Source organism: Littorina saxatilis, linkage group LG6 (genome assembly GCF_037325665.1).
Source record: "Littorina saxatilis isolate snail1 linkage group LG6, US_GU_Lsax_2.0, whole genome shotgun sequence".
Taxonomy (NCBI): domain Eukaryota; kingdom Metazoa; phylum Mollusca; class Gastropoda; order Littorinimorpha; family Littorinidae; genus Littorina; species Littorina saxatilis.
This window is the reverse complement of record NC_090250.1, coordinates 13696751-13768473: the sequence shown is the minus strand read 5'-3', so window position 1 is coordinate 13768473 and position 71723 is coordinate 13696751. Positions and strand designations below refer to the sequence as shown.

Sequence of the window (71723 nt, the reverse complement as noted above, 5' to 3'; positions counted from 1 at the left end):
GGGTCACACAAGGTCGTGGTTCTCGTAGCAGACGACGGTTCATACCTATCGCCAGTTCCTCTGAACAGTCAAAAGCCATCGCTAGAGTTCTTGTGAACCACAGCCGTTTGTTTTGTGCATTAGTGATACTTAATAACGTGCAGATAAGCTCACAGCGAGTCGCATTCAAATTACTTACTGACGACTACATTGTGAAAAAGGGAAACTTGATCACACGGGTTCACGATGGCACGGGGTAATATAAACCACGCAAAAATAAATTCTTTGAAAATTGCTCGCTCTTCACGGAGGGCACCCAGGATGTTCCCGTTTGGTTATCGTTCAAGTGGAAGGGTGTTTGTACTGTGTGTAAAAGCCTGACAGTGTCTGTGATGGTTTACGGGAGGCTTAATGTGCCTTTAAGCTACGTGACGCAAGCAATAGCTTCAACATTAGAAAAAAGAATTACAAAAAGATATAAATTAAAATAAAAAGATCGACGAGGATGGGATTCGAACCCACGCGGGGAGACCCCAATGGATTAGCAGTCCATCGCCTTAACCACTCGGCCACCTCGTCCTCTCACGAAAGGCTTTTGTAAAGTTTGAAAATGCCTAGATCGTGAGTGAAGCGAAATACATTTTTGTAGGCGACAATATTGTATTGTCCCTGATTCATATCTAAAGGTTTTAGGGGGCAAAACCGGGCATGGTTGCATCAGGATCTTTGCAAATCTCACGGCATCTTATAAAGCGCATTTCGGGACTTTGGTACCATCTTCCCAAATACCTATCCTCGATACTGCAAAGCTCGGAAAAGCAGGTCTTCAAACTACACAAAATACGAAAAAAATTCCTATAAGTATCAAGCCCCTTCTGTTTAAAATTCTCTGACCGCTGATCACATCCGCAGTTTCTCTTCTTGGCTATCCCATGCTACGCCGTATTACCCTATGGTTGCCCTGGCAGACCTGGACCTATCCTGAACGGCCTTGTGCGTGTGCAACAGGTGGGCATCATCATCATCATCATCATCATCATCATCATCATCATCATCATCATCATCATCATCATCATCGTCGTCGTCGTCGTCGTCGTCCATCATCATCCTCCTCCTCCTCGTCCTCGTCCTCGTCGTCGTCATTCATCATCGTCACCATCATCATCGTCTCACCAGCAGAGCGGTGCACAGAGCCTTCATGTCCCGTGTGGTGAGTGTCAGGTTGCGAAAACACATTCGGTCTTTGCACAACTCCGACAGCACTTTGCGAAGGGGGATAACTCCAAGACGTTTGGCAGCTCGACTGTACGTCTTCATGGAGGGCGTAGCTTCTGGTTCCTCTTGCGCAACTTCCGGCACGTCATCGCTCTCTGCTGGAAATGTAGAAGATTTTTTTTAAATTTATTTTATCTAAGTTATATTTAATGATGCATATTCCCTTGAACCTTTTGCAAATATTGTAAGTCGGAAATCAATTTCACGGTTCGGGAAGAGAGCGTGTCTTGTAAGCGTTACGTGCTAGAAACTGCGGTGGGATACCTGAGGCGTCTGAATCCACACAAAAGGCATAAAATCAAATTTTCACGAACAAAACAAAACAACATCCTGTTATTTTGGTATTATAATGCTGGTTTACTTTATTGGTAGTGTATATTCTGTGTGTTTGAACATCGTACAACAAACACATGCAATCAAGCTAGTGGAGTTGAAACTCAAAAGGCTAAATAGAGATAATGAAAACATATCACTACGTACAACAATTTGACAAGAAAATTACAAAAAGATCAAATAATTATCAGATCGACGAGGATGGGATTCGAACCCACGCGGGAAGACCCCAATGGAGTTGTAGTTAGCAATAACACGTTCAAAGAACGGTAAAAAGCTCGACGAGGATGGGATTCGAACCCACGCGGGCAGAGCCCAATGGATTAGCAGTCCATCGCCTTAACCACTCGGCCACCTCGTCTTATGTCCATAACAAAGTTTGTAAGTGCCTAAATCGTGAATGAAGAGGCGAGAGAGACACGCACACAGAACGTCTTACGACAAGCACATGCAATAAAGCTACAAAGTTTGAAACTAGTAACAAGGCTCGAGATTATGAAACAAATCTCACCGCGCGCAGCAATGATATGATATTCACGCAAGCATAGGTATATGATCTTATAAGTTAGTAACCCCCTTCATTGCGTGTCCACGCCCGTTTTTAACCGCTTGCTTCTCTTTATATAATAAACCGGCCATAGGGCGTCATCGTCCCGAACGAAATCTTCAAAATCTTCAAAAGCGTTTGGAATTTTGGGTAGGCAAATCCGTTCACTAAATGACACCAGCGCCTTAAGGCGATTGGTCAATGCATTTCGGAGCTGGACTACCGGGCCCGGCAACATATTGTCGGTCACACTTTAAAATAATGCTACATGAGTTTGCTTTCCAAACTGATACGCAGTCAACGGGAGCATAGGGTCAGTTCATCCTGAACTCTGGTCAAAAAAGAGTTACTTCCCTTCGGGTTTCATTCTATCCCTTGGTTTTCCTTCTCTGGAGAGGAAATCGAATTTTTTTTTACATATTTAGAGCTTTTCGTAATGTGTTATGGATATAAGCAGATTCGCGATCGTCGATAATGATTATTCATGGTGTTGTGTAATTTTTAAATTACAAAAGAATTGATATATAAGACAGTTTCAAGCGAGCTATCTTTCGCGGATGTATTTACTGTGCAAACAACTCTAACTGAGTGTCACGTGACAGGGGCGGATCAGTTCATTTTATGGGGGGGTTTCCAAAAGTATATTGTGAAGATATGTGTGTGAAGGCGCGAAGCGCCGAGCCGACGGCGCGAAGCGCCTAGCTTGCTAGGGGGATCCGGGGGCATGCTCCCCCGGAACATTTTGAAAAAAAGGATGCAAAATGGTGCAATCTGGTGCATTCTGAGGATGATCATTACCAGTTTCAGGCAGCAGATTTTGTCACTGATTAATACCCCAAAAATTGAAACTCAACCCAAAAAAACACACAAAAATATTTTTATTTTTTGGCTGGGAGGGGGGGGGGGTCCGGAAACCCCCAGAAACCCCCCCTCGTCCGCCCCTGCGTGATAATCAACTTTGGCTTCGGCGCGCGCCGGAGCAGACGATTTTTTCTGTAGGCAGTTGAGACTCAGTCATGCAACCATATATCACGGTCTCCTTCCGACAGCAGTCTCAAAATTTCGACTTGTTTTGACCTTAGAACGATGCCTTTATCATAACTGTGAAGAACAGAACGGAGATCACTGTCGAAGTCGGCCAATCTGCAATCATTTTCGTCTCGCGAACAACGATCTCAAATTTAGATCAGTGCTCGCGAAAAACATATGGGAGATAATTCTGTATTCTTGTTTTGATAGATTCGCGCAATAATTTAGCATGCTGTCAGAGAGAACTTGACTGGCAATAGCCGTGGACCGATGATTATCAGAATGAGGGTCAGTTATCAACATAACTTACCTCGAACAGTGATATCGACAGAACATATAGTACACAAATACGAACGGACAAACTCGGAAAACGACGAGTCGATGATGATACACATGCTCGAGAACTCACGTGTAATATTCGAAGTCAAATTTTCTATTTACACCCCGGAGGACGGTGAGGCGGGTTACCTCAATGGGTAGAGCGCCCGACATTTATCTTTACATTTTTTTCTCAACTTTTTCTTTATTTTCTGAACTCGTAATTGTTGTATTTTATTAATCATATTTCATTCCACAGGATTTGAGAGATGCATTACAGATCGGATCAAAGGGTTGCATAATTATCAGTACTTCCAGTGAACGGTTTCCCAGAATTACCCGTTCTATTTTTTGTAGTAACATCGACTTTTGGGAAAAGCCTAATGGGCGATTGTATCTCAGCGCGTCGACTACACATGTAATGGTCGCTAACGACTTATTATAATGTACTTCTGACGCAAGCAATGGCTTCAACATAAAAAAAAGAAAATTACAGAAACTTCAATTAAAATAAAATGATCGACGAGGATGGGATTCGAACACACGAGGGGAGACCCCAATGGATTAGCAGTCCATCGCCTTAACCACTCGGCCACCTCGTCCTCTTACGCATCGGAATTGCAAAGTTTGAAACTGCCTAGATCGTGAATAAATATAAACAATCAAATGCTGTTTAAGGAGAATACAAGAAAACACACACACACACACACACACACACACGCACATACGCACATACGCACACACACACACACGCACATACGCACATACGCACAAACACATATGATGATGATCCCCCGACAGAGATACAAGTAGACCCAGACACCACGGTGATAGGCTATATATTATAGCCCCAGGTACAAATGGGCGGCAGCCAAACTTGGATGGTACGCCTGTCGAAATTGACACAGGTAAAACAACAAGACTCCGGTCATTGCCTCTGAGGCACTAAGTCTTTCACTTTGGAGAGGTCTGCTTGAAGAAAAACATGGGGTCGACATACTGACCTCATAGGTACATGTATTTCTCTTATTGTGTAGACTATTTCTTAGATAATAATAATGATAATAATGATAATAATAATAATAATAAATGAGCATTTATATAGCGCAACATTTATATAGATCACCGTATACCCGTTCACACTTCTTTCTGGATCAAGTTTTCCTATTTTGGACACATATAAGGCCACACACAAAAAATAGTCTGTTTACGGTAACATAGGCTAACCATATTCTGAACTCTCCTCCTCTTCTTCGCCTGCAGTCTCCGGGTGTTTCTCCGGCACGGCAGTGTCTGCTTTTGCATTCTCTTCATTCCTCTCGATTTTCAACTGCCGTGGGTGCTCAACACTCCGACGGTTAGAAGTGTTTGGTTGTGTGCTGGCGGTTTTAGTCAACCACGTATCCACGTCTTCCTTTTTTGTCGTACGGCTCAACACGGGGAGCTTCAGAGCCATGTTTGTGTGTGTTGTTGTTGTTGTTGTTCTCGTTCTTGTTCTTCTTCTTCTTCTTCCTCTTCTTTTTGTTGTTGTTGTTGTTGTTGTTGTTGTTGTTGTTGTTGTTGTTTTCTTGTGTACAAACTTTAAAAAAGAAAATTAAGTGAAAAGACACATGTCAAATAGTGACAAGTATATCAGTTCTGTTCTGATCCTTTGTCTCATAGCTGCCGCTTTCATTTGGTTCTATCCGTTTATTCATCCATTTCGGCTGATGTGAAAAATATGGCACAGAAAGGCATATCCTCTATCAAGAAATCTGCGACCAATTCCTTTAAGAAGCAGCCAACTTCTTGATAACTACAACATACTGCACAAACCAAGATGACGTCATTGTTGATTCGCCCACTTTGCTCTTGACCGAAGAAGTCGTGTTTGATCATAACCCTTTGTCTCGTCCAGGTTTTCATAATTAGCCCGATCAGAGACATAGATAGAATCAATGTATGTCTCTGGCCCGATTGACTTTATCGCCACGTCGGGTTCGAAGCACTGAAAAAATGGACACAAAATTCCACGCACAACGAAACTGTTGATATTTTCCAGTCAGTGTTTCGAGGGTTGTGTTTCAACCACAAAGCTTTGTACCTACGGTTTTTTATTTCCGTGACAGACAACATTTGTGGATCGTTCGTCTTAACTCCACAAACTGACAGTTGCTTCTGATACTGCTATTACTGAATGTTTACATATTTTTCAGTATTGAAACGGAAATACGTCAATGCAATTCATCTAGAGAGTTCTGCATCCCAGCAACGGTGTCTTCTGCAACGTTGGTCACTTAAACCGGATCGTCCAATTGACGCATATGTTCCCTTTCCTAAGTCCTTGCTCACTCAGTCCTGATAAAGTAGCGCGGTGCACGTGGCAGTATCTGCACAACACATGGAATACCGAAGGGGTCAGATTCACACTCTTGTCACTTTTCACAAATACACTGCAGAAATCAAAAACTCTGCAGGCATTTTATTATGTAGCACGCTTGCGACTTCTTTTTAACTGTAGGATCTATACAGATTTTCCACATGTATCTTTCTACCTAAAATGCTACTTGCAGTTTCTAATGTATTCGTTTGCAGCCTGGCATATACATGTATCACAGATTTACGACAAAAAGTCGAGCTCCAAAATACATGCAGAGACCGAATTAAAAGGACAAGCTAGAAATTATCCGTAGAATGTTGACGGTGCCAATTAAGCTATCGAGTATATAAAAAGAACGTTGACTTAAAAAAGGTCAAGGACTGATTTGGTCGAAATGAAAACAATACTACTTCTACAGCCACGACCTTTTGCTGCCTTAAAAAAATTTGACTCTCGACCAAATTTCCAGGATTTTGCGTTCCTTGACATTCTGGCGTTGAGGTTACGAGCTTGACCAGCAAGCCATAACTAACTTGAGTTACAGTCTCCACAGACTGTGAGGACAACTACTCTATATTACACAACTACAACAACAACAACAACAACAACGACGACGACGATGACGACGACGACGACGACGACAACACCAACACCAACACCACCAACAACAACAACAATCTTGACCGCGCTTAATCTTCAAGTTTCTGGGGCACGTCGGAGGGATGGAGATGGGGTGCCAAGAAATGTGGTCGGAAAACGGGAGGTGTCCTTATAGGAAGGTGTTGTTATTGGGAGGTTGTACTGACCGAGTATGTTGTATTAAGAGAGTCTGATCCAGCACCATTTCCGTCTTTTAGGATCCCTTGGCAGGAGTTCCCAATTATGATGGGCAGAGAATCAGGAGGGTGCGAATTTGACACCGTCACCCATGGCATGGCTGTGCTATTTGCAGGATGATGAAAATGGTGACATCTTCCTAAGGCGGCGGTTCTCTGTTCTCGCTGCCTCAGTCGCTTTCACGTAATCCTCCTAGCTTGGCGCGTAAGAGGCTTAGCTTTTTGAGACAGTCACTGATGTGCCAATTAGACAGACTAAGATGGCAGCGGAAACGCGGACAGCAACATGCGCGACCTGAACGTGACCTGATCGTAATTTAAATTTTCCATGCATCTTTAACTCAAGCGCAGATAAACGCATGCCAGTTGAGGATTCTGTAACTGTAGCCGCAGCGTTCTGTTTCTAATATCTTGTTAGTTTGGTGTAATGGACATTCTCAAAAGCATCTTTATGTAAGCACAAATAAACTGCCAGATGGTTCTGTAACTTTTAGGCTGCAGCGTTCTGTTTCTAATATTTTATTTAGTTGTAATTGAAATTCTCCAAGCTTGTATACGAAAGCGCAAATAAACTGCCAGATGATTCTGTAACTTTGGCTGCAGTTTGTGTTTCTAATATTTTGTTTGGTGTAGAAATCTTGCTACAGGTTGTTTGTACACTAACAGCAAGGGAGTATCACTGACATCAGCAATGAGAAAAGATACAGCGAATGCGTTCATGTAGCAGGCCAAGAGTGATATCCGGTCGAAACTGTCTGTACAGCCACCATAAGGACCGGTCAAAAGTGGTCACGGTTATAGACAGGTGGTCGCTATGGTTGTTATGGGTAGGTGGTCGCTTTCGAATGGAAGTCGCAAGGGAAATTTTGACTATATTTTTTTCAGCATAATATTTGTCATTACCCTTTCATTTTACCAACAAAAGTATCTACATATTTCTTTTCATTCATCAATTTGTCACTTTCTATTACTTTTGTCAAAGATGTGCGTTTAAACACTTTCCGCTTATACAAGAACGACTTCACAAGTCAAGTTAACGTTTCTTCTCACGCATCAATTGTAATCTGCTCAGCAAATTGCTGTAGGCTACTCCAAAAGCTTCCACAGTACCGAGGCGGTATTGCACCGATTCGGGCTCTGCATACCAGCGATGCTAAACCTGCCATCAAGGGATATTTCCCTCAGGCACACACTTAGACAGCCATGGAAGAGGATGATGTGTTTCAAATGCTACTCACCTTTGACAGATCCGCGTGAAAGGATTGACCTAAAACAGTCGTGTCTGTTCTCGTTAGGGAGATGTGACTGAACTGAGCGTGACACACATATATATCAGTCTAAAACATGGTCACAGGTTTGAAGCCATCTTTAAATTGTAATGGTGCGAGTTTCATACACTCTACCTACTGTTGATACTTGTGCAGATTTGTTGGACTAAATGTTGTATCATAAAGGTCTCATGTTTTGATTTTGTTGTTGTTGTTGTTGTTGTTTTGATTTTTTTGAAACTGTATTACTTTTTTAACACAAAACGAAGACGTTATTGCACGTCTGCACAATCACACTATTTGAAATTAAATTGTTTAGGTTAAAACCGTTAAAAACCGTTCATAGCCTTTGTAAACCCCATTGCTGTATAATGACTATGCTTTATACATACGCGTTATACGCAAAACACAACTATTTTGAAGACAAAACACGTCGATTTAACCACACGAACTCTGCAATAGTAGAAGGGATTAACTTTGGTAGTACTATCAAGTTTAGTGTACGTCGTGTCAAATTTGAAAGGTTATGCGTTAGTCCCTTTCTGGATGTCTGACCGATAGTCTATAAAAGAAGTCGTTTAGATGTCAATTAAACAAAATTGTACATACAATAATAAAATTGCCTTCCGTGATCATATTCCGCCGATATAGGTTTGCTTTTGAATTTTGGACAGCAAGTGGTGGGTTTAAGAGAATCCGGACATTAGTATATCATGATGTTGGCAGCATTACTCATGTGCCTATCTAGTTGAAACTGATTAGATCATTCATTTGGCTTTATAAGGTGTCCTGCTAAATTAAAGACAACGAATATCATTCTCAATTAAAAGTTGGGTTTTCAGAGTACACAGAGCTACTTATATGTTTAAATAGTATGGTTTATTTTTTATTTTTTATTTGTTTTTTTCATAGTTAATATGTAAAGCGCGGAGAGCACACTTTACTGTGGTTCGCGCTATATAAAGCTCTCCTTATTGTTATTATCATATCCAGAAAGTTATAGCTCACAAATAAGGACACACGAACCTTTTGAAAACAACGGCCGTTGGAAACCACTGTTGCAACGAAACGTAAGTTAATACCGGCCTTAAGCGTACCAGTGTGTATTGTATCGCCTTTCAGATATCATGGATATTTGAAGAAGGGATTGCCAGAGCAGTAACAAGAGCGGGTTGCACGTTGATCAAATCCCCCCAGTCGACAGCGCCTATTGTTGCTGTACGCTCTTCACTGCCAGTCTGGGGTCATTAAGGCCTAAAAAAAAAAAAAATAGGTGTGGTTACGGTAACCCGACCTACCCTATTTTTAGGGGCCGATCCTATAACTTTTTATTACATTTGTCAAAAAAAAAAAAAAAAAAAAAACAGTGCAAAAAACGCAATGAAAGCGAAAGCGCCCGTGTCGCACACTTATTTCCCTGTTTATTTATTTATTTATGTTTGTTTATTTATGTCAAGTAGGTTTAATTTGTACACATTAGAAAAAAAAGTTTAAAAAAAAAAGTGATTGCCTACCTACCTACCCTATTTTTTGGGGCTATGTTACCGTAACCACAACTATTTTGTTTTTTGTTTTTTGCCTAAAGAATAAGATCGACTGGCAGCAGAAGAATTAATGTCGGTCTTACAGCAGGTACCTGTCGTTGTGTTGAGTCATTGTGGAATCAGGTATCCTCAGCAAGGCGACAGAAGTGGTGCGTATTATTTCGGCATGCAGAGATTTTTGTTGGATTTCAACGAATCAAATCCCGCGGTTTGTTCTCACCCGCTTATGTGGCACCCACGTTCACTTCGGGCACCTCGGTCTGGTTGTCGTTGACCTTCTTGTGCTAGGTTGCTATTTCCTAGAATAAGTCAGAAACGCAAGACCCAAGTGTGATGCTCAGCATTGACAAGAAGCTGCCAAATATTGAACAAAAACTAGTGACCTTATTCATCAGCCCTTAAATTACACAACGCTCATCAATAATTCATAGTTTTTGTCTTAATTGTGTCAGTGTGTGGGTTGATAAGCGAGATTAAGCACACCCTCGAGTCTGATAGACAAGGGAGAGGACTCTTTCTTACCCTCCGGCTACTAAACTTTGAGTTTCTTCTGAAGCTAAAAAGGAAATATATTTCATTCTGTTCTATCGCTTCTAAGCAATGGAGAACGGTCTATGACATCCTTAGAAAGATGATAACATTTCTGTCAATGCTTTTCATCCTACCTGATTGATGATTATGTGCCGTGCAAATGATCACTTTAAAAATCAGTTTTGTAATACAGTTAAACACGCTTAAGCCGAACTCGCCCGGGGAATGAAAAATCGTTTCGCTTATCCGAGTTTGTGCATATCCCAGTTCAGATAAGCCAAACCTTTCCCGAGAAATTACCCTGCAGTTCGGCTTAAGCGAGGTTTTTTTTCAGGATAAGTTGTAAATTCACTTGGAATGTTTCTCTCTCTCTCTCTCTCTCTCTCTCTCTCTCTCTCTCTCTCTCTCTCTCTCTCTCTCTCTCTCTCTCTCTCTCTCTCTCTCTCTCTCTCTCTCTCTCTGACTCTGTGCGTGGTGTGTGTGTGTGTGTGTCTAGTGTGTGTGTGTGTGTGTGCGTGTGTGTGTGTTTAAATGAATAAGATCAAAACAGTGTCGTGTGTGTGTGTGTGTGTGTGTGTGTGTGTCTTTCTTTATTTATTTAGTGTTTAACGTCGTTTTCAACCACGAAGGTTATATCGCGACGGGGAAAGGGGGGAGAGGGGATAGAGCCACTTGTCAATTGTTTCTTGTTCACAAAAGCACTAATCAAAAATTTGCTTCAGGGGCTTGCAACGTAGTACAATATATTACCTTACTGGGAGAATGCAAGTTTCCAGTACAAAGGACTTAACATTTCTTACATACTGCTTGACTAAAATCTTTACAAAAATTGACTATATTCTATACAAGAAACACTTAACAAGGGTAAACAAGTCGCGTAAGGCGAAAATACAATATTTAGTCAAGTAGCTGTCGAACTCACAGAATGAAACTGAACGCAATGCCATTTTACTCGTAGCATCGTCAGGCCACCGCTCATGGCAAAGGCAGTGAAATTGACAAGAAGAGCGGGGTAGTAGTTGCGCTAAGAAGGATAGCACGCTTTTCTGTACCTCTCTTTGTTTTAACTTTCTGAGCGTGTTTTTAATCCAAACATATCATATCTATATGTTTTTGGAATCAGGAACCGACAAGGAATAAGATGAAAGTGTTTTTAAATTGATTTCGACAATTTAATTTTGATAATAATTTTTATATATTTAATTTTCAGAGCTTGTTTTTAATCCGAATATAACATATTTATATGTTTTTGGAATCAGAAAATGATGGAAAATAAGATAAACGTAAATTTGGATCGTTTTATAAATTTTTATTTTTTTTTACAATTTTCAGATTTTTAATGACCAAAGTCATTAATTAATTTTTAAGCCACCACGCTGAAATGCAATACCGAAGTCCGGGCTTCGTCGAAGATTAATTGACCAAAATTTGAACCAATTTGGTTGAAAAATGAGGGCGTGACAGTGCCGCCTCAACTTTCACGAAAAGCCGGATATGACGTCATCAAAGACATTTATCAAAAAAATGAAAAAAACGTTCGGGGATTTCATACCCAGGAACTCTCATGTCAAATTTCATAAAGATCGGTCCAGTAGTTTAGTCTGAATCGCTCTACACACACACACACACACACACACACACGCACACACGCACATACACCACGACCCTCGTTTGGATTCCCCCTCGATGTTAAAATATTTAGTCAAAACTTGACTAAATATAATAAGGAGAAACAGAATCCGTTAGTCGCCTCTTACGACATGCTGGGGAGCATCGGGTAAATTCTGGTGTGTGTGTTTAAATGAATAAGATCAAAACAGTGACAAGTTACAAGTGCTTTCTTCAGTGGGGCTTTATCAATACCTCAAAGCCAACTGTAAAAATAAATGGTGAAAACAGTGACACATCTCAGAAACAAAACCAAAGATTCCACAAGCAACTACACCGGCACGGTTGGCCTAGTGGTAAGGCGTCCGCCCCGTGATCGGGAGGTCGTGGGTTCGAACCCCGGCCGGGTCATACCTAAGACTTTAAAATTGGCAATCTAGTGGCTGCTTCATTCAAACGGGGTTAGACGGGGTTATTGCTAGGACTGGTTGGTCGGGTGTCAGAATAATGTGACTGGGTGAGACATGAAGCCTGTGCTGCGACTTCTGTCTTGTGTGTGGCGCACGTTATATGTCAAAGCAGCACCGTCAGTGGTCGGCTGGGCGTTAAGCAAACAAACAAGCAACTACGCTTTTGTTAAAAGGATTCCAAGTAAATCATAATAAATGTAATGTTTAATGAAACCCTCTCCATTAAAAAAAGAAACAAAATTAGACAATTTGTCTCTGTGGTCATAAATCAAGATCAAATCTCCGTAAACATAGATTGTAGGCAAATGTTTTGTTTCGCTGCATGTTTATTGTGGTTTGATCTTCACCACTCGCTCAAAATAAGCACATAGGGGAAGGGCCCCTAATATGGACCACTTTTTGTTTATTGCTGATAACTAGCTTGTTTTCTTGCGAAGAAGTTTCATTTTGTGGTTGGTAGTCCTTCTCTCTTAGTTTAACCGTTAGGCCTAATTAGAGTGAAATAGCTCTGATAGACCTTCAGCAAAAATTAAATACACAAAAAATCACAAATGGTCCATATTAGGAGCCTGGGCGCCCAATATGGACCAGTGAAGCGGCCTTCACGAATCACTGTAAAAAGCCCCCTATACTTCAAAATAACATGATACAACTTAGTGTGCAAGTCAGACTAATTCAAATATGCTTTAGATTTAGCTGTTTCGGGTTGATGAGAGCATTATTTGAAGCACACCAGGAAACTGAAGAAGCTTATCAAAAACAGAGTGAAAATAAGTGAAATTATCAACTTCCACAAAAAAAAAAGACTATTAATTTTGTTATATTTTTTTGAAATCTCGAGGGCTAGTTATAGGTTATTTTCAGCAAGCTTCTTAATGAATGAATTAAAATAGCCTTTAGGTTTTATTTTCTTCGATTTGTTGAAGGTGGTCCATATTAGGGGACTCACACATACTTTGAAGTTTTGCTATTATTTTTTGTTTGCAGTAGAAACTCGGGGCACACACTGTTAAAATGTAACAAATACTGTCTTTGCTGTCATATATAGCCATTTTTGTGTTATGAAAGCTTTGGCTGTGGACAGAAACGAGTCCGTTTTAGGCGGCAAATTTAGAGTGAACGCTGCCAAAAGTGAAAAAAAAGCGAAAAAGCATAACGGTTTTTAGGTTTGTGTTTCTGCAACTGTTTTGACATGTGCAACTTATCCAGAGAGGGTGAATAAAGCGAATGAAATTGTTTTGAGCGCTCTAGCGCCGTTAGTTTGTCAGAACAGGAGGTGGTCCATATTAGGAGCCGGTCCATATTAGGAGCCTTTCCCCTACATTCCTCAGGTAGATTTGCTCTTCACAAAGATCTCTTCCTTCGATTAGAAAAAGAGGTTTGTATGAGAGCCACTCGTTTTTGAACACTGCAACAGTTGTTTAAAACATGCTGGCAGCCGCAAGGATTTCAACGTCGGACCCCCAAGAGTTAGGTCTGAGGGTGTTGGCAAGAAGATGATTGCGGCACACGTCATCAGTTTCCCCGCATACTCAAAAACAGGTGACGTGTTCGTTTCCGTAGGATAATTATAGCCGTGACAAAATATGTTTATCTTCCTGACGTGTTTTTCAAGCAAAAATAAAACAATTGTCTCTCCGACAGTGTTTAGAGTTTGGCTTATCTGTCAAAATCACGTTTGAGATGTCCGTGTTTGAGTTAGCTATTTTTGAACGCGCGTTCCGGGCAAAATGGTAACAGCGCAGCAAACGACAAACAGAGAAATAAACAGACAGAGAAACAGACAGACAAACAAACCAATAGCCAATCAGTCGGAAAGGTAGGCAGGCGCAGGCATACAGACACAGACAGACAGACAGACAGACAGACAGACAGACAGACACACACACACACACACACAAACACTAACACACAAACAAAGACACACAAACACTCAGACAGAGACACACCGACTCTAGAAAAGAAATGACAAAAAACTTATAATAAAATTAAATTAAAAAAGTTCGACGAGGATGGGATTCGAACCCACGCGGGGAGACCCCAATGGATTAGCAGTCCATCGCCTTAACCACTCGGCCACCTCGTCCTCTATATGTACAATTTGAAATTGATATAATGAATAATAAATACATCAAGCTAAGTTTTTTTGTGACTACTTTTTTGTCTGTTCACTCAAAAGACCGTTGGGACGATATATTTGTGATTGAACGTATTTTTGTCAATAACAACGTTCCAACAACTTGCCTTTCTTGTTTTTTGATTCTGAATTTTGGAACGTTTGCAGTCTCTTTGTTTTTGGATTCATTAATGAAGCGAAGTGATCAGATGCTGCTACTTCGATCGATCTGTAAAACGCGAACACACACAGACACACACACACACTGACACACACTGACATACACACACACACACACACACAACCACCACCACCTCCACCACCACCACCATCACCACCACCATCACCACCACTTCGCACCGAACAAACGATAAGTTTTTTCCGTTTTGGAACATACCTCCTTTGAAAAATCTTTAGTCTTGTCAGTTTGGATTTAACGTTCAGAATTCAATGAACCATGAAAGCTTTTACGTACCGTTTCAGGACTTCGGTCTTTTTAGTTTGTTTGTTTGTTTGTTTGCTTAACGCCCAGCCGACCACGAAGGGCCATATCAGGGCGGTGCTGCTTTGACATATAACGTGCGCCACACACAAGACAGAAGTCGCAGCACAGGCTTCATATCTTACCCAGTCACATTATTCTGACACAGGACCAACCAGTCCTTGCACTAACCCCATAATGCCAGACGCCAGGCGGAGCAGCCACTAGATTGCCAATTTTAAAGTAAATCCAGAATCTTGTTTGAATACCTCTTCAGCAAGGGGTTATGTTTGTCTTCTGGTGTTTAGAAAAGGGTTGCTGTGTGTTGTGTGACAGGGGAGGCTACCGCTCCTTTCACAGCAGACTCTGCACCCGAGTTGTTGGCCTTTAAGTCAACACCGGTGGATTGTGGAATTCTGTTTGTGATGGGGTCTGGTGGTTTCCGATTGTCTGTATGTTCAAAGAAAACTTCGGGTTTGCATAACAGTTTTTATAGGGCTAACAAATTAGCCCTAACATTTTCAATCCTGTTTGATTGCACTTCGCCTCCCGAGGTGATCGTAGTGTTACGGCACTCGGTTACATCTGGCGCTTGCGAGCAGGGACGGGACTCGGCATGATATGTTCAGGTAATGGCATAATATGACCACTGAACATTTTCGTGCTGTTCCCATTCTGCGAACTTGGGATGGACAGTGGTCCCCCGCCTCGGAACTTCGGGACGAAGTTCATTCAAACGGGGGCGATTGTGACAGGGGAGGCTACCGCTCCTTTCACAGCAGACTCTGCACCCGAGTTGTTGGCCTTTAAGTCAACACCGGTGGATTGTAGAATTCTGTTTGTGATGGGGTCTGGTGGTTTCCGATTGTCTACAAATTCTCGGAGCATTTAAAAGTCTTCACTGACGGATCCAAATTTGCAGACGGCAGCGTTGGCTGCGCCTTTGTGATCCCAGATCTCAAAATCTCAAGGAAATATACTCTTAATAAAGACATCTCCATATTCTCAGCCGAGCTATTTGCCTTGCTCATGGCATGCACTTTTATAAATTAATGACCTCCCAGTCACACCGCGTGCGGTAGTTTTCTGCTCTGACTCGCGCTCTTCACTACAAGCTCTGCATCGAAACACATCAAATCGGGCAGAGCTACAAAGAGAAATCCTCTTTACATGTCACCAGTTAATCGCATCCGGCACATCCGTATCATTTCTCTGGGTCCCCTCTCACGTAGGGGTCCGGGGAAATGAACTGGCGGATGTCGCTGCCAAAGAAGCGGCAGAATCTAGCCCAGCTAACACTAACATCGGCTACTCAGTAACCGAGTTCTACAGTAAAATTCGTAAACTTATTCGAAGTCAGTACGTAACATCGCTGTCCTATCAACCCATTGATATGAACGATCTTCAGACGCCTCCGTGCCGGCGGCTGCCGCTTCCATATCTTTAACAAGTCCTGCCATTGTGAAGAACCCTATTCATTCCAACACATTTGCGCTCCATGACTATTAGGGTTTAACGTCCTCTTAGACCAACTGGTCTATATTGGGACAGGTATCAATTGGTAATACTCTGAAGATATGGTGTGATACTTTGATTCGAACAAGCCCGCTGTGGCTGTCTTCTTCGACACACCAGCATTGGGTTTGTCTCGTCAAAGTATCGAAATACGATCATGATAATCAGAGACGAGAGATATGCATGCTTGCTTCGTGTTTTCCAAGCCCTGAGACTTTCGCTGTGAACGTGGGATCTTTTTCGTGCGCATGTGTGCACACGGGGGTGTTCGGACACCGAAGAGAGTCTGCACAAAGTTGACTCCGAGAAATAAATCTCTCGCCGAACGTGGGGATCGAACCCATGCTGATAGCGACCAACTGGCTACAAAGCCAGCGCGCTACCAACTGAGCTATGTCCCCGCCCGTAGAGAGAGAGAGAGAGAGAGAGAGAGAGAGAGAGAGAGAGAGAGAGAGAGAGAGAGAGAGAGAGAGAGAGAGAGAGAGAGAGAGAGAGAGAGAGAGAGAATTGAATTGAATTGAATTGAACTTTATTTAACAAGGATTAAGATTTAAGGCTACGCCTTTTCTTACAATATGTCCTTGGGACGCATAGACACACAATTATATGATTAAAAAATTAAAAATTAAAAGTTAAAAAGTTAACCAACAAAAGGAGGTCGGAAAACTTCAGCACGTGATAATAAAGATGACGATGATGATGACGATGATGATGATGATAATAATGATGATGAAGATGAGGCATGAAGAGCATACATAATTATGTGGTTATTCATAAAATCAAATGCATAATTATAAATACAAGCTGGTAACAATCGAACATGTAGTAATAGTACAACAAAAATATGTTCAGAACATACAATGCACAGCATATCTCTGACGTAATACTAAGTGTGGTAAATCAAAAGGCGTTAAACTACTCAGACATTAAGTGGTTTTAACACATTTTTAAAAACTTTTTAATGACTTTAAGTGCTTTAAGGGATGATGGAAGCGAATTCCAAACTGAAGTACCCGAAAAAGCAAGACTGACTGGTCTTATACAGGTCAATTCGTGGAATCGGTGGGATCAAGTTGACCGACCCATATCTGTGGGTAGCTTTATTAGATAATGATGTAATGTAAATCGGCACTTTACCGTAATACAATGTATGCATGAAAATGGCTTTGTTTAACTTGAGATGCTTTTCCAGTGGAAGAAAGTTAAGCATTATTAATTTCATATCTGTTGAGGCATTATCCTTTACGATGAGAGAGAGATCAAATCAAATCAAATCAAATTTTATTTTAGAGAGAGAGAGAGAGAGAGAGAGAGAGAGAGAGAGAGAGAGAGAGAGAGAGAGAGAGAGAGAGAGAGAGAGAGAGAGTTGGAGATCAAATCAAATCAAATCGAATTTTATTTTACGATGGTTGTGGCATACGCATTACAAACGAGCTTTGTTTTCAACCAGCAATCGCCCTGGGAGGGACTACTGTAATCACATATTTACACGGATATACACTAAAAAAAACACAAGTCGCGTAAGGCGAAATTACTACATTTAGTCAAGCTGTCGAACTAACAGAATGAAACTGAACGCACTGCATTTTTTCACCAAGACAATACAGCTTTGTCAATCGCCGCGAGAACACGCCGTCGATCCAAATATTCTTAGTACACTCCCCCTTGCATCCTGTTTGCGGAAACGACGCGAGATAAAGGTGAGTCCCATACTAAAACGCATAAAAAAGGATACTTTTCGTCAATTGTGTCACTTGATTTTGATAGCGCTGCTTGCCAATGTACTAAACTAACTTCATGTTTTCATATGTCTACTTTGGATGGCATTTCGAAGAGCACTTACACGATTTGTGCTGTAACAAGTATTTGTTTAGTCTATTTTTACCTTTCCCCACGTTTAATAATAATAATAATAATGCAAACTTTTATAGCGCTATTCTAGAAATGTCTACTCTTAGCGCTTTACAATACATACATCGACCAAGCGTACTATACACGCACAGGCAAAGAAACCGACCAAACATAACCAACAAACTATACATGCACAGGCAAAGAAAACGACCAAACATACAGTACACGCACAGGCAAAGATAACGACCAAACATAAACAAACATACTATGACCAAACATAACCAACATACTATACGCGCGCAGGCAAAGAGAACAATCAGCACATGTAATAATTACTGACAACTAATAATGCAGGCATACAATGACAGTCCAATACACAGCCTAAGCACAAGAACCACAGTAGGCTTCTATATAAAAACGTGTCAACGGTACTATTCACACACACACAAACAGTGTGTTTAACTCAAGGCAGCAGTTATTGTGCTTCGATTTGTGTATCCAGGGATATTCTTTAATCTAAAACACTTGCTTTGAACCACCAATGATCATTTCAAAGCTTTCCGTCTTTCTATATTTGGACGATTCTTCTTCTTCTTCTGCGTTCGTGGGCTGAAACTCCCATGTACACTCGTGTTTTTTGCACGAGTGGAATTTTACGTGTATGACCGTTTTTACCCCGCCATTAAGGCAGCCATACGCCGCTTTCGGAGGAAGCATGCTGGATATTTTCGTGTTTCTATAACCCACCGAACTCTGACATGGATTACAGGATCTTTTCCGTGCGCACTTGATCTTGTGCTTGCGTGTACACACGAAGGGGGATAAGCCACTAGCAGGTCTGCACATAAGTTGACCTGGGAGATCGGAAAAATCTCCACACTTAACCCACCAGGCGGCCGCGACCGGGATTCGAACCCTCGACCTTCCGATTAAGAGGCCGACGTCTTACCACCCAGCCACAGCGCCCGTCTATTTGGACGATTAATTACGACGCTCGGAATTTTATTGATACACTCCCCCTACCACCTTTGATACGCTCCCCATATAAGTGATTTCTTTTCTTAGTACGATTCCCCGACAGTTTACCATTGCTTTCCGAGTCCGTACAGTTATCGGCTTGGTTACTCCCTAAGAGAAGGGTATTTTCTGTCGAACTTCAACATAAATACATATTTATATATAAGTAGAGTTTACACAACGAGTCACAGTCGATAGTAACAATATAGGTCAAAGTTCGCAGCAATTTTTAACCGACTTGAATTGATTCTGACAAAAATCGCTAGTAAGTTGGTGGAAAGCTGGTTGTAAGTCGGCTATGTGAACAGCACTTAATACGAGAGGCTTAAGACTGTACCTGAGTGATTGAACATGATGCTACTCACAACTAATTATCATATGGCCACTAGTTCCCAATTCCAGTGGGGGAGCTTGTTTATTTTATCTTGTCAGCGAGCCGCGCGGTGATAAATCCCAGCCGCGTAAACATTGCAGCCAAGGCAAGAAGAAGGGGGAAACTCGGGGACTTTTTCTACATTTATGAAGGGTAGGGGGAAGCAGACGACAAAATGTACGCCATCTTGTTATTCAGTTGCCAGGTTGGAAACCTAAAAGTTTGGACTCGATTTGCTTGTTTTTTCATTATATTGATATGTACAATTATTCATATTGCAAAATATAACATACTACAATCCCTTCAAGCTAAAAATGTAGTGTAAAACTGAAGGAACTTGTACTACAGCACTACAAACACAAATTCAGTATAGTTAGAGAGTATTTTACCTGCGTTTGGATTATGATGTTGTTGTTGCAACATTTAAAGCGTGTTCGATGTTTCTGACGGAATCATAAGCGTTTGAAAACAAAAAAGCCTCGGTTTACCAAACCTTTGAGAAAAATGGCTTAGAAAACGAGGATAGTGTATTTTTTGCAAATTTACTGAGACTATTTCTTTACGACAACGACCGGTATCGGACATTCGCTTTGAGGCAAACAAATTCACTCGTTGCCGCCAACTTCATTCAGACAGTGAAACCTGCGAAGATCACAAAGCAGTCTAAATTGCAGACCAACGTGATGCGTACAATGATTAGCAAACTGTTGCTCTTTGAGGTTAAAATTAATTTCTGGAAACAACCAACCCAGTAACCCTTTTGCGTTTTGTAGGAATATTGTAGTTACAGGATTATGGAGATGTGTTTTAAAGAGGGTCTCATCGCAGGTTTCACAGTGACTTTGATCGGTATCTGATTCTGAGCTGCATGGCTTTCCACCCTCCTCAGCCAAGCTAGTGTGCATAGGCACACGCAACACACACTACTTCGTAACACACTTCGCGGCTGTATAAAAGTGCATATATTTGCCTGGAGATAATGAATTACCAAACATCACAAAAAACAAGTTTAGAAACGCTGCTAGCATGAGCAGGTTCTAGAGGGTTAAGTTCTAAGTTCTGCAGTAGTAAGTCGCCAAACAAAGAGTTTTAAGCTGGGGGGGGGGGGGGTGTTACACTGGTACGAAACCTGTGAGTGTATGAGTAAAGACGAGCGCACAGACAACATAATATTAATGAATTCGATTTTATTTCAATTAAAAAAAGTCTTAAGATCAGGGGCCTGTTAGATTTTAACCCATCTTGTTTCTGCCAAGGCCTAGTGTAACAGACACAGCGCGCCGACGGTCCGGTCGGTGGGGGGTGGGGGCTTGCCGCTATCGGGTTGTCCAAGACGCATGCCGCGAAAAGATTCCAGGCCCCGATAAGAGTAACAGACCACTTTGTTTATAATAGTGAATTTGGCTCCTCAAGAAGAAGTTATCGCCATATGTATAATGTAATATTGCTATTTCATATGTTACGTGGATTTCCATTGGTCAATTGGGCAAAACTGAGCTCAGTGCAAAAGTGATATCGACGACATTTCCGTCGATATCAGTTTTGATATCGACGACCTCTTTATTGCTTCCCCACTTCAAAAACAAAAACACATAAATTTAAAAACAAACAAATATATATGAAAATGTAATGATCACAGAATTTAGTTGAGCAAGTGACTAAAGACTTTTTGAAAGAAAAGACATTTGAAAATACTGAAAAGTACCAGAAAAGAGTGAACAAATTTAAAAGAAATAATAATCAGAGGGAGGGATATGGAACAGCCAAAACTGAGACAAATACTTTTGTAATTTCTTTACAGTTGTAGTGGAGGAGTGGAAGGGTAGTAGTAGATGATACACGAAGCCCAAGTCCAAGCGTCTTGTTTCAACTTTTTATTAAAGAAAACAATGCAAGGAAACGCGTAGCAAGCAAAGCAAGTGTAGTGTCGTGTTCAGCTGCTAGGAGCGAATGCATGCTTATGCCGGTGTCCGGCCTATACTTATAGCCCCGGCGCGGACTGCACAGAAAGCACCGTCCGCCGAGAATAAAAATCGCCTGAATACGGCCAGAAACACGAAATCTGTGTTTCTTACACTTGCTTTACCCTACGTTATTTAAACAAATACATAACCAATCCTAACAAACAATACATCAAATTAAAGCTACGACCTTTAGCTTTCCATTTCAATAGATCACATTTCGTAAAAACTTATATTTATTTAGTAAGATGCAAAAACAATGGTCCTAGTGAAGGCACTGAACCAACTTCAGTGCGGAAAATTACAAAACTCTCTAAACTGGAATAATGGACAAACTCATAAATCATACAGATAAAAAGAAGAACCCTAGACAAACATCATGATATGCGTTACTTGGGGGAAAATTATACATTGACTTAGTACGAAGCGGTAAAGTCCGAAAGTAAATGGAATCGGCTAAATTCCTGCGCGAGTACCCTACCTGTCTGCATAAATTAGCAATCTTTGCAGAGAAACCAAGCGTCACTCTGACCTTGACCGGTTTTCATGTATCGTCGAGAGAAATTGATTCGCACAAACTCATCTTTGTCTTTTCAATCATTGTTTTGTCATTTTTGTATCACTATTACATATCCCGTACCTATGTTGCATATGATTTTAGTTTGTTTATGAGGATTTGGTTGTAATGAGTGATGCTTGGTTTCTCTGCAAAGATTGCTAATTTATGCAGACAGGTACTCGCGCAGGAATTTAGCCGATTCCATTTACTTTCGGACTTTACCGCTTCGTACTAAGTCAATGTATAATTTTCCCCCAAGTAACGCATATCATGATGTTTGTCTAGGGTTCTTCTTTTTATCTGTATGATTTATGAGTTTGTCCATTATTCCAGTTTAGAGAGTTTTGTAATTTTCCGCACTGAAGTTGGTTCAGTGCCTTCACTAGGACCATTGTTTTTGCATCTTACTAAATAAATATAAGTTTTTACGAAATGTGATCTATTGAAATGGAAAGCTAAAGGTCGTAGCTTTAATTTGATGTATTGTTTGTTAGGATTGGTTATGTATTTGTTTAAATAACGTAGGGTAAAGCAAGTGTAAGAAACACAGATTTCGTGTTTCTGGCCGTATTCAGGCGATTTTTATTCTCGGCGGACGGTGCTTTCTGTGCAGTCCGCGCCGGGGCTATAAGTATAGGCCGGACACCGGCATAAGCATGCATTCGCTCCTAGCAGCTGAACACGACACTACACTTGCTTTGCTTGCTACGGGTTTCGCCTTCGGCCTCTACGTTTCCTTGCATTGTTTTCTTTAATAAAAAGTTGAAACAAGACGCTTGGACTTGGGCTTCGTGTATCATCTACTACTACCCTTCCACTCCTCCACTACATTTGACCCTGCTCGCAGCGCCATTTGTGATGGGGTGGAAGGAAGAGGATAATATTTGATTGCAGCCTCTTGATGTAGTAGTTGGGTGAATGTAGTCACCTAGTAGAAGTAAACCCCGAAGTTCAGGAGTACACCATGTGGGTGCCTCTTTAGTGTCTTGCACTGAACGAACATCACTTGCTCTCGTAATGGACTTTCACTCACATGTAGAGAATGATAGACAAGAGTTCACTGGCACAGACCGACGAGTCACTTGATGCAACATGAAACTGGAAAACCATGTCTGTCGATTCACATTTCTCTTTATTTTCTATTCTTCTCTTCTCCTCACCAATCCAGCTCCCAGCCCGAAGGCCGGGAGGCCACACCAATAGTACAATGCAATCTACATCAGTATGTCTCCATAATAACAAAGTACAAAACAAGTACGTCCTCTCTCTCCGAGATAGTTCTCAGTTCTCTCCCTCCGCGATAGTTCTCAGTTCTCTTTTCAAAATCTCAAATGCTATCATGTAAATGGGGATGGGTGGCGTCAAAAGCCACCAATCAAGAGTTAGCTAACAAAACTGACATCATTTCTCATTGGTCAGTAAAGACAAGGAAAGGGGGGGGGGTAAGAGACTACAACCTCCGAGCCACCTGGCATCTTCTATGATCTGCCCTGTCAAAAGAAATGACACCCACTTGACAAAACGCCAAGTCCAACTCGGGTAGACAGGCTGTCGGCACATTGCATAACGACCACCTGGGGCTCAAGATACCCCGCCGTCTTTCTGGGAGGGCGGCTTGACGTCAAAGGAAACATATTACGTTCCCTAGTGGACACAGCCGACTGAGCGAGTTTACGACCTCCAGGTGTCTGAGCATACCAACATTTTAACTTACACAAGACAGGAATGACATAAAATCATTATAACGAATTAGTAGCCAGTTTAGCACTTGGCTACACAGTAAATACAACATGTCCAGAGAATTAGCAATATATCTAACATTGACTGACTGTGTGATGATATCTTCTGCTATTGGTCTGTTTCGACAGTGATATCAAAATCTCCACCTCCGGTCTCGATTTTGATATCACTGTCTCAACAGACCATAGCAGAAGATATCATCACACAGTCCGTCAATATTGGGTAATATGAATTCAGTGCCAAGGTATTGTCTCGCTTTGTACAGCAGATCCAAAGTACGAGCCTGGAGAAAAAAGTAAAGCTGTTTATTCTGCCTTTCAATGGCATATATAACATGTGATTTCTTGATAGCCTACAATACGGTCGAAACGAAAGTTCCCCTGTCACAATAAAGTGACGGCGATGAGATTAGTGGTGTGACTGACGTGTTTGGGTATAACTGGCTCCTGATGTCTAATGTTTTTTCAGACGTGCTTAGTTTAGTTAGCCCACAACTCTAGTACTCCAAAGGTGAAATAAATGTGCCTCTTATGACGCACGCACGCACGCACACAGGTACACACACACACACACACTCCTCTTTGCTGTTGTGGTGCCATGTTCCAACATTAAAACTGCTGCATCGGATTCCATTTTCAGCGTGTTCATATAAAATGGATGTTTCCAGGCTATATAGGTTCTTTAATCCCGAAGCACGGTAGTACTTTGGTATATACTGCTACCTCTTTTGCCAATACCCCCTCCCCTTTCCCGCTTGGTAGTTACCCTTTGGTCTGAGCTGTTCGTAAAGAGAGAGAGAGAGAGAGAGAGAGAGAGAGAGAGAGAGAGAGAGAGAGAGAGAGAGAGAGAGAGAGAGAGAGAGAGAGAGAGAGAGAGAGTTGAATTGAACTTTATTTAACAAGGATTAAGATTTAAGACTACGCCTTTTCTTATAATCTGTCCTTGGGACGCACAGACACCAAAAGTAGGTCAGAAAACTTCAGCACGTGATGATAAAGATGACGATGATGATGATCAAATAGAGAGAGAGAGAGAGAGAGAGAGAGAGAGAGAGAGAGAGAGAGAGAGAGAGAGAGAGAGAGAGAGAGAGAGAGAGAGAGAGAGAGACTAGGCAGGGCCGTAATTATGCATACAAGCTGGTAGCAGTATTGTAGCAATGTAGCAATAGTACAACAAAACTATGTTGAGAGAGAGAGAGAGAGAGAGATCAAATCAAATCAAATCAAATCAAATTTTATTTTTCGAGGGTTTTATAAATCAAATCAAATCAAATTTTATTTTTCTCTTTTTTTTTTTTTTTTTTTCGAGAGAGAGAGAGAGAGAGAGAGAGAGAGAGAGAGAGAGAGAGAGAGAGAGAGAGAGAGAGAGAGAGTTGTATTGCCTTTTGTGTTAGAGATGAGGTCCAGGTGATCTAAGTCGATCATAAACTGACGGAACTTGTTCAAACTTGTTCACATGTATACATATCAGTCAAGGATGTTTGTCTTTGATATCAGGTGACGGTACTTCCATTACTCCAGTGTTTGTCTTTGATATCAGGTGACGGTACTTCCATTACTCCAGTGTTTGTCCAGTTTGATATCAGCTGACGGTACTTCCATTACTCCAGTGTTTGTCTTTGATATCAGGTGACGGTACTTCCATTACTCCAGTGTTTGTCTTTGATATCAGGTGACGGTACTTCCATTACTCCAGTGTTTGTCTTTGATATCAGGTGACAGTACTTCCATTACTCCAGTGTTTGTCTTTGAATCGATATCAGGTGACGGTACTTTCATTACTCCAGTGTTTGTCTTTGATATCAGGTGACGGTATTTCCACTACTCCAGTGTTTGTGATAGATGCAGTGTCCTAAAATTTCACCTCAAAAAGGTATTGAAAATACCGAACTCCAGCCAAGTGATTGAAACGTTAATTTGAAGCCTTTGAATGTCGAAAAAAAAGCAAAGAAACAAACAGAAAAAAGAACTTTCTTTCTTTCTTTATTTGGTGTTTAACGTCGTTTTCAAACACGAAGGTTATATCGCGACGGGGAATGGGGGGGAGATGGGATAGAGCCACTTGTTAATTGTTTCTTGTTCACAAAAGCACTAATCAAAAAATTGCTCCAGGGGCTTGCAACGTAGTACAATATATGACCTCACTGGGAGAATGCAAGTTTCCAGTACAAAGGACTTAACATTTCTTACATACTGCTTGACTAAAATCTTTACAAACATTGACTATATTCTATACAAGAAACACTTAACAAGGGTAGAATCCGTTAGTCGCCTCTTACGACATGCTGGGGAGCATCGGGTAAATTCTTCCCCCTAACCCGCGGGGGGTAAAAAAGAACTGGTACGTACCTGCGTAAACATGTATTCAGTAACAATGTTCAGGTAAAGGCAACTAGATAACTCATGTAACAACCTGCAGCTTCTTTGATTTAACAAGTCTGTGACCAACAACAAAAAAGACTGAATGTGGGACAAATTACGAAAAGAGGTATTTACGAATCATGACACAGATAATCCAACTGTCAGAGTTTTGCCATCGGGTGTTTATTCAGGAGAAAACAAAAACCACCCATAAAATGCAAAGTAAACAAAAACCAAAATCTTGTTTGATTGATATCAGTCCACGAGCTGTTTAACTCTACCTTTCCACTGTTTCCGATGTGTGTCGAGTGCGCAATATTTTTGTGAATATTCATAACATGCTGCCTTTTTGCTTCAATGGGCTTGTGGAATTGAAACTGTCAACCGTGAGTCAAGAGATGCTTGCCCGACACACAAACTCGTGATATGTGTGACTCATGCACTCCAAGTCAGCAACATCACAGATCCAGACTACCAAAAAGCCCTGTATTTTTCAAAATAACTCAATACAAATCAGAATGGGTGATTCTGTTTTTGCAGTTTTAGACATCAAATGAACATAACTTGAACGGTGTGTGTGTGTTTGTGTGTGTGTGTGTGTGTGTGTGTGTGTGCGTGTGTGTGTGTGTGTGTGTGTGTGTGTGTGCGTGTGTGTGTGTGAAATGATGATGAAGAATGCAATGTAGTCAATTTGATAGGGAAAATTCGATTTAAATTAACAAACTTGTGTAGGCTTCCAAGCTAACACACAATGTCATTGTCCGGACTGAGTCAAATAACGTTTTACCCAAATTTCAAATAATTTTCTTCAAACATGTGATCGTCACGGTGCTGCTTCAAGTTTAAAAAAACAACACCGATATGACGTCATAAACGGCATTTATCGAAAAACGTGAAAAAAAGTTGCGGGGATATTATCTGGAGTATTTCCTTAGCAAAGCGTCATGAAAATCTGTTTGGTACTTTCGCTATATAGTCACTGTCAGTGCACCCACACATGTGCACGCACATCCGCACGCATACACACACACCACCACCACCACCACCACCACCAACCAACACCATTACCGTCAACAACAATCAGTGTTGTTCTGCTAGCCGCTGGCTCATGCAAGTGTCTAGTACTACCGCTGTATTAGGCCCAACAAAAATATATGGTGGTTTAGGGTAACCCGACCGACCCTATTTTTTCCCGCCGTTCCTAACACTTTTTTTTTCATTTCTCAAAAAATCCAAAAAAACACAACCTCTGGCACATTTTGCGGAACATACCAAGACTAAACATAAAAAAATAAAAAAGCCGACCTACCGACCCTATATTTTTGGTCATGTTACCCTTAAAGGCTGACATAGTCTTATTTAATTAGTTTAATTACTTCCAGGGCTTTTCCCATCGTTGCGGGGATGTATAAATTAAGCTTCCTGCAATGTTTTAGGTTTGAATTCCTTACCAATTACGAGAAATAATTAATTCTTTATTGCATTGTTTAGCAACAGTTCTCCAGGACTTGGGCTATTTTTAGACCGTTGACGTCGTAAACCAAAGATGGCGTTTGAGACTGTTCTGTTTACATTCGACACTATCGTACCACTTTGCAATACTGAAATAATTTGTTCTGTGTTCGAAAGCTACAGCCAATCGTTATTATATCCCCTGAATTTCTCTATGAGATAATAAAGTATTCTTATTCTTATTCTTAGGTACAGTTTTATAACATTATTGGCACATGTAAACACTGATATGAATTAATTAATGAACGCTACGAATATGGCAGCCTTTCACCAACATACATTTTTTTTTGGCCTTACAGAATGATCGACGGAATCATTGTAAACGACACATCAGCAGATGGACTCCTGCTTAGCATAAAGAGGCGTACGTTCTAGTTATCCCCACCAGATCAAACCAACACTCACAGTCAGAGTCACGTGTGGAACGACTGACAAGGGACATTTAAAACATGGAAAACATTGTGCCCCAAGTCATGTTCTTGATGCTTGGACTCTTCAGCAAATACGCAGTAGGGGTAAGTCGTGAAATTATCAGCACATTTTTGGAATCACGGCACATTAATGGTGCAAACTTGGACATAAAAAAACTTGAACAGAAATGTACTTTGCCAAATGCAACACCGATTTCCCCCCTCGTGTTGTATAGTTACCCTCCATCCTCTCTCTCTCTCCTTTCATTCATTTACTTTTAGACTTTCAGTCAAACTGCACATTGCAAACTGCACAGAGCCAACCTAATGTTTAATTAAAGGCCTCACAGAGGACCGCCTCATGACCACAACTATGATGATAACCTTGCTTGCAACTTAAATGTATACTCCTTCTTGTAAGAACTGTTCGACTTACCGTCTCAGATCTGGCCAGGCCTTTACATGGGATAAGACCATCCCTTCACTATAACATACCTTTTACATGGGATAAGACTATCCCTTCACTATAACATACCTTTTACATGGGATAAGACCATCCCTTCACTATAACATACCAAAAACCAACCAGCCTGGGTGTTCTCTCTGTGAAGGCTTGGACATCTTTTGATGAATTTAATTCTTTTAAAGGCACAGTAAGCCTCCCGTAAACCATCACAGATACGGTCAGGCTTTTACACACAGTACAAACACCCTTTCATTTAAACACTCACCAATTGAGAACATCCTAGGTGCCCTCCGTAAAGAGCGAACAATTTTCAAAGAATTTATTTCTGCGTGGTTTATCTTACCCCTGAGCCATCGTGAACCCGTGTGATCCAGTTTCCCTTTTTCACAATGTAGTCGTCAGTTAGTCATTTGAATGCGACTCGATGTGAGCTTATCTGCAATAGCACGTTTTTATGCACGAAACAAACGGCTGTGGTTCACAAGAACTCTAGCGATGGCTTTTGACTGTTGAGAGGAACGGCGATATGCCGATAAACCGTCGTCTGCTACGACCCTTGCGTGACCCTGCTTCCGGGCTTTTCTTTTTTCAAACTTTCACAACTTCGAATTGTACTGATCTTGTCTTCATGAAAAAAGAATTCTTTTATGATTAAAGAATGTTTGTGTAACAAGCTGTCAATTTATCATTTAGATTTTAAAAGTTAGGTCTAGCGCAAAAACGCACCACAGTCCAAAAACATTCTGATAATCATCGATCCACGGCTATGGCCAGTTTACATCGATAGAATGAGACCCGAAGGGAAGTAACTCATTTTTGACCTGAGTTCAGGATGGGTCCAAAAAGTGTTCGAGACAATCTGCAAAATTAATTCTTTAAAAATTGCTCGCTCTTTACGTAGGGCACCTAGGATGTTCCCGTTTGGTGAGCGTTCAAATGGAAGGGTGTTTGAACTGTGTGTAAAAGCCTGACAGTATCTGTGATGGTTTACGGGAGGCTTACTGTCCGGGCGTGATTTCCGGTATCATTGAATATTCATAACAGCCGTCCAGCACCAAAACGAGGCGCCATTGTTGTAGAGGACCAAGTCCACAAAAATAAATTCTTTGAAAATTTCTCACGCTTGACAGAAAGCAGCCAGGATGTTCCCGTTCGGTGAGCGTTCAAATTGTACTGTATGTAGACGCTCGGGGAGCTCTGTGATGGTTTACGGGAGGCTTACTGTGCCTTTAACAGACTCGTTTGTGGCAATCTGTAAAATCATTTCATGAACAAAATTCTAATTCTGTTCAGCAAGCAGTCAGGGTTGTGATTTTTGGTATGTATCCAAACGAGTCTACGGCACTTTTATTGCAAAGTATCAGTATCAATCTTTTGCTATTTGGCTTACGGTACGTTTGCCCAGGGATAGGTCTATGGTTTGCCGTGTAGCCTACGCTTCAAACACCTCCTCACCTTCACAGCAGACAAATTAATTATTTTCAATGGAGAAGTCCTTTGTGACCAAGTATTGCAAAATTCAAAAATACTCTTGCACGCTTCCTTTTATTTTCAGTCAGCTGCTGCGCATCGATACCGTTTTGAATGCTATGATCTGGTAGAAAAACTGGTAGAGCACTGGGTAACGGAAAGAATCGAGGACCGACGAACACGGGTCAACTTTATGTGATTACTCAGAGATGACATGCAAAGACCTCAGTCATTCTGTCAGGTGGCTGATTACACCGGCCAAAGACCTCAGTCATTCTGTCAGGTGGCTGATTACACCAAAGACCTCAGTCATTCTGTCAGGTGGCTGATCTCACATAAACTGACACGAATACACGCCTGGGATGCGCGGCTCTTATTGTAGATGGCTTTCCACTGGGAGGAATGCGACCCGAATTTCCCAGCAATGAGATGATAGAGAAATGAAAATTAAAGAACGAAGAAGCTAGACATGAGCAGTAGCGCTCAACGTTCTGCACTGTCTTGTGAGTGGGCGTGAACAATGCACGAGGGCATAATTTACGCCTTATTGCAAGAGGTGTTGGCTGCTGTGCTGGCGAAAGAATTGCTAACATCCAGTCACTTACACAAGAATACTGTTCCGCGACAAGTTTTTGCTTTACCCGCTCGTTACTTCTCGGAAATACGCGAGAAAGTACTCGCGCATTTAAATGCGCGAGTACTTTGAAAGTGCTCGAGCAGTTCTGAAAGTGCGCGAGCAGTTTGAAACTGCTCGAGCATTTTCAAAAGTGCTCGCGCATTTCCTCGAGCAGTTTCGAAAGTGCGCGAGCATTTTCAGAAGTACTCGCGCATTTACTCGAGCAGTTTCGAAAGTGCTCGAGTAAATGCGCGAGTACTTGCTCGAGCATTTGACCCTCTTCGTGTTCCATAGTTTTCAGTGTAGCAATAGGGCCCGATATTTAGACGAGACAAGTATAATGCCGACGAGTCGAAGACGAGTCGCATTATACTTGTTCGAGTCTAAATATCGGACCCTATTGCTACGATGAAAACACAATAGCGTTTATATAGCTATTCTGACATTAAATTCTGTGTTAGAATCATGTTTTTGTCAGCGACAAGAACCAGAATGGTCCATGTCGTTGATGATTGCAGACGACGGTTCCCTTTCCGCATGAAGCCACGGAAATAACCGAACATTGAAAAACCCACGGACATGTATTACGGAGAAAACTCGAGATAACCGGATGTTTAGCATTACGTCAATATGTTAGGAATCATATGACGTCATGACGTATCATGCTTGCCTACGTAGATTGTATGTTCGAAAGTCTGACTTCTGTTGGGAATTCGCGTGGTGAAGACAGCGGTAAATCTGTAGATGATAAGAGAACAAGGATTGTCTCAGAAGAAACGACGAAATGTTTCAGACCGGTAACTTCATTTCAACAATGCACTATATAATGGACGTTCTATGCGACAGGAGAGTTTGCTGATTTTGTTTGATTGAAGAGATCGTCTGCTAGAATCCGAGATAGGTCGCCGCTTCAGATTGCAGCTTCTGGAAATTTGCAAGGTTTGTTGGTTTAAGCGTGTTTATTCAAATTCACATACACACGTTTCAAACAATAACAACATTGAGAACGTTAACAAGCAGATTGCTTATGGACACGTTCTTGAACTTATAATCAATACACATTCAGATAGCAAAACATGGCGAACAAGTGATAGCTTCAACACTTATCTTGATAATCTTTAATCATATTTTATACAAATAGGGTAAAGAGAGAGAGAGAGAGAGAGAGAGAGAGAGAGAGAGAGAGAGGGAGAGGGAGAGAGAGAGAGGGAGGGAGAGAATGCCTGGCTACATCAATTGCACAGTTAATATAATATCAGCCGAAGCGATTAGTTAACATAACATAGTCTTGTACAACAGAGAATATTTTCGTGTTCAAAGATATAGTTAAATCAGTATTTCCAAACAAGAGTGTTTTGCAGTCCAGAACGTGTGTTGGCAGACTATTGAATAAAATGGTTCTATGTTCTTTAAATTTTGGACAGTGTAATAAGAAATGTTCAGAATCTTCCGGGCATGCTCCACACGTACATTCTAAATTATCAGAGAGGTGTCGGTTAACTAAGTCTTGTTGCAAATCGCTCATGTTTAATCTCAACCTGCTGTGAAGTACCTGTCCCTGGCGGTTGCCTAGATAATAATACGGTGGAACAACAACATCTCCATCGGTCAAATACCTTTTAAATTCACCAACTGACTGCGTTTGTTGTATATTTTCTGGAAGATTATTCGTTGAAGGAAAAAATGAAGATTTATATAACTCACTTCTGCACAATGGAAACTTACGTTCAAGAGGGCGTCGTCTGTGGTAAGGATTTACATCGGAAACCAGGACCGGCAGTTTGGAATATAAATATTCTGGGGTTAAACGATTTACAATTTTATAATACAGCAAAAGTTTATGACGACGTCGCCTTTCTTTCAGGGGCACAAAACCCGATTCGTTATACAGTTTTTGGTGGCTTGTGCCACGTACTGCACCTACAATGATTCGGATTGCATCGAGATGCAATGTCTCCAACTCGTCTGCCAAACACTGTGTACAGTTATCCCAGATAACGTCCGCATAATCAAACAATGGTAACATAAAGGATTTATATATAACTTCAAGTGATTTTCTGTTTAAACGATGCTTGAATAAACCAAAACACGCAATTGACTTTCTACATTTAGCAATTAGACTTTTTATGTGGGAATCCCATTTACAATTACCTTGTAGAATGACGCCAAGGTGCTTGTGATTTTCAACATCAACTAAGTGTGCATCTTCGAAATACAATGGTGGAAGTAAAACATTTTGTTGCCTACAAATGTCCAACAATTCTGTCTTTTGACAATTAAAAGTGACTTTCCATTTAGAAGCCCATGTGCGAATTTTATCCAAATCAGAATTCAAAATCTCTGCTCGTACATCATCGTTATCTAAACTTAAGTACATACTCGTATCGTCTGCAAAGAGTTTCAACACTGATTCAAGACCAACACCAATATCGTTAATATAAATGAGAAATAAAAGAGGTCCTAAGACAGAACCCTGAGGGACACCAGCAGAAGGGGTAGCATAACTTGATTTGGTTCCTTTCAATACTACTGCTTGTCTGCGATCGCTCAAGTAATGTTCAAACCAAACAAGCAAGGGACCTCTTATACCTATCGCCTCAAGCTTGTGGAGCAGACCGCGATGCCAGACTTTATCAAAAGCTTTGGATACATCAAAAAATATTGCCTGTGACATAATGTTTTTATCAAGTGCAACACAAAAATCATCATATATACTCAATAGTTGATAAACAGTCGAATCACCAGCAATAAAACCAGATTGGCAGTGTGTAATCAAATCATAATTTTTCAAATAACCAAACACACGGATTTGTATACATTTTTCAAGCACCTTCCCAATACAACTCAGCAAAGAGATTGGACGGTAGTTGGAACAAGCACTCCTATCGCCTTTCTTAAAAATGGGCGTAATGTGAGCAGTTTTCCAGACAACTGGAAAAACACCCTCAGACAAGGATCTGTTAAAGAGAACTGTAAGCGGTGGAACGATAACAGGTAATCCATCTACAAGCAATTTATTATGTATTCCGTCAGGGCCCACGGCCTTGGATAAATTTAAATTCCTTAACACTTGGACAACTTCAGCTTCTGTTAATTCAAAAGTCGATAAAGATGTATTACACCAATTTGCCTCGGGCAGGGGATCGTCTGGATTTTCAACTTTAGACTGGCTTTCAAAATAATTATTAAACAAAATCGTTTTTTCACAAATGTTATCAATAATTTTTCCATTATCTTCTAGCGGTGGAATTTCGTTACATGCAACACCTTTTTTCTTCAAGAAGGAATTAACAAGTTGCCACCAATTTTTGCTTCCGAAGTTCTGTTTACAATTTATCCTCTCATCAAGTTCTAGAAAATAATCTCTTTTTCTTTTACGAATTTCATCTGTATACTGATTTCTAGTCAGGCGGAATAATGCCCACTGCTCAGGTGTATTTAAGCGCTTAGCAACTTGATGTATACAATTTTTTGCGTTTCGTAATTGTAAAATATGTTCAGTCATCCATGGGGCATCATCTTCACGTACTGTTATTATCTTAACAGGCATACATGTTTTTGCAACACGGAATAAATGTTCAGAAAACAAGGCAGCAGCTTCGTCAATGGACGCATTTAAAACTGTGTTCAAAAGATCAATTTTGTTCAATTCAAACAAAAATGTATCAACATCTAACTTGGCATAATTATATATAGTCCTTTTGAACTGACCTTTTTTTAGTCTCTGTGACGTTAATTTTACACATGGCACAGAATGGTCACTACAAATGGGGGGTAACACTACAACTTCACTGATTAAGTTTATACTCGTGGTCAGGATCAGATCGATGCATGAGGATTTAGTTTCTGTAATACGTGTGGGTTCAGTAACGAGCTGGTGCAGATTGTTTTTTTGTATTAAATTAAGAAAGTGGGGAGATGGATTATTAAAAAAATCTTCGTTAAAGTCTCCAAGAATTAGAAATTTATGTGGTGTTCTCATTACTTGCTTTACAGATTCGTCAACCAAGTGCCAATAATCAATCCGAGAGTCTGGTGGTCGGTAAAATGAACCAACCAGCACAGTTTCTTGCAATAATTTAGTTTCTACCCAGACTGCTTCAAGGCCTGGAATTAACAAATCAGGCCTTGGTTTGCAAATAAAATCGTTTTTCACATAAACAGCTACCCCTCCATATCCATCTGGCCTATCAAGACGCACTGGGGGATGAAATCCTTTGAGGCATAAACTGTCGTTTGATATCGAGTCACACAACCAAGTTTCTGACAAAGTCACAATATCGTGCTCTTTAACTTCACATTGTAAAATATCAATCTTGTTTCGCAAACTACGTACATTTATATGCAAAATAGAGGTATCTTTAACATGCTCTCTACCAGGCGGGCCTGGGTTTGGGTGGACATCTCCTGACAATAAAACCATCAGCAAAATGACAAAAACATGTGTCACAAAACTATGCACGAATATAATGTTCCAAAGCATATGCCCGTAACGCTTACTTCCAATTGGTTGACTAAAATAGGAAGGTTGCGATTTTGAGTCGGGTATGGGGTTTAAGGGTGTGGAGTTAAAACATTCAATATTTTTCTCGTAGTACACACACAAGAAATGTGCATGGAAAAAGATGAAGAGAGCTGTTCGAAAACCATTTTGTCCGTGAAAAACAAAAAACATATATACCAGGACGGTGTCAAGATCAAGAAAAAACAATTTTTGCGAGCACCTGGCCGATATTGCGTAAAAACAACCAACCCTGGATCTGAAATTAACGATGTCTAAAGGCATTCAAAATTTAGGTTACAACTTCTTTGAAGAAGAAGAACCAGGGCTGGGCATCAGTAGCTAGGCATGGGACAAGCATCAGTGAACGGGTCTCTCTCTCTAAAAGGGAATAACAAAGGGTTAAGGAGCGAAAAACAGGGGAAAGCTATAGCGAAAAGCAGGTAAACAAAGAGGTCATAAACGTTTTTATACAAAGTAGAAAAACAAAATGAATGAACATGACACAATTTTGACATGGTCCTGTCAAAATCGCTGACGCGGCTGTCAGAAAAAAGTTGACAAAATGAACGGAGATGAAATGGTCCTGAGTGTATACAACATGAAACAAATGACGAGGAAATGTTTTTAGTCATTTGAAGCAACAACAGGAACAACACTTACTAAGAAATAACGTTTCAAGCATCCAGCACACGGAGCAGTTTTACATGTAAGTCGATGTCGCGTAGTTTGGTCGTGACCCATCAATACACTTATACATCCACACAAGTACACCTACCGAAAACACACACACACACACACACACACACACACACACACACACACACACACACACACACACACACACACACACACACACACACACACACGTCTTCAAGGTAAGGCAGCAGAGTCGTGGAACAAAGATCAGAAAAATATTCAAGCATGCAAGTGTCAAAATAATGCTCGCACACAGCAAAACACTCGACGCATTACGCTGGTTTCATTTATAACACCCCCCCCCCCCCCACCACACACACACACACACAGACAAACAGACAGACAGACAGACACACATACACACACGCGGGAAGAAAATATATCAGGACGCCAGATAACAGATAACAGTGAAGTGCACAGCCTAGGGAGACATCGGCCAACATCACCATGTTCGACAATAATTAAACCAGTGTCAATTAAGCAATGCAACGGTTACAGGAAACATGAACTGAGGACAGGCTTCTCTGTCCGCGGGTCAACACTCGACAAAACACAGCGCTGGGCTTGGCTTTGCCCTGCACAGTCAATGTTCTATTATAGTGTTCGTTCGCAGCATTGTTTTTTCGTCTTGCGTTGGCACATGAACTTATTATTGTCTCATAAATCGTCACTGCGATGGTCAGACACTGTAATACACTGTAATACAGGCATACGTAGGTTTTCAGTTCATTACCATCACTATAGCTCGCCTTGGATTGCCATACAGTCACATAAGACGATTACTACATAAAGATCACCTAAATTGAGTTGTCTTAGAGAAGTAAACGAAATCCGTGTCTACGAGAGACTGTGCAATTGATCAGTTTTGGCGTTTTCTCAGCAATAGCAGGTTCATTCACAAACATACTCTGTACTACACATAAACACACACACACACACACACACACATACGCACACACACACACACACACACACACACACACACACACACACACACACACACACACACACACACACAGGCGGCGATGGGTACTTTTAGGTTATGACGTTCGGTGTTATCTCAGGTTGGAGTCAGTTTGCACAGGTATCCAAAACACACAGGTGTGGAGACAGAAAATATGTCAGTTGCAAAATACTTCCAGTTCACGCATGGTGGTGAGCTTGGTGACACTGCCTCTTTTCTTAACAAAGATCATGCCATCGCGAGTCCAGGGGTGCGTTGCATAGGCAGAGCGCCACAGAACGTTTGCGAATGTTTTCTATGCAACGCATAGTTTTGTTGTGGCGCTCGCGAGCGTTAGCAAGCGCTCGGTACTATAGCGTAACAATTGCGAACGCTCGCCGAGAATGGTCTAGGAAACGGGGGTTTGCGGGGAGCATTCTGGAGCATTCTGTAACGTACCTGAGAGGTGGCACGCCAAAAACTATTGCACTGTACTGAGCTTTCCGGTTGACTCTCTCTCTCTCTCTCTCTCTCTCTCTCTCTCTCTCTCTCTCTCTCTTTCTTCCTTTCTTTCTCTCCCTTTCTTTCTCTCTCTCTCACTCACACACACACACACACACACACACACACATACACACCCACACACTCGCGCGCGCGCAAACACACATACATACATGTGTGTATTTGCGTGTGTGTGCGTGTGTGTGTGTGTGTGCATGTGTGTGTGTGTGTTTTATGTGTGTGGTGTGTGTGTGAGTGTGTGTGTGTGAGTGTGTGTGTATAAGGTTGTGCGCGTGTGTATGTGTGTGTGTGTGTGCTTCTGGATGTGTCAGTGTGTGTGTATGTGTCTGGGTGTATGTAAGTGCATGTTGTGTGTGTGTGCGCGCGCGCGTGTGTGTTTGTCCGTGTGTGCGTTGGTATGTATGTGTGTGTGTGTGTTGAGGGTGGTGTGTGTGTGTATGTGTTTGTGGTTGGGCATGTGTGTGTGTGTGTGTATATATATGTGTGTGCATACATGTGTGTGTGTGTTGTCTGTGTGTATTTGTATGCGCGCGCACGCGCGTGTGATTGTGCGAGTATGTATGTGTGTGTGTGTGCGTGTGTGTAGTAAGTGTGTGTGTTCGTGTGCGTGTATGTGTGCGTGTGTGTTTGTGTGTGTGTGTGTGCGTGTGTGTTGTGTGTGTATGTGTGTGGGTGCGCGTTAGTGTATGTGTGAGTGTCTGTGTGTTTGTGCTTGTTTATGTGTGTTTGTGTATACGTGTGTGTATGTGTGTGTGTGTGTGTGTGTGTGTGTGTGTGTGTGTGTATGTGCGTGTATGCTAATGTGTGTGAGTGAGGGCGTGCGTGTGCATGTGTGGGTGTGTATACATGTGTGTGTGTGTGTATGTGTGTTTGTGTGTGTGCACGTGTGCATAGTGCTTTTAGTTATGCGCTATAGAAATCTCCTTAATAAATAAATGCATGTGTGTGTGTGCGTGTGTGTGTGCGTGTGTGTGTGTGTGCGTGTGTGTGTGTGTGTGTGTGTGTGTGTGTGTGTGTGTGCGTTAGTGTGTATATGAGTGTCTGTTTAGGGTGGTGTGTGTGTGTGTGTGTGAAAGTATTATGTTCGTGTGTGGATGTGTGTGTGTGTCGGGGGGGGGGGGTGTTTGAGGTTGTGTGTGTGTGTGTTCCTGGGTGAATATATGTGCATGTGGATGTGAGGGTGTGTGTGTGTGTGTTGCTTGTTTCACGAGATCGAACTTATGATTGAAAAGGCTGCCGACCCTAAACATTCAGAGAGAGAAGAATGCGTCCAGAAAGTGACCCTTGTGGCTTATTGTGATAAGGCATGAGAGAATAAGGAATAAGAGAGAAAGAACTCTCTCTGTCTCTTGTCTCTCTTGGCTCGCTCTCTCTCTGTGTCTCTGTCTCTGTCTGCTCTGTCTCTGTCTGTCTGTCTGTCTGTCTCTCTGTCTCTCTCTGCCCTCTGTCTCTCTCTCTCTCTCTCTTGTCTCTCTCTGTCTGTCTCTGTCTCTCTCTGCTCTGTCTGTCTGTCTCTCTCTGTCTGTCTCTGTCTCTCTCTGCTCTGTCTCTGTCTCTTGTCTCGCTCGGCTCTCTCTCTCTCCCTCTCTCTCTCTTTCTCTCTCTCTTTCCCCTCCCGCCACCACCTTCCTATTTCCGTGTAATGAATTGTGTGGGTGTATTATTTTGTTTGTGTGTGTTTTGGTAGTAAAATACGCTACTGCATGTGTCATTTTGTATTTGCTGCAAGATCGCGTTGTCTGCTTTTTTCACGAGATCGGACAGAGTCAAGTTTTAAAAGGCTGACGTCCACAAAAAGTCAGAGCGAGAAGAATGTGTGCAGATAGTGACACTTGCGTGTTATTGTGATGAGGCATAAAGAGGAAAAGAACTCTCTCTCTCTCTCTCTCTCTCTGCCCCCCCCCCCCCCCCACCTTCATATCTGCGTGCAATGAAGTGTCTGGGTGTATTTGCGTGTGCGTATGGCAATGGCTGTGTGTGTGTGTGTGTGTGTGTGTGTGTGTGCTTGTTTGTGTTTATGTGTGTATCACTGTTGGTTTATGTTAATGTGTGTGAGTGAGTGAGTGCGCGCGTGTGTATGTGTGTATGTAAACATATATGTGTGTGTGTTTGTGTGTGTGTATGTGTGTGTCTGCATGTGTGTGTGTGTGTTGAGTGTTTTAGTGTGTGTGTGTGTATACGCGCGCGTGTGTGCGGAAGGGCGAGGGGGGCGAGAGAGAGACAGATAGAGAGATCGAGAAAGAGAAAGAAAGGGAGGAAGAGACAGACGAACAGAGAGAGAAAGAGAGAGAGAGACAGAGAGAGAGAGAAAGAGAGAGAGAGAGAAAGAGAGAGAGAGAGAAAGAGAGAGAGAGAGAGAAAGAGAGACAGGTAGAGAGATCGTGAAAGAAAAAGAAAGGGAGGGAGAGACAGACAGACGAACAGAGAGAGAAAGAGAGAGAGAGAGAGAGAGAGAGAGAGAGAGAGAGAGAGAGAGAGAGCCCGCGCACACGGGCTTTTTACTCCTAACCCGACCTTTACCTTTATTGAATGAAATGAAGACCACAATGCTTTTCCACGGACTCGACAAGAAATCTAACTGTCAAATCTGACCACCAAAAAAAAGAAAAGGAAAGGCCCTGCTTCTCCACGTGGGGTACGAAACTCAAACACACACACAGATATCCTGAAGGCCACTGCATACCGTCACCCCTAAAATGTACTCATGGACTGAGCTGTAAGCGATTGGACTCGTCTACTTTTGTCAGTGCGGGTAGGGAGGGCTGTTCCAAGTACAAAGCGACTGTTCGGATGATCGCCCCCAATATACATGCATTGACTCGGCTGTCAGCGAAGAGATGGGTCCATTTACTTGAAAATAGGTAGAGAGGATAGAATTGAGTTCGCCGCGAACAGTTCGCCGCGAACATAGCGTTTCCTACAACATGAAAACTGTTTGTCTCTTCGCGAACAGATCGAAACGCTCTATGCAACGCACCTCAGGTGTCTTCAAGTCTGCCCTCTCGCTTGAGCTTCCTGGCCCTACCGGCGATACCAGCCCTTGTCTTCGTCAGGTCCTCATTGACGAATATGTTGGGGTGTCGCTGGGGTCCCGCTGAGTCTCCTCTCTTTAGGGCCGGCCATTCCAGGTTCGTGAACAGTTTGGTGACATCGGCATTCTTCAGGTTTTTCCTCGATCGCATGAGTTGCTCTTTTTTCCGGTGAGTTGCCATCTTCACGATAATGGATCGTGTGTATTGTTCGCCACCGGTTGGCTTGCGGCCTACCCTGTGAGACCTATCTATATCGCCGTCGCAGAGATCCACACCAACAGCCTTTGCGAGTTGCTTTACTATTTCGTCAGTGTTTTCTCCAATGTTTTCTGGCACCGGCCCAATTCTCAAGCTGTTCCGTCTTGTGTACTGCTCAAAGCCGTCGAGCTGCTCTTTCAGGTCTTCGATCTGCTGATCTTTGGCCTCGATCGCCTTCTTCAGGCCAGAGATCTCGAGGCGGAGCTCCTGCGTGACGCGGCTCGCGACGGCTTTGGCAAGTACTTCGATTAAGTGTGGGTCACTTAGGGCCTGCTTCAGATCTTCTATGGACGAGGACGAGGTAGGCATGGTGTCAATGATTGTTTTACTCATGAAACCTGGATCGTTAGCCGAGATAATGGTTTCTTCAGGGTCTTCGAGGAAGCTCCCATCCGTCCGCTGGTTCTTGGACTCGTCTTCCTGGGTTAGAGGCGACGATGCAGGCCTTTTGGCGTCTCTCCCAGTGGAGGTAGACATGGACACGACAAGGAGCCGAGGTCTCGGTCACAAAAACGAGAGTGCAGGTCAACACTGCGTATTTGTAAACAAAAACGTTTCAAGTAGGTCACACGTGGGCCGTTTAGACAGACACAGACGTACACCGGTTCAATTCCACGGGAAAACCACGGGGAACACACACAACAGGGGTGACGTCTGACTAGGTCAAGTTCAAGTTCAAGATCAAGGCTTTGTTGCCTGTTAAAGAACTGGATTTTACACGTAATGTATGTCATGTACAGCAAGCAACAACAAAAACACACACAAAGCAAATGGCATCGTCTGTCGACTAGTCACAGAGTGACAGAAACAAACCTGGCGAGGTATGCGTGTACTTTATAAAATACACGTGGAAGAAACCGGAACCATGCGTCTTTGTTATTGCCGATATCGTTTGGATATCGGCAAAAATGGCCAACTTTCGTAGCGTTATGCTTTGATGATCGGAAAAGGGATGTGTGAGACCATCCAATCACAGCCCCCGAATTCCCCCACGTGTCCATCAGAATAGCTAGCCTATATAATTATTACCTTACTGGGAGAATGCAAGTTTCCAGTACAAAGGACTTAACATTTCTTACATACTGCTTGACTAAAATCTTTACAAACATTGACTATATTCTATACAAGAAACACTTAACAAGGGTAAAAGGAGAAACAGAATCCGTTAGTCGCCTCTTACGACATGCTGGGGAGCATCGGGTAAATTCTTTCTCGTCCCAACCAATATGGGACTCCCCCAAACCCGCGGGGGGCTTTGAAACGTCAGCAGTCTTATCTGTTTTTGGATAGCAGATACAATGCCAATGGGATTCGAGACGAGGGTGATAGCATGTGTGCGTATACATGTATGCGTGTGTAATCTACTAGACAGATCTTACACAGACACTTTACATGTGAATTCTTTGAGATCATATCCTCACATTTTTTCTTATTTGTTTGATAACTGTCCTTGGTGACATCATATCCGGCTTTTAAGAACTTTGAGGGTGACAACCTTATTTGTTTCCAGTCGCTAAAAAACAGGGTTTGGCCGCAATAGATTATATCCTTGCTGTTCCATAAACACGTATCTCTTAATAACATGTCTCCACCTACTGCTCTCTGAATCATGTCCTTATTTTTCAACCAACAAATTAAAACTTGTTTCCAAAATACATTTTTAATTAATCCCAATCCTTTAAATTGTTTTACCGTGGTGTTAGATTGGAAGCAACACAACCTTTCACCAAGCTTCGAGAACATATGTATCGGTATTTGTTTCCAACTTTCCTGCTTTTCGTTCAATAAATTTGCCGCCCAGGACAACAAACAAGAGGACTGCATATCAATGACATCAATCATTTTTAAACCCCCATCAGGAAACTCTTGACACATCACTTTTCTTTTAACTTTCTCAAATGCCTTAGTGTTTGAAAATCGTTTTTTCCAAATAAATCTGTAAAACATAGTATTTATCTCAGTCAATACCTTTTCGGGTATTACCAGTGCTTGCAACGGATAAATAATCTGCGATAACAAAAGAGATTTCACAATGCATATTTTCCCCATGATACTACAATTTCGTTTAAACCATTTTACAATGTTGCGTCGTATATTTTCAATACGGCTTGTCCAGTTTTCTTCAATCTCAGAGACCGATGAGGAGCTACTGAAATAAATTCCCAAAATCTTCACTTTTGTAGTCCACCTTAACCCGCACTCATTTTCATTACCATATTTATTACTGCCCAAGGCCATGATTTCAGTTTTTTGTCTATTCATTGCCAAACCAGAGAATTTGGAAAAATAGGTAACAAGGGTTAATGCGTTTTTTAACTCATCCATATCGTTCAGAAATAGGGTCACATCATCAGCATATAATAATATCTTAAAGAACATATCATAATTATCATTAGTTTCTTTTGGCAGAGGCAGACCCTTAATTGAACCATCATTTCGAATTTTCAAGGCCAACAATTCTAATGCAAGGATGAAGGCCATCGGTGAAAAAGAACAGCCCTGTCTGATACCTGCGTTTAATTCAATACATTCCGATAACCAGCCCATAAAATTGATACAACTTTCCGATTTATACAATAGAATCTCTACCCATCTTACAAAGACGGCACCAAAATTAAATCGTTTAAATGCATACACAATATACTCTTTGGAAATCGTGTCAAATGCAGCTTTATAGTCCAGTGCTACAAGGAACCCAGGTTTATTATATTCGTTTACATACGATACTAAATCGTCTATTTGCCGGATCGCTGAACTAATGGTTCGACCCTTCAAAAAACCATACTGATCTTCACCAATAATATCTAAAATAACTTTAGATAGGCGAACTGAAAGAGTCTTCGCCAATATTTTATAATCAGTGTTTAATAGTGAAATCGGTCGCCAATTATTAAGGTCGTCCCTTGGTAGTTGTTTACCCTTATGAATTAATATCATTATTGCCCGTTTTTGTGTGACGGTTAATTCTCCCTTTAAAAAAGATGCATGAAAGGAATTCAATACCATGTGTTTTATTTTACACCAGAAGAACTTCATAAAGGAGGTTGTAATACCATCACATCCAGGGGAGGAACCGTTTTTCATATTTTTTAAGGAAGTCGACAATTCTGTTAAAGTGATCGGACTATCAATTCCAGTCTTCTGCTGTTCTGTTAATTGAGGAACTTCAACACCATCCAAAAACTGTTCAACCAAATTTTCATCAAACTCAATATTTTTTTCGTATCTCCTTCTAAAAAACTGGACTTGTTCAGTCAAAATATCATCCTGATTTGTTATCACCTGACCATCTGCTTTAGCAAGACGATCCATAATTTTCGCGTTTGTCGAGTAAAGGATGTATATGTTGGTAATGAGATTGTGCCCTTTAATATTATGCAGCAGAAGGTTGGATGTAAGCCCACAAGATTCTTTGAATATAGGGTGATTTGTACAGCAGTTAAAGCAGCAACACTACGCTCTGCAAATGGAAATGTATGTGGATTCAACGATTTAAAGAACCTGAGTAAGCCTTGTCAATTTCGCAAATTAATTATAAAGGAAAAATATGTGGAGCCGGTTGTAGTTAAATTTTGGGAACATAAATTTGATTTCAGGCCGGGAAAAGAGCAATGGTTAAATGGTAAACAAAGTAACCACTGAAACAAGATTGCGAATGTTGCATTGGAAAATATTGCACAATATTTACCCCACAAATATTTTATTGTATAAAATAGGCATTTCCGTGAGTAATTGCTGTACTCACTGTGAGAACGAAATTGATTATATTGAACATTTTTTTTACTTTTGCCCGAAAATTATGTCCATTTGGAAATGCGTTGAGGATAAAGTGAATTGTAAATATAATATGATTATTAAAATTACCGTAAAGGAAGTTTTTTTGGGCGTATTTGAAAATTCACAAAGTTCCAAGGCACTAATAAGTTATGTGAATTATTTGATTGTGATAGCCAAAATGTGTGTTGGTATTTATAGATATGGCTCCCCTCTGGATATTGTATGCATTCTTGAGAGGGAATTGTTATATAGAAAAGTTGCTTAAAATACATTTAGATATAGTAATGTTAATGTTATAGTAAAAACATTACTTAAAAAAAAAAAAAAAATCAATGAAGAAGGATGCTCCCCGCCAACAACAACAACAACAAAAAAAACTTTAAAAAAAAAACATAAAAAAAAGGCAAAAAAGAAAGGGTTGAAGCAGCCTGCATGCAACTGAGATTTAAAAAAAGAAAGAAAAAAAAACAACCTTATTTGTTTCAATCAAATTCTTTTAAATTTTGGTCAAACAATGGCATTGTATTGTTTAACACTTCCTGAAACCAAAACTACATGAATATATATTTACTCTGAAAATGTGCCAAAATATATTAATTAAATCGGTGTTCACGTGCATCGCGGGGACCAGCGCGTCCGTTCTAGGTCTTCGAGTTTTGGCTAGCCAAGCCATGACGATAATCTCGGTGATGACTGATCCCGGGTTTTCACGGTTCATTGTTTAAGTTTCAGGTTGACGGATTGACTTAATGTTCTGATTTCACTTCACATGACTTGTTTTTTTCTTCCTCAGGCTTACTGCGAACTCTCCGTGGACTGTGGCAACCCGGAAGGACGATCACTATGCATCAGTAAATATTGCCATCATGACGTTACTTGCAATAAAGACAACGACTGCTTCTTTTATGGTACTTCGTTATGTATTGTTACAGTAAAAGAAAACAAAAAACCTCATTTTTGAAACGAGGGTGGTGGTGTACGTGTGTGGGGGTGTAGAGCCATTCAGAGTGAATCACTGAATCACTGAACCGATCTTCATGAGAGGTCCTGCAAATAATATCCCAAAATGTCTTTGATGACGTCATATTCGACTTTTTGTGAAGTTAAAGCGGCACTGTCACACCCTCATTTTTTTAAATTTTATTAAATTGATTCAACTTTGTGGTCAAGCAATCTTCAAAGAACACCTCCGAGACAACCTGTCTGGCCTGTCTGAAAACACCTCCGCATGAGGGGTTTTGCTGCCAGCGCAGTGAAGATAAAGAGAGAACATTTTCTCTGCCCGCGCGGCAGCAAGCAGGATGTCTCTGAACTGAGATGCCAAGACTATGGGATTGTATTTCAGCTCAGAAGCTTTAAAGAGTTTGGTCATCAAAAATTTTAATAAAAATAAAAAATTTCGTAATCAATCCAAAAATGATTTCATCTTAATCTTTATCATTCCCTGATTCCAAAATACATATATAGATATGTTATGTTTGGCTTGAAAAAAAAAGCTCACACAGTTAAAAATAATACATGGGTGAAACTGATCAGAATTGAAAATAAGGAAAATGAGGCCGGGGTCCAGGGGCCACCCAGGCCCTGGTGGGGTGCAGGGGCAACGCCCTGCTAGGGGGCCCAGGGTTCGCCCCCCGGAAGAAAACAAAAAATCAGGCTTTTAAGGGTAAAAGTAGGCCTATCCTGGTATCTCAAACACACAAATTTGCACATTAAATAATGGTAACAAATGCCAAGCTGTAGTCCGAAAATTCGCGCACCCAGTGAAACAAAGACTCAGCGATGTCCGGTCACTGTGTTAGGGGAAATATAGATCGAATCGCCGGCAAAAAAACACAAAAATAACAAAATAATTTTTAAAATTTTTTTTTTTTAAAGATTTTCAAAATAAGGAATTCCTTATTTGACCAATTTCATTTGGCGGATTCCGCCCAGAGGCGGAAAAGTTTCACCCATGATAATATAGAAAAGTGCACTTTCCTGTGAAGCGCGATACGCTACTGGCTTGTCGCTTCAAGCGATCAGCCACTAGTATTCGGGAAAGCTATAGTATATTGTCGTGGCAAAACACCCTTTACAGTATCTGCACTGTTGTGTTTGTCACAAAGTTCTTTCACGTCCATTTTCTTCTACCGACAGGAGCATCCGACGTGCTTTCAAAGATGTACCTGCCACTGTGCTTCGTGAACCCTAAAGTTTTGCGTCCAGAGGGATACGGCATCTGCATGATCAAGGAGCTCGTGACATCGTACAACCTCTACAACGGTTTGTGTCTCAACTTCCATCAGCTTACTGAGAGCAATTTCTTATCACAGTACATGTATTCTTCTTCTTCAAAACAGATTAAAACAAGTCGCGTAAGGCGAAATTACTACATTTAGTCAAGCTGTGGAACTCACAGAATGAAACTGAACGCACTCCATTTTTTCACAATGACCGTAGTCCGCCGCTTGTGCAATACGGAGTGAAACTGACGAGCCTGTTCAGCGCGGTAGTTGTTTCGCTGTGCTGCATAGCACGCTTTTCTGTACCTTTCTTCGTTTTAACTTTCTGAGCGTGTTTTTAATCCAAACATATCATATCTATATGTTTTTGGAATCAGGAACCGACAAGGAATAAGATGAAATTGTTTTTAAATCGATTTTGGAAATTTAATTTTGATCATAATTTTTATATTTTTAATTTTCAAAGTTTTTTTTTAATCCAAATATAACATATTTATATGTTTTTGGAATCAGGAAATGATGTAGAATAAGTTGAACGTAAATTTGGATCGTTTTATATAAAAAAAAAATTATTACAATTTTCAGATTTTTAATGACCAAAGTCATCAATTAATTTTTAAGCCACCAAGCTGAAATGCAATACCGAAGTCCGGCCTTCGTCGAAGATTGCTTTACAAAAGTTTCAATCAATTTGATTGAAAAATGAGGGTGTGACAGTGCCACCTCAATTTTTACAAAAAGCCGGATGTGACGTCATCAAAAGTATTTATCGAAAAAATAAAAATAATGTCCGGGGATATCATTCCCAGGAACTCTCATGTCAAATTTCATAAAGATCGGTCCAGTAGTTTGGTCTGAATCGCTCTACACACACACGCGCACAGACAGACAGACAGACACACATACATACACCACAACCCTCGTCTCGATTCCCCCTCTATGTTAAAAACTTGACTAAATGTAAAAACACGTCGCGTAAGGCGAAATAACAACATTAAAGCCATATGTACTCGATGACTATACACGCTAATTGCTTTACCAACAGCTGGAGACAGACTAAATTAAGTTCCCTGCAAAATATTGTGGTCTAGGACCCCTTAAATGTTGAGATATTTGAATTTTCATTTTGATCTGGATCATCCTATTTATAGATTTGGCAACACATGTAACGTTGATGCAAGGGAGAGAACACCGCGGCTTTGTTGACATCCTCACTTTTTCAGAGGCTAGAAGAAGCTGTAATGCATGTATTATGGTCCGCGCATGGTGACGTATCGTCATTATATGGTCTTATGGTGCGTTTGACATCGATTGTGGGCAAACTACACTTTGTAAACACGGGAGTGCGTTAGTATGCCTTTAAGTTCATGTTTCGAACTCACAGAATGAAACTGAACGCACTGCATTTCTTTTACCAAGACAATACAGCTTCGTCAACCCCCGCGGCAAGAAAATCGCTCACTTTTTACTTGCAAATTGACGAGCCAGTATAGCACAGTAGGGTATTGCGCTAAGCAGGAAAGTGCGCTTTTCTGTATTCTTTTTAATTTTCTGAGCTTGTTTTTAATACAAACATATTATAATATATATATCTATATGTTTTTGAATCAGGAAATCATAAAGATTAAGATGAAATCATTTTTGGATCGACTTCTTAAATTTTAATCATAGTACTAATTAACCTACTTTCGTTAACTGTGATCACATTTTAAGAGTAAACATGACATATGTATATATTTTTAGATTCAGAATTCAATGCAATCATTTTTAAATCTGTTTGCAAAAATTCGATTTTTTTTTTTCACAACTTTAATGAGCAAACTCATTAATTAGTTTTTAAGCCTCCAAGCTGAAATGCAATACCAAAGTCCCGGCTTCGTCAAAGATTACTTGACCAAAAATGTCAACCAATTTCGTTGAAAAATGAGAGCATCAGAAAAGGCGGATATGACGTCATCAAAGATGTTTATCAACAAAATTCAAAATCATACTCAGGAACTCTCATATAAAGTTTCAGTAAGATAGGTCCAGTAGTTTTCTCTGAATAACTCTACACACACACACACACACACACATACACCGCTCCCTTTGTCTCGATTCCCCCTCGTGACTAAATGTAAAATGAGAAGAAAAAAACCCCACAAAAAGCAACACCAACAACTTTCAAGTTCAAAGCTGCGCACAAAGTAGCGGAAGGGTCTTGCATATGGATCACTGTTTATTCAAGCGAATGTGATGAAGTTTCATTTTGTGCTTGGAGTTTACATCGGAAGGAATATTTTACATAATAATGTTCACTGGCAAGAAAGTGTTACCGAGTGGTTCTGGTTAACACAGTGTCAAGTGCATTTTAACACACACCACCACCACCACCAACAACAAACTAACCAAACAACCATCCAAACAGAGAGAAAATATCCACAATTTCCTGTGAAACATGTTCTTCAGCCATGGATATTTGGTTTTTTGTTTGTTTAAACTGATTGCACATGTTTTTATTTTCAGATGGATTGATACGCCTGCCAGGTGGTGACACAGCAGGCGCCATACAATGACACGGTGATCTGAAGCTTATACATGTACTGTAATACAGCCTGTGAAAGCGAATGCAGAAATTATCCTGTTCTCTTTTCAATCTATTGCTATCGCAGTTTAAAAACAAAATCTGCTACAGTTCAAGAGACTAACAAAAACTAAAATAAAACGGTGAAAATTTGATTTGTTTGTGGGCTATTTCACAAAATTGCCTTGAGGAAGTGACGTCACATACTGGAAGAAGAGTAAACTTTGAGATCATATGAATGCCTTGTTACACTGTACTTGCTTATTCGGAATAAAGAAACCAATAAACTTGATTTCAAATGTGTCATATGTGACTTTTTTCTGGACAAGTCTGAAGGTTTTGATAAGAGTGCCTTGATACGGCTCAATACTAACGTCATTCTGTCTGTGAGGGCATGGCTAATTCCAATAAAACTTAAAACTTTTCCTATTCTACAAAAGAAAATATAGATACAATAGTTTGAACATGTATGACTTTATTTCCGCAAGATAAAACAGAAATAAACTCAAAAACACCCAATTTATGAGGAGACCAACTCACACACACACACACACACACATCTACAAACACACTCACACACATGCAAGCTAACTGACACACACACACACACACGTCTGTCGCTATGCTTTAAGTTAAACCTTCTCCGCATAAGTCTGCAACCATATACACACATTTTTACTTGCACATGCAGACCAAACCATATATCTCAGCAATTCTCTATTCTTTCTTTATTTGGTGTTTAACGTCGTTTTCAACCACGAAGGTTATATTGCGACGGGGAAAAGGGGGGGAGATGGGATTGAACCACTTGTCAATTGTTTCTTGTTCACAAAAGCACTAATCAAAAAATTGCTCCAGTGGCTTGCAACGTAGTACAATATATTACCTTACTGGGAGAATGCAAGTTTCCAGTACAAAGGACTTAACATTTCTTACATACTGCTTGACTAAAATCTTTACAAACATTGACTATATTCTATACAAGAAACACTTAACAAGGGTAAAAGGAGAAACAGAATCCGTTAGTCGCCTCTTACGACATGCTGGGGAGCATCGGGTAAATTCTTCCCCCTAACCCGCGGGGGGACCATTCTCTATTACCTTTGGACTATGTGATAAAAAATACAACGTATCACAATGTTTTTCATACACCAACACACATGTGTAACAGGGTATGACATAAACCATACAACAAATACACTCTATACTGAATCAGTCCGTTCGCGTCACACAACAAGAAAGCTGCCATACCTACAAAAACAAACCTACACAAACTTCAATTTATCCGTGTGACTGTCCAACAAAAATTCCTCCACAATAGATTTTCCAGCGTAATTGGTGAGATGCCCCGACTGCAGCAAAGCTAACTGAGTAGTGATGCGATCTTGCGCATTTCCACACACATTTTTGGGTGAACTATCCTGTACATCAGAGGATGCAAGGCCTGTCGTTTGATCTGCAGGGACAGCAGCATTCTCCGCCTGTGCCGAAAGTGCGGCTGCTTCCGTCAGCTCACGAGTTGCTTGAGCAGCCCCAGCCTCCATAGCCGCCTGCGAGTCGGCCGCTGTCTTGGCTGACGCTTTTTGTTTGGCGTTCTGATGGTCGACAAACACCTTCATGTGTCGCTGGTTGAAGGTGATGCACTTGTCAGTGCAGGCCGTCACACAACTCAGCTGCAACAGCGAGAGGAAACATGAAACTGTGGTCAAGCCTGCAATTTTGCATAGTTTTTTTAACAAAATGTCAGTGGCAAAGCTTCGTGCAGGGAGCTTCATGAAGTCAACTTCAACCAATTAATGACAGGCTTCACAAAGCTCGTTGCACCAAGCTTTGACACTGCAATTTCGGTCAAAAACTTGGCGAAGTCTTCACAAAGTCACCTCTGAGCTCAATTAAGTAAGGAAGACCTTAAAGGAGGCAAATCTCAATTAAAAGCGTACCTACACAAAACACGGTGGAGCCACAACCAAGCAGTTCCCAATAACACGACATTGTTTGTTTGTTTGTTTTGCTGAACGCCCAGCCGACCACGAAGGGCCATATCAGGGCGGTGCTGTTTTGACATATAACGTGCGCCATACACAAGACAGAAGTCGCAGCACAGGCTTCATGTCTCACCCAGTCACATTATTCTGACACCGGACCAACCAGTCCTAGCACTAACCCCATAATGCCAGACGCCAGGCGGAGCAGCCACTAGATTGCCAATTTTAAAGTCTTAGGTATGACCAGGCCGGGGTTCGAACCCACGACCTCCCGATCACGGGGCGGATGCCTTACCACTAGGCCAACCGTGCCGGTATAACACGACATAAACTAAACATAATCACCTAATGATTACAATTTTCACGTTAACATTAACATTTTCAAGATAGGCTGACTTATCTTTTTGTACATGTTGTATGTAATACATTGATTCTAAATGACCCTCACGGCTAACAGAGACTAGTTGAACATTTATCACTGCGCTTCGCCAGCAGGTGATGATGTTCGTAGAGTTGAATTTCCAGTGTTCATTAAAAATTGATAACCTGTAATCTGACCAATCACAGAATCTGTTAGATGATAGACAGACTGAGACAGACTGAAAGACAGAAGCTTGAAACATTTACTTACCTCTTCTGGTGAAGTCTGTGCATGGTTGAAATTGGACACACATTTTTCGAAGCAGTGATGGACCAACTTATTGTATAGCTCCAAAAAGTCTTTCATCTGCAAACAAGCACCATTCATTCAATTGTTTTATGAGCTATTCTTATCCTTATCTGTTATCATAGCTCATGCCCCCCCCCCCCCCCCCCCCCCCCCCCGAGAGAGAGAGAGAGAGAGAGAGAGAGAGAGAGAGAGAGAGAGAGAGAGAGAGAGAGAGAGAGAGAGAGAGAGAGAGAGAGAGAGAGAGAGAGAGAGAGAGAAAGAGAGAAACATAATTGAACAGAACTGAAAAATGTTGATGATGATTATAGTGATGATGATGCAGAGAAGAGCGAGATATATATATAATATATATAAAATATCAGAAGTTGTGAAAGAAACAATTGAAAGTCAGAAGAGACTTTCTTCTGAGATTTGTTACGCATTTACGCAGATTTACAGTCCAGTGAGGTTACCCTCATGGAAATTCGGGCTGCTTTCTCCCCGGGGAAAGCGAGCTGCCATACATACGGCGCTACCCATATATTTTTTTCCCTGCATGCGTGTATTCATGTTTCCTGAGACTTAATGCCGTGTGAGATGGAATTTTTTTTTACTTTATTCCAAGTCCCACGGGTATTTGATGGACATTTTTATCTATGCCTATACAATTTTGCCAGGAAAGACCCTTTTGTCAATCGTGGGATCTTTTAACGTGCACACCCCAATATATATATTTATGAGTACTGTACATGAACAAAATCATGAACAAAATCAAATAAATACTTTGAAAGCCATAACACATTCAAGCAAATAATGCTCCTGCTCAGGACTGCCTACACTTAGCAAAAGCAAGTGTTTTCTTACTCTTAGTAAAAGGCTTTAAAGTTAAATATACTAGAAACTCGAGATGAGTCAATACTGATCCCCACACTCAAGAACTCAAGTGTAATATTAGAAGTTAGAATTTCTTTTCTTTCTTTATTTGGTGTTTTACGTCATTTTCAACCACGAAGGTTATATCGCGACGGGGAAAGGGGGGAGATGGGATAGAGCCACTTGTTAATTGTTTCTTGTTCACAAAAGCACTAATCAAAAATTTGCTCCAGGGGCTTGCAACGAAGTACAATGTATTACCTTACTGGGAGAATGCAAGTTTCCAGTACAAAGGACTTAACATTTCTTACATACTGCTTGACTAAAATCTTTACAAAAATTGACTATATTCTATACAAGAAACCCTTAACAAGGGTAAAAAGAGAAACAGAATCCGTTAGTCGCCTCTTACGACATGCTGGGGAGCATCGGGTAAATTCTTCCCCCTCAGGGCCGGACTAGGCGAAGAGGAGGGGGGTTGCTAGTGGTGGCCCAGGGGGATGTCCCCCCTGGCGGCAGGGGCGGATCAGTTCATTTTATGACTGGTTTTTTTCAAAAGTATATTGTGAAGATATGGGTGTGAAGGCGTGAAGCGCCGAGCCGACGGCGCAAAGCGCCTAGCTTGCTAGGGGGGTCCGGGGGCATGCCCCCCTGGAAAATTTTGAAAAAAAGGATGCAAAATGGTGCAATCTGGTGCATTCTGAGGATGATCATTACCAGTTTCAGGCAGCAGATTTTGTCACTGATTAATACCCCCAAAATTGAAACTCAATGTAAAATAAAGAAATGCATACCTCATTCAATATTTTTATTTTTTGGCTGGGGGGGGGGGGGGGGGTCCGGAAACCCTAGAACCCACACCCCCCCCCCCCCCCTCGTTGTGGGGGTCAGGGGGCAAAGCCCCCTGAAGCTGACGGGTAGGTCATATTCTGAGATAGGAAAATGGTCGCTCCTTGCATGAAACGGCATAAAATAAGCAATAATAAAAAAAAAATTAAATAAGTAAGGTACATGTTTAGGCTAGGGGGGGGGTTGCGCAACCCCCATAACCCCCCCGGTAGTCCGGCCCTGCCCCTAACCCGCGGGGAGTAGAATTTCTTTTGCCAACCGTGAGCCAGATTAGCTCAGTTGGTAAAGCACCCGATCGTTTATCGTCAGATTCGTGGTCACAGGTTCGAACCTCTTCGTTAGCAAGGTTTTTTTTTTAATTAAATTATTTTTTTTAAGTTCTCTTAATTCGTAATTCTTGTATTTTATCCGTTCATTTCATTCCAAAGGTTTTGAATGATTTAATAAATCCAAAGGATCAAAAAGTTGCAAAATTATTGAGTATTTCCAGTGGACGATTTCCCAGAATTACCTATTCTATTTTCTAATAACATAGGCCTTTGTGAAAAATGCCCTATTGGTATCAGTGTCACCTTGCAATCAATGTCACAAAGATGTGAGTTTGTTTGTTTGCTTAACGCCCAGCCGACCACAAAGGGCCATATCAGGGCGGTGCTGCTTTGACATAACGTGCGCCACACACAAGACAGAAGTCGCAGCACAGGCTTCATGTCTCACCCAGTCACATTATTCTGACACCGGACCAACCAGTCCTAGCACTAACCCCATAATGCCAGACGCCAGGCGGAGCAGCCACTAGATTAAAGTCTTCGGTATGACCCGGCCGGGGTTCGAACCCACGACCTCCCGATCACGGGGCGGACGCCTTACCACTAGGCCAACCGTGCCGGTCATTCAGTAGTCTAAAAAATGTTTGATGAGTACTGGTGTCAAGCAAAACGTGGGAGGAACATTAATTTTGTTGCACGTTGAAGGAGTGCTCCGGACATTGCATGAACAGGGTCTGACAGTACGACCGTCAAAAGTTGAAGCTGAATTCCAAGAATTTGAGTTCTTAGGTCATGTGGTGGGGAAAGGTCGTTTGAAACCGGAGAAATCCAAGGTTCAGAAGATTCTGGAGGTGTCTACTCCTACTACACAGAAACAAGTTCGTTCCCTGTTGGGATTGGTTGGTTACTACCGGAGGTATGTACCAAATTTTGGGCAACTGACGGCGCCAATCTCCGATTTGCTCAAGGCAAAGACTAGTAGACGATTGAACTGGACAGCTGAGTGCGCTACAGCTTTGTGCGAATTGCAGAAGATCCTTTCTTCGTCGCCAGTGCTAGTCTTACCGGACTTGACTCGTCAGTTTGTTGTCTGCACAGATGCCAGTGATGTTGGTATAGGCGGTGTCTTGATGCAAATGCAAGAGGGGGAAATTCGTCCCGTTGCATACGTCAGCAGAAAGCTGTTGGAAAGAGAGACTCAGTACAGCACTATCGAACGTGAGTGTTTGGCCATTGTGTGGAGTTTGTCAAAATTGTCCTGTTACCTATGAGGTCGCAGATTTATTTTGCAAACGGACCAGAAACCACTGACATATTTGGCATCAGGAGCTTACAAAAACAGCCGAGTGATGCGGTGGTGTCTTTCATGTAAGAATTCGCATATGATGTTCATCCAATAGCAGGAGACAGGAACACTTTGGAAGACATGTTGTCCAGATCCGCAGTATACTTGGGTAATATTGACGGACTGTGTGATGATATCTTCTGCTATGGTCTGTTGAGACTGTGATATCAAAATCTCGACCTCCGGTCTCGATTTTGATATTACTGTCGAAACAGACCAATAGCAGAAGATATCATCACACAGTCAGTCAATGTTCGATATATTGCTAATTCTCTGGACATTCAATTTTTGTATTTACTGTAAAGAAATTACAAAAGTATTTACTATTTGTCTCAATTTTGGCTGTTCCATATCCCTCCCTCTGATTATTATTTCTTTTTGTTCACTCTTTTCTTGTACTTTTCAGTATTTCAAAATGTCTTTTCTTTCAAAAAGTCTTTAGTCACTTGCTCAACTAAATTCTGGTATCATTACATTTTCATATATATATTTGTTTGTTTTTAAATGTAGGTGTTTTTGTTTTTGAAGTGGGGAAGCAATAAAGAGGTCGTCGCGTCGATATCAATAGGTCTGTTAAAGTGACACTGACACCAGCCAGGGTGTGCCTTTTATAACCTCTGGCACAATAGGTACATTTTCCACTTTCTTTTTCACTCCAGGAACCTCAGGAGCACTAACCAGTGAGGATAGTTGCTCTGTATAAAAGTGTATTAGTTAGATCTTCAGGATTACCACTGTCAGTATTTAGAAAAAGAGAACGTTCAGCTTACCGTCCTTTGCTGGGCTGTAGCCATATCCATCTTGATATTTCGGCGTTTGTGTTGTTGCTGACAGGGAAGAACGACAACGACACTGCTCGTTTCACGTTTATAAATGAAGTTGAAAGACGACCTTGCGTGTAAGCGCTCACATACAAGTTCTCGTTTGGTAATGTTCTGAAAGGGCACAATTCAAAGCCGTTTCTGTTAGTTTTTTGTTGTTGTCAGCACACAAATGCTGGTCCACATACTTATGAGGCAAATGAACTTTGGAGAACATTTTGCTTGTGTATTTGCTTGTGTATATACCCCTATTCTTTTTTCAAAAAAAGAAATGTGTCAGTGACTGTTTTCGTATTCGGAGACAGTCTCAAATGGAATGAATCACAAACGAGCACTTCTGGGAAGGAAACGGGATTGTTTGGGAGAGACCGCTGTTGAAACATCGTCAGCCAAAATTGTTCCCGTGTTTTAATATCAACAACCATTCCTCAACAGTTATTCATCTGAATTATCGTACCATGGGGAAAGATGGCGCTCCAGTGGTCGCCGAAAAGGTTTTACTTCGAATTCCATTCTGGCCATTTGCGGTTGTAACGGTTTCTTTGCCGGCTTTCGCCCTGGTGATCTGCTTCTTCACTGCCTATTTCTTCCGTTTCGATGATGTCAATGAAACGATGTGTGATGTAAGTACAATATTGTCCCACGAGCTACATTTTCTTTTGTAAGAAAGGTAAAAGATGAAGATTTGAGAGGCATAAAGAGCCACATCTACCTCTAAACTGAAATCACCCAGGCCTGCTCTCTCTTCCCTCCGGGTCTCCCCCTCACTCCTTTCAGTCCACCAAAAACATGAGAAAATCAGGTCTTAAAACGAGAATGAGTCTTGAAAGGGAAACGTACAGAAAATGTTTTTAAATGTATGCCCTAAAGCAGAGTCTTGAAGGGAGGGGAGCCAGTCGTCATTTTCAAGATTTTGCTTACAAACTAGTTCATTGCTATCAATATGAGATTTGCAAGAGCTTTATTTTCCAGTCAAGTGTACACACGCACACAATGAATAAGATCCCAAGCTGACAACAAAAGTCTTAGGGCTTGAACATCACCAACACGTGCATGGATAATCTCTCAAGTCTCATCACATCATCATCGCATCCTAGTAGTAGTTATACTTTGTTGAAGCAAGCCTTAAAGTTATACTAGGTAATATTAAAACTATATATGTAATATGTATGCTATTGCTACTAATGCTAGCGAGTTGAAGAAGACAGCCTTGACTTGACTGAGTTAAATTTATTATATGACACCTGTTTCTCAGCATCTTATAAAAAAAATGTGCTGAGACACGCAAATTTGTTCTACTGGAATTACATGCTGTAGTGGCTCTATGGTACTGTTATGTAAGGAGAATTACTATTACTATTAGTCTTTACATTTGATCATACAGTGGAGTACGTACACTTTTGTTTAAATGCCAAAAACTTGTTTAGACAAAATACCAGATCAACCAAAAGCCCCTACTGAAGCCTTGGCTGTCTGTTTATAACATTTGATAATGCTCCTTTGGCCTACATTGAATGATTGATTGAATGAATTCTTGTTTGCGCAGGTTCAGAACTTTATCCCGTCCGTAAGTGCAGTGACAGGCATCACGCCACAGACCTACATGTGGCGTATATGCATTGCACTCCACTCTGCGCCACGCTTTGCGGTGGGCTTCATTCACTACAACTACTACATGGAGCGCCTGAGCTTTGTCAAGGAGAGTCAGCGGGGGCTGTTCAAAAAGCTCATCTCTCTCAGCTTCTGGCTCAACACCATCGAGAATTCCTCGCTTGTTGGTGTGACGTATGTCACTAACAGGGAGAACTATCGTAAGTCTCACTCACTGTACAGTGGTACCTGTGTTTAAAAAACAGCCAAAAGTGTCCTTAAATCGGGCGGGGATGTAGCTCAGTCGGTAGCGCGCTGGATTTGTATCCAGTTGGCCGCTGTCAGCGTGAGTTCGTCCCCACGTTCGGCGAGAGATTTATTTCTCAGAGTCAACTTTGTGTGCAGACTCTCCTCGGTGTCCGAACACCCCCGTGTGTACACGCAAGCACAAGACCAAGTGCGCACGAAAAAGATCCTGTAATCCTGTAATGCATGTGCCTGTAGTTGGTATGAGTGAGTGCGTCGCGTTCTCGCTGTGCGCCTGTCTGCGAGTGTATGAGTCCGAGTGTCTTGGTCCTTGTCGATTTGTGTTTCGTATAATGTTCACTATGTATTTTATATTTTGTAAGCGCCTAGGGCTATATTTAGATTAGGCGCACAAATGTTCATAATAATAATAATAATAATAATCCATGTCAGAGTTCTGTGGGTTATAGAAACACGAAAATACCCAGCATGCTTCCTCCGAAAACAGCGTATGGCGGGGTAAAAAACGGTCATACACGTAAAATTCCACTTGTGCAAAAAACACGAGTGTACGTGGGAGTTTCAGCCCACGAACGCAGAAGAAGAAGAAGTCCTTAAATTGCAGGTGGCTTTTCATACCAGGTACATTTGGTTTAGACAAGCAGACAACAGAAGGTATCCTTTCATGGGAGGTTTCCTCTCTTCAGTGGTGTCCTCTCGTCAGAGGACATCGCAAGTTAGTTACTGTAGTATGTTGCTGCCACTGAAGTCAAACAAAGGGCATATTTTGCCAGAGGGTCTTTAAGTTTGATAAATGTATACATTTTGTTGTTGTTGTTGTGACTTTGTAGCAGTTTTGGTTGACTTTGAAGAAAAATGTCAGGTTTATTATGTTGCTAGTAAGGCTACGTTTGACTAGATGAGTTGTAAAATACTGGGGTAGTATAAAAGAAATGTGTCATTACAGGTCATACTGATCAAGTAATATTAGTGGGCTTGTTATATCTAAAACCTAATGATTAAGGGTTCATCAGATTTAATTGATCAGTCAGTCAAACACAGCATGTTTCATATTGGTTTATTTGAGTTCATTCTATGTCATTGTCATTTGTTCATGTCTTTATCAATGTCTAAGTTACTAATGAAGCTGTTCGTTTTCTGCTTGCTTACAGCTGTTCACGAGAAGATGTTCGTGGTGTTCATGGTGTCATCTCTATGCTACATGCTGTGCAACACCATCTGTTTCAAGATGTCTCGTAGTGACCAGTGGACCCAAGATGTAAGGAGACACAGCTTTGGGCTTATTTTCTGTATTGCAAACACCTTAAACCTGAGCTCCTTTATGAACATGCACATTCCCAGGAAAAAAAAATATCAGGTGAAGAAACTTCATAAGGAACGGTGTCACCGGAACAGCTGATAAATATGCGAAGACTTTTAAGCCCCAAGGCTTAACAGAGCTGTTAAAAGTTTCAGTGATACAATTCAAACTACAGTGGAGTCCAGCTATAACGAACCTGGGTAAAACGAAATCCCGCTTTTAACAAACTGCCATTGATTTCCCGGCAGACAGCCTTCTATTTCTTACTTGTTACTTTCGGGCTACAACGAAGCTTTTGAACTCATTTGCATAACGAATCCCTCTTATAACAAACACGTTTTCATCCCCCCAGAGCAGTTTTGTCTCTAAAAGTCACAAGGCTACAACGAACGGTGCAAGGTCTCGGCCAACCAAGACTATGGCATACTCGTGGCAAAGCCGCGGAATGGTACCGTAAACCAAGAATAGTGACGTAATTACGTCACGGTCGAAAGTCTTTGACGTCAATGCCTCCCTGTAGTCTTTAGTTTCTCTCGCGCGGTGTGTGTGTGTGTGTGTGTGTGTGTGTGTTCATTTTGTGCACATGTGTTAGTGTTACTGTTTGTGTGTGTGACGGTGTGTGTGTGTGTATGTGTGTGTGTGTGTGCGCGTGCATGAGTCTGTACTCGTGTGTGTGTGTGGTGTGTGTGTGTGTGTTTGTGTGTGTGAAAGAAAGAAAGAGAGAGAGAGGGAGGGAGAGAGAGAGAGAGAGTGTGTTTGTGTGTGTGTGTGTGTGTGTGTGTGTGTGAATGTCTGAAGAGTACTCGGGTCCAGCGCGAGCGTTTTTAAAAGACACTGACCTTCTTCCCAGGGGTCAATGACCCAGTTTTAGCTATGAGGTGGTTCCCCTGTCATATGAGAGTGGAAACATTTCCTGCACAGGGGTCAGTGACAGTTTAATCTATGGGGCGGTCTCTTTGATGTCTCAGCTGAAACATGCATTATCACAAGTTGTTTGACTGGTACTCAGGCGGTCTCTTTGATTTTATTTCTATTTTGATACACTCCTGGAAAAAAAGTGCCCCCTTAATGACCCGGAAAATACCGTACATGCTTTTACACGACTTTTTAAATTTTACTTCTAAAATTACAGTAAAGTGAACATTTGAACTATGCCTCTCTATGGATTATATTATGAAGCATGCAGAGATTGTACTCTCCAAGGAAAGATCGATGGGACGATCATTTGAAGGTGAGTGGGAAAACTTGTCTTGAGGCCATTTAGGGTTGAAAACTCTACAGCGAATTACTGATATAACGAACTAAAATGTATCTCCCTTGAGATTCGTTGTACCCGGACTCCACTGTAAGGGGTCTGCAGGTGGTACATTTTGTGTTCCCTGTGAACATGGACGTAAGGGAGCTCATGCGTTAAGATAGTTCATTGAATTTGGTAACTGTGCACCCGACGTCTTGACAATGTGAAGGTTCGGGGTTTGAATCCCGGATGCACCTGGTGGAGATTCTTTTGATCTCCCGGGTCACCTTATCCCCCTTTATGTGTACATGCAAGCACAAGACCAAGCCGGTATGCACGAAAAAGATCCTGTAATCCGTGTCAGACTTTAGACGGAAAACTAACTACCTAGAGAGACTCATGCTCAAATTTTGGTATACCAATACAAAAAGTGAGTGCGACACAAGAAAACCGGTATGGGAATTCGTAACTGTACAAAGCTCTAGAATAAAATGTGTTGGTCGAATGATGTCAGCTTTACTGTTGTAATCATTTTCACCTTTGATGCCATTGGTGTGAGCACATTATGATTTTTTCATAACACAGTTTTTGCTGTTTTGTAGGAGGATACATCATATTTCTGGAAGAAGGTGATGTTTGCCGCCAGCATGTCAGCAACAGCGGGCCTCATCTTCTTCTTCATCAAGCATCGCCTCTACTGTGAGCCGGGAGGTGAGTAACAATGATGATAATGATAATGATAATGATGGGGGCCTGGTAGCTCAGTTGGTAAAGCACTGGACTTGTGATCCACAGGTCACAGGTTCAAATCCGGACCAGGCCAAACATGGCTCAACTTTATTTGCAGACTCACCATCTATGTCCCACCCCCGTGTCACCACTGTGGCAAGGAAAAGACTTCAGTCATACTGCCAGGAGTGCAGGTGGCTGATTACTTGACTCAGTTGCGACAATGTTACACATGCAGATCCTTTTTCTCTTTTCAGCATTCAGCTACTTCTCTTTGTGTGAGTACATCATCGCCTACACCAACATGGCCTATCACATGACGGCCTACATTGACTTCAAGCAAAATGAGTGGCTTGTGGCATCGCCTGTCTGGCACACGGCCAACGGCTCTGTCCCCAATAACAACAACGTGCGCCACAAAGAGTCGGCAGCAGCGTCTTCAGCAGCGATCACAGCCAACGGCACAACGACCATCAAGAGGAGAAAGCAGTGACGATCTGCCTGCTTGTTGTAGTGTGTGTCTGTGTGTGTGTGTGTGTAAGCGTATGTACAGTATCTGCATGTTGTAGCTCTCAGTGTGCGTATGTGTGTGTGTGTGTGAGCGTATGTACAGTATCTGAGCGCTTGCTTGCCTGCGTGTTTTGTAAATGGCTACGAACTTGTCAAATCATCAAGCGTGTCTTCAGCTCCACTTCAGGGGATGGAAAGAACCTGTGTCGTCCTTCTTCCTCTCGTGGCGGCCTTGGGTTTTAGGGTTGGCAATCAAGTTTAGATGGAGAAGGAATGAACAATATTAAAAAATGCCAATGTGGTTGTGGATTTAAAAAGTTTGGCTTAGATTTGTACAGCTGCCAACCACCTAAACACGCATACACTTGTGTATCTCATCTAAAGTCGGGTTAAAACCCGGGAACATGCCCCTAATGGCTTTGCCGTGAGGGCGTAAAACTTGAATTTCTCTCTTGTGCAGCTTGCAAGACATGGATAACAATCACAAGCATTCTGCTGACTGTTTATAGTGGAATTTGAACAAAGGTGGGAGGTTTTTGTAGCAGACAAGAGCATGACTTATAAAGTCAAGCAATGGAGATAGGAATGATGCCATGAATTTAGTGTCCTTTCATCAATAGCAACATGGAAGTGTGTGAAAAAATTATGGAGACAGTGGAACGGTTGAAAAAAACAAAACTTTACAGAGCAAGAGGATGGTTTTTTGCTCACCTTAGTAATCAGTGAGTCTTAGTTATGAGCTGTGTTTTTCTGTATGGACGGTCGACTGCCAATGATCTGAAGTAGTCTATTGCCTGTAGGCATTTTTAACTCTTGTCTCCATATGTAGTCATTGGTTCGGGAGGGTAGGTCGTTTTCTCCTCCGAACGGGGCCCTTTTCGGGGCGATCTGCTTTTTTTTTTTTACTCTTCTTTGAAGAGATGGAACATCGGTGGATGTAGAAATGTAAATATTTCAAAGGTGCATATTTTCTAAAACAACATTTTTAGGGGCTAAAGTTCATTTTGATTTTTCTTTCGGATGTCTGACTACCTGATGACCAAGGTATCGGTGCTCCAATAGTTTTATGTTTCGACTCTTGTTGTCGACTCCTTGTCACGACAGCACACTAGGCCGTAACTTGATACATGTGTTTAAACTCAAGTGGGATCCTGGATTTTCAACAAGGAGTGGCTTATGATGAGGGTGATCTTCCTTGAGCTTTCCACATCTTCTGGTTGATCTTAGGCAAATTCAGGGTCGCAATGGGATCAAGTTTGGCTCTATCATAATGAAATTATGATTTTCTTCATCGTTTAACAAGATAATATAAGCAGCTAATTTATGTCTGTTTCATTTTACATGTACTTATGACAAAGGTGAGTCGTCTAAGCATTTGCTTTTCTTGTATTCAAGTGAAAACATGCAGACCTGCAAAAAAAAAAAGAAAGGAACATAAGGTGAACCCTTTGTACAGGCAATCGACAAGAAGTGGTGAAAACTCACCTACATACATACAGAAAAAAAGGAGCGGGAGGCACACTCACATTTGGTATTTACGCCAGTTTTTGAAATTACTGCTTCACTCGGGCGGGGATGTAGCTCAGTCGGTAGCGCGCTGGATTTGTATCCAGTTGGCCGCTGTCAGCGTGAGTTCGTCCCCACGTTCGGCGAGAGATTTATTTCTCAGAGTCAACTTTGTGTGCAGACTCTCCTCGGTGTCCGAACACCCCCATGTGTACACGCAAGCACAAGACCAAGTGCGCGCGAAAAAGATCCTGTAATCCATGTCAGAGTTCGGTGGGTTATAGAAACACGAAAATACCCAGCATGCTTCCTCCGAAAGCGGCGTATGGCTGCCTAAATGGCGGGGTAAAAACAGTCATACACGTAAAAGCCGTCGGAGTTTCAGCCCATGAACGAATAAACAAATAAACTGCTTCACTCAAAATTACCCTGAGCGTCATATGCTGTATCTAAACTTTTTATTCAGTTGACTGCAGGAGATGTAAGTCATTTGAAACCAAAATTTAATCTGCAATGTTCAGTTGAGAAAGCTCTGGCTATATTTATTTGGTCAAACAGTTTATTTGTAGGGGGAACAATAAAGTTATCAGATCCTTCATCAAGTTATTGATAGAAAACTCTGCTTGAACAAAATTGAAAGTAATATTTTGTGTCAGAAAGGATTTGCTGTAGTGGTTATCCCTTGAACAAAATTGTGTGTGTGTGTGTAGAAGCAGAAGGAAAGGATCACCTCATAAGAAGAATGTAACTCAGCAAGCGTTCTTAACAAGTCATTGAGTATTATGCTTGTTTAGCACTGAATTACTTAAAGTTTGTTTATGTCTTAGGTTCAAGAGAACAATTCCGGCTTCTTAAAAGCCTTTGCTGTTGTAATGCCACTCTGAATACTTGGGGACAGAGTGATAGTATGTTTGAACGATTTTTATAATAAAGGACATATTTTTTAGAGCTTAAGCAAAGATGATGCATGATATGTTATCAGTTATCCTTAACGTCCAGGAAAGTATATACAGTTCCATTGCTGGTAAAATGTTATTGGTATCAAGTGTGTAATGTCCTTTTTACTTTGTCACTGCTTGTGCAGCATGGAATGTTGTCCTACTTGAATGGTAATATCAGGGCTATTATTTTTTTATTTTGTGCTTCCTCTGTTTACTGCCCTTTGCACATCCTAGCATTTCCCACCCCCTCCGCCAAAAAATGTTGGATTCAGGAAACCCGATTGACCATATTTTTCTCTGCAGACTTTAGTACTTTTTTCACTATAAAAATAAAGCGTGCGTTATCTATAAAATAAACAACACGCACAAAAAAAGTCCTACCCACCCTATTTTTTTTATTGTTATTACGTTACTCTTTATCAGACATGTTTGTGTGTGTGTTTTTGGCCCATGTGCATCTGACTCTCTGCTGACCTGCATTGAACTGATTTCTTTTTGCGATTGTTATACAGGAAACGGGCTGGCATATTTGAAAGTTCTGTACCATAGACATATTTTTTATACAGTGTTTATCTTGCATACAATATTTAGCATTTTGCTCTTTTCACAGTAGCTGGCAATATACGTTAGTGTACATTTTGGTAAAATGGTTTTCTTACACGCTGATATAACCTGAATTGCATATTATTCAAGAAAATTTAAGAGAATGACAGAGGTGAATGGAACAGTATTTTCTTTTGCTGCATAATGCTGATAGTTCACTCAAGCATAAAGATTTTAATGGAGAAAAATATATTTGTGAATCTTTTTTCTTTTTCCCTGACTGTTTGAGTTAAATTTTGTGTGTGCTTTTTGTTTACCTGTACTGAGCCTGATTTATATTTTGAAGTATATGTGTCCTTTCTTGAGTCCTGATGAAAGTGAAAAAAGATTGATATTTGTGGTAAACTATTTGTTATTTGTGAATGCAAAATTGCAATACTCTGTATAATAATCAAAATTTTACGTTCTGGGGAATTTTTAAAGTAAATGTTTTACACGCAAACACACACACACACATGCACACACACACACACACACACACACAAATATCTGTTCATTCCAAGTTTCTATGTCCATCCAAATGAAACTAAAAGTCTGTGTTTATGTTAAAAATATATTCTAGAAACTCCATAAATGTATTGTTAATCTGGACCAAGGAATTGGGGTATTGTCAGGTTTGACTCATATTTATGTGTACATAATATGACAACTGTGGTTTCTGATTGAAATGTGATGTGCTGTGTTGTTGGCATTTAAAGGAACACTCCTTTCCGTTGTTAAGAGTTTGGCTCACCCTCTAAGATCGGGCCAGGATTTTACATTTGATAAGACCATCCCTCCACTTGGTCACATACTAAGTATGAACAGCTTTGCTGCTCTCTGTGCAGAGTGAATTTTTTTTTTAATGAATTAATTTAGTAAAAGACACTTGTCCCTTTTCAAGAAATTAATTCATCAAAAACATTTGACTCATCACAGGTCTGGCTGTTGATGTTTGGTAAATGTCTGCGGCCAAGTTTAGTGATGGTCTTGTCTCATGTAAAAGCCTGGCCCATCATGCGTCCCCCGAAAATGGAGTATAGCTGCCTAAATGTTGTGGGAAAAAAGTCATTCACGTAAAATCTCACTTGTGCAAAAACAAAGGTGCTCGCGGGAGTTAATTGAACCCATGAACGCAGAAAAAGAAGAAAAGAATATCATGAATGAAACGGGAGTGAAGGCCTCTTTAAGGTAGCCTGTTTTATATCATTCTACTCTAGTCAACTTTGCTTGGTGTGATGCACACCAGAGAAAAGCCCACGAATGCATTTCAGGGATCTGTAAGCCCAGTTGAGCTTCATGTCAACACTCTTGTGTTGTATTGGGAAGAGAGGTGCTTGTGTGTTGATGCTTGCTTGTGCAGTGGCTTCGGCATCACGCTAAACCCTGATAGTAGAAACTTTCAATATGTTGAGAAAACACAGTGTTTTTATATTTTATTCAGTCAATTCCGTAGCTGGACAATGGTATCTTCTTGTTACATGGTGGTTGCTATGAAAGGATGTTATTTTTGGGAAGAGAGGTGCTTGTGTGTTGATGCTTGTTTGAAAATTATTTTCCGTTGAGAAATTTGTCAAAACTTGATCACATTCTGAAATCGCGGGTCACAGGTGACCAATGAGAGAAAGAAATGTGTATTTTTGTGAATAATGCGTTCTCCTCATACAAGATCGCATGTAGATTGTGTCTTAGTGCCTATACTGACTTCTGCCTTTATTTTGTTTACTGCCATTGCAATAATATGGGAGACCACTGGCCCTGCCATGATCTTGATTGCTCTTTTCTGATCACATTTCCAGGGGAGATTCTCAAAGCCAATTTAGGTGTATAGCATTTTAATGCAGTGATCAGAAAAAAATATGTGAGATGATCAAATATTGTATTTGCCTTTACTTTTATACATATATAACTGCATCAACATCTGCACTAAAGTCAGATCACAATAATTTATCATCGACCAGCAAAAAAGTTGTGATCCTTACAGCTCAATGTCAATTTCAATATCAGCAGGTATTCGAATACAACTCACTTCCTGAAGAAAAGTCCTGTTCCATGCATTGCACAGCAGGTATTCAAATACAACTCACTTCCCGAAGAAAAGTCCTGTTCCATGCATTGCACAGCAGGTATTCAAATACAACTCACTTCCCGAAGTTTCCCACTGTAAGCAATATGTAAATAGGACAATCCGGATTTGTACTAATTCTTGGTTTCTACTGGCCGCTAGGAAGAATGAGGATCCTCATTTCTCCTAGGAAGAACAAGGATCTGCATTTGTACTTGATATTTTCCATGAATAACTGGGATCCTTGTTTCTCCTAGGAAAAACAAGGATCCGCGTTTGTCCTAGGACAATTCTGGATTGTCCTGAATACTCGTTTGTCCTGTGACATATACAAAGCGGAAATAGTGTTGAACGTCTTCATTCTTTACAGCTGACATCAGGGATGTATATAATGTTTGTTGTGAGCAGTTTGCAAAACTCTAAAACATATTTTAAACCGCCCAAAACTCTGCCACTTTCAGCAGAGCTGCAGACTTTTTGTCACGGTGAGGGGAATGTGACGCTAAGGACTGCCTTCAACTTTGAACAAATTGCAGAAACTTTTATCGTCATTTCAGCAAAGTTTTCTGAAAAAAATCTTAGTAACATTCCCTCTATAAGTTGAAGGAGAAGGGTGCTCACAGCAGATATGAAAGATCTGAGACTGGTTTACACAGGGTGAAGACATCTTTCTGTGAACACCTCTGTGAAAGACAAATCAAAGTGACATGATCACAAGGACCACTCTCATGCAAGAAAATTTGAATAGAAGTAGGGACAAAAAAGCAGTCTAGGACCTGTTTGAACATCCTCAGAATACATTGAAATAGCTCTCTGTGATCTTCCATGACTGAATAAACATTGTAAGAAGTCAGTTTTGATTCGTGTTATTCCTGTGTGGCTTAAATTAATGTTGTACAGTACGTACTGTCCCCTGCATTTTGCATGACACTGAACAGAGGAACAGAGTCTCTTAGCAGCCTCTAGGGTTTACACAATGTCCTTTAAAACAATGGCGGAAGAAAGAATCAGCCAGATAAGTTTTCGTTATTGTTTGTCTGTGCACTTAAAAGACCGTTGGGTCGATATATTTGTGAATGTATTGTTTTGTCAATAACAAACGTTCTAACAAACTACCTTTCTTGTTTTTTGATTCTTTAAAACAATGGGCATTACCTGCGTCTTTGTGTCAAAAAACATTATTTATTGGAAGTTTCATTCATAGACAAGTCAAAACATTCATTGGTTTGTGAACCTACGAGTCATTGCAGTGGTTATGAGATATTGAACAGGAAATGAACTCAGCTCAATCGTTTAATATCTTTTTCTTTTCTTTTGTTGTTGTTGAACAAAACAATTCTGAGTTTTAGCAACATATTTAAGCATTTTTTAAATGTAACCGTAAATAAAGTTAACGGTGGTATTGAGACAACTAAGAACTGCATGAGAAGAGAAAAATGAAGGGTTCCTCAGATGTGTAATTTAAGTCAGAGTTAGTGCAGTAGTGAAAAAAGACTTCATGAAGGCCTACACGTGTGTGTTACATTCATCCTGCTAAAAATGTATAGATCTCTGTTTATTGAGCTTATACAGTGGTCGCCGCTTAATAAAGCCACTTCTGGACCGACGAAAAATGGCTTTAATAAGCGGCTGATTTATTAACCAGCAGTCCAGGAATACGTCATTTTCGAAAGAAAAAAAACCTTCTCTTTTGTTTACGTCACTCAGTCACTTTCTTTCGTCATTTACACTTGTTTGAATCTAAACAAAACTTCACGAAGGATGTTTAACTTTTGTTTTAATTATGTACATGTTCGTGTACTTTGATCATTTGCTGAAACCATCTGAGAAGACCCTCCTCAACTTCTTTTTCTTTACCAAACCGCTGTCGTTTTTTTATTGGAGAATCTTTTTCGGCGCTTTCGTGATTTTTCTGAGAAAACTGGCTTTAATAAGCGGCGGGTTGGGTTTATTAACCGGCTTTTTCTAATACATAAGATAGAGTGATAAATCCGGACCGTCTGAAATCGGCTTTTATAAGCGGCTGGCTCTATTAACCGCGGTTTTATTAAGCGGCTTCCACTGTATAACTGTGTGCGGGTTGAGAAACCATGTTACCCTTTTGTAAATGTCTCAAATATTTCTAAACTCCTGGTAACATCTGGCTAAATCTAATATCCTGGCTAAAATATTGCTGTGACCCTGTACAATGTCTAAGTAATATGTGATTTGTTGGAAGTACTATAGTGTCTGTATTGTTTATTGTAAGCCTTTGTAACCTGTGGTAGAAATGTGTTATGAGCTGTTTCGTGGAGATCAGGTTCGTGTGTGTTCCTGGTATTTCAGATCTCTTTGAATGCATTTTTGTGTGTGCTCTTGTTTGTTTGTTCGTTCATGGGCTGAAACTCCCACGGCTTTTACGTGTATGACCGTTTTTACCCCGCCATTTAGGCAGCCATACGCCGCTTTCGGAGGAGTGTGTGCTCTAAAATGCTACGTACTGTTCATGTAGGTAAGTATAATAATAGGTGTGCATTTGTGTGTGATGTGTGTGTGGCAGTGAATAGCTCATACCCATCAGCTTAATTGCTATATATTTGTAATAATGAACCTGAGTATGTGCACAATAAATAATCACTTATTTTACTTTTAATTGTAATATGTAACTTTGCAACAAGTACAATGTAACAGCATAATTCATGCTATTGGGTTCAAATACGAGACGTATGATGGCTGATTGTAACATTCACAGCTGAAGAAGTAATAATCATGTTTCAGGTAAAAATGTACACTTTTAATATCAGTTACTGTTTATGCATCGATATTGGGGCTCATATTGGGTCTGTACTGATACAATAATAAGCGTTACCTTTACAATAATATTAGCGTTACCTACTATCAGAAAGCGATGTTATTGCCTTGACGAGTGGTTTTTCAGTGAGCTGATTGCTGTGACTGATGAAAAAGGGTAATACAATGTACCTGAGCCTTAAGGTCCCAACATTTATGGATAGAATGTTGTTTTGAAAGACGATTTTATGCAAAACGTGTGGACATTCTGTTCTGTGTCAACCTCTCAATTAGCCTTGTTCATCTGGCCGGGTATATACTGTGGCACCCCCCTTTGAAGACTAATCATTTGCCTCACTGATGAACTGGAATTACACAAAAAGTAAGAATAATGTGACCAAGGAAAAACTAATTGTCATTTTGTCGTACTATCAACAAGTAAAACAACGTGTTATAAGATAGCAATGGCTTTATTTGATATGGGACAAAAAATATACTTTCCACCAATAGCAATCAAAACTGGAAGGACTGACCAGTAATATTATGATAATAATAATACGAGAATTTATAACGCGCACATATCTCACCACAAGGCGACTCAAGGTATTATCCAGTATTATCAGATGAAAACCAGTAAAATACTGGACGTTTTTGGTGAATACGAACATTGTAAGACTTCCTCAAATTTCAGACCTTGTTCTCTCTGATATTCTGTATTTTCTCAGCTGTTTGTAAGTCTTGAAAGGGGACTCCACTGTATGTTTCAGGGTGTTTTTTCCCCTCCTGCCCCCCATCACATTCTCCCCAGGTCCTAGCTAGGTCCTCCGTCTTCTTGCCATCATGTTCAAGAATATAAAATAAAATTTATACATAACTTTTTGTAGTTTCGTTTTTGTGCAAAATCTCTAATATTTATTTTATTTAGGTAGTTCTGTATTCTGTTATTGGAGGCAGAAATCTTTCATTGTGTGTGTGTGTGTGTGTGGGCATACGTGTGTATGTGTGTGCGAGTGTGTGTATACGTATGTGTGTGTGAGCATACATATGTGTGTGTGTGTGTGTGCATGCATGCATGTGTGTGTGTGTGTGTGTGTGTGTGAAGTCAAGCCGTGAATTGGCATTTGGATGTACACAATGTATCAGGAACAAAAAAAATGCAAAGTGCATAAAAAGTCACTTCTTGATAAACTTATGCTGAATCGTTGGTATTGATCACTGTCAACCATGTCTGTCATCTTGTTGTGTAAAGTGTGTGCAATGATATGATTTGTAATGTGCATACCTTGTAAAGTGTGAGTGATGCTAAACCTGTATTGTCAATAGTTACAGATTCTATTGTGTTTGTTATCGCTGTCTGTTTTCTTGTTCAGGTTTTGTTGTGTTACTGTTTTGCATGATCTGTTATTAGTTTCAGACCAACAAGACGAGAAGAAAGTTTAAAGCAAAGGAAGTTGATTGAACAGAGTATAAAATAAATTTGTCGGAAAAAAACAAAAAACAAATAACAGCCATCAAAGCAGCAAGAATAAATAAATGAATACAATTTTGTAATATGTGACAGTGCATCAGAAAAAAGGGGCACTTTTGTGATTTAAAAAAAAAAAGACTTTTTGACAATGTTACGAACTAAAGCAAACGATGCTGAGTAACGTAAACAAAACCAATCCATTCTATCTTTCTTCCTTTCTTAGAACCCAAGTTTTTGGAAAGTTCAACTTGGAAGGTACTGGATTTATTGAAACTGGGAACAGGGATATTGAGTTGTAAGCAAAAATAACCAGTGTTTATTTTTTTTGATTTCTCAAAACCATTTGGTTTGCAAGTCCTTAGATATATCCTTGTTGACCCGTTCACAGAGTTAAAAAGAATAGAGATATAGAAAAGCGTGCTATCCTCCTCAGCGCAACCGCTACCGCGCTTTTCTGGATTGTTAATTTCACTGCCTTTGCCACGAGCGGTGGACAGACGATGCTGCGAGTGTACGGTCTTGCGGAAAAAATGCAATTCTTTCATTTTAATTCTGTGAGTTCGACTGAGCTTGACTAAATGTTGTATTTTCGCCTTACGCGACTTGTTAAATACATGCATGTACAAAGATGAGTTTACTCATATTCATGTTATAATAAATTACCTTTGTTATACAGTCTGTTTTATTTGAGTCTGAATGAGGGATGTGTGAAAAAGACAGTCTTGAGATATTCTCACACTCAAACATTGAGACTACAGGTCAGGAAGCATTGACAGACAGACACACACACAGACATACAGGCGAACAGACAAGAGTGAATACCGCGCGCAAGCTCATAGTACATGTGTTAACATCGGCTATTTCACAATCTGTCTCTCAGTTTGATACAATCTCTCTTTCTCTC

The 71723-nt window shown here is 40.9% G+C and overlaps 4 protein-coding genes, 1 long non-coding RNA gene and 4 other non-coding genes across 10 annotated transcripts in view; 2 read left to right on the top strand and 7 right to left on the bottom strand.

Annotated features, from left to right (window-relative positions):
• LOC138969608 (leucine-rich repeat-containing protein 74A-like) overlaps nucleotides 1-4937 on the bottom strand; it is a 30827-nt gene extending 25890 nt beyond the window's left edge. Inside the window, exons 1-2 of the mRNA XM_070342466.1 lie at nucleotides 4709-4937; nucleotides 1153-1352 (exon numbers count right to left, since the gene is read on the bottom strand). Coding sequence (XP_070198567.1) covers nucleotides 1153-1352; nucleotides 4709-4937 — 429 coding nt within the window. The remainder of the gene's footprint in view (nucleotides 1-1152; nucleotides 1353-4708) is intronic.
• On the bottom strand, nucleotides 477-558 carry Trnas-gcu (transfer RNA serine (anticodon GCU)). The gene has a single exon. It is a non-coding gene; the product is annotated as a tRNA-Ser (tRNA).
• On the bottom strand, nucleotides 1867-1948 carry Trnas-gcu (transfer RNA serine (anticodon GCU)). Its single transcript has one exon. It is a non-coding gene; the product is annotated as a tRNA-Ser (tRNA).
• Nucleotides 4002-4083, bottom strand: Trnas-gcu (transfer RNA serine (anticodon GCU)). The gene has a single exon. It is a non-coding gene; the product is annotated as a tRNA-Ser (tRNA).
• Nucleotides 4938-14101: 9164 nt separating the features above from the next.
• Trnas-gcu (transfer RNA serine (anticodon GCU)) lies at nucleotides 14102-14183 on the bottom strand. The gene has a single exon. It is a non-coding gene; the product is annotated as a tRNA-Ser (tRNA).
• A 13759-nt stretch (nucleotides 14184-27942) lies between these two features.
• On the top strand, nucleotides 27943-49356 carry LOC138968564 (uncharacterized). 2 transcript variants are annotated; one of them, XM_070341140.1, is made up of 4 exons: nucleotides 27943-28097; nucleotides 45070-45127; nucleotides 46416-46541; nucleotides 49007-49356. In XM_070341140.1, exons 1-4 carry the CDS (start codon nucleotides 28032-28034, stop codon nucleotides 49054-49056), a joined length of 300 nt encoding a protein of 99 aa, XP_070197241.1. In that variant the 5' UTR covers nucleotides 27943-28031; the 3' UTR covers nucleotides 49057-49356. The 2 variants fall into 2 exon arrangements, with proteins under 2 accessions (XP_070197241.1, XP_070197240.1); XM_070341139.1 differs by having other exon boundaries at nucleotides 45070-45184.
• On the bottom strand, nucleotides 41598-45072 carry LOC138968565 (uncharacterized). Its single transcript, XR_011456227.1, has 2 exons — nucleotides 44749-45072; nucleotides 41598-41994 (listed from the first exon to the last, which is right to left on the bottom strand). It is a non-coding gene; the product is annotated as an uncharacterized lncRNA (long non-coding RNA).
• A 166-nt stretch (nucleotides 49357-49522) lies between the features above and the next one.
• Nucleotides 49523-55964, bottom strand: LOC138968563 (mitochondrial import inner membrane translocase subunit Tim10 B-like). The gene is made up of 3 exons (XM_070341138.1): nucleotides 55805-55964; nucleotides 51681-51776; nucleotides 49523-50737 (listed from the first exon to the last, which is right to left on the bottom strand). Exons 1-3 carry the CDS (start codon nucleotides 55832-55834, stop codon nucleotides 50330-50332), a joined length of 534 nt encoding a protein of 177 aa, XP_070197239.1. The 5' UTR covers nucleotides 55835-55964; the 3' UTR covers nucleotides 49523-50329.
• A 56-nt stretch (nucleotides 55965-56020) lies between these two features.
• On the top strand, nucleotides 56021-71492 carry LOC138968562 (post-GPI attachment to proteins factor 2-like). The gene is made up of 5 exons (XM_070341137.1): nucleotides 56021-56478; nucleotides 57402-57666; nucleotides 58864-58970; nucleotides 60852-60960; nucleotides 61236-71492. The coding sequence occupies exons 1-5, from the start codon at nucleotides 56314-56316 to the stop codon at nucleotides 61469-61471; spliced, it is 882 nt and encodes a 293-aa protein (XP_070197238.1). The 5' UTR covers nucleotides 56021-56313; the 3' UTR covers nucleotides 61472-71492.
• Nucleotides 71493-71723: the final 231 nt, after the last annotated feature.

Coding starts and splice junctions, on each gene's coding strand:
- LOC138968564 (XM_070341139.1), top strand. CDS start 28,032: ATGGAAAACATTGTGCCCCAAGTCATGTTCTTGATGCTTGGACTCTTC. Junction 28,098..45,069: donor TCAGCAAATACGCAGTAGGG/GTAAGTCGTGAA, acceptor TTTCTTCCTCAG/GCTTACTGCGAACTCTCCGT. Junction 46,542..49,006: donor ATCGTACAACCTCTACAACG/GTTTGTGTCTCA, acceptor TTTTATTTTCAG/ATGGATTGATACGCCTGCCA.
- LOC138968563 (XM_070341138.1), bottom strand. CDS start 55,834: ATGGATATGGCTACAGCCCAGCAAAGGACG. Junction 51,777..55,804: donor CTACAGCCCAGCAAAGGACG/GTAAGCTGAACG, acceptor GCTTGTTTGCAG/ATGAAAGACTTTTTGGAGCT. Junction 50,738..51,680: donor CACAGACTTCACCAGAAGAG/GTAAGTAAATGT, acceptor TCGCTGTTGCAG/CTGAGTTGTGTGACGGCCTG.
- LOC138968562 (XM_070341137.1), top strand. CDS start 56,314: ATGGGGAAAGATGGCGCTCCAGTGGTCGCCGAAAAGGTTTTACTTCGA. Junction 56,479..57,401: donor TCAATGAAACGATGTGTGAT/GTAAGTACAATA, acceptor TTGTTTGCGCAG/GTTCAGAACTTTATCCCGTC. Junction 60,961..61,235: donor CCTCTACTGTGAGCCGGGAG/GTGAGTAACAAT, acceptor TTCTCTTTTCAG/CATTCAGCTACTTCTCTTTG.